At 41.2% G+C, this 72,089-nt stretch overlaps 1 protein-coding gene across 1 annotated transcript; it reads left to right on the top strand.

Moving 5' to 3' along the window:
* Nucleotides 1-41,249: 41,249 nt before the first annotated feature.
* Nucleotides 41,250-56,718, top strand: LOC126457225 (transcription elongation factor S-II). Its single transcript, XM_050093351.1, has 6 exons — nt 41,250-41,428; nt 43,098-43,275; nt 43,352-43,561; nt 43,637-43,845; nt 53,625-53,771; nt 55,147-56,718. Exons 1-6 carry the CDS (start codon nt 41,360-41,362, stop codon nt 55,225-55,227), a joined length of 894 nt encoding a protein of 297 aa, XP_049949308.1. The 5' UTR covers nt 41,250-41,359; the 3' UTR covers nt 55,228-56,718.
* The last annotated feature ends 15,371 nt before the right edge of the window (nt 56,719-72,089 follow it).

Genomic DNA, 72,089 nt, shown 5'->3' with positions numbered 1-72,089 from the left:
AAAGACGGTAATATACTCAATGATCAGTTGAATCTTGCCTGTAGACAATTTTTTGAAGGCTTTAAACTCGTACTATTTACTTCATAACATTAATGTTGATAACCTCAGTTGTCTATTTCCTCAGGAAACTATAATGCATTTCTGTATCTCTAAGCTCACTACCTTTTATGCAATGTGATTTACTTATGATGTATGGCTGCCACTACACTGGCCCTCATGTAATTCTCGCTTATCCTAAAACCTCGGATCCCAGTGAATATATATTAACTAGATTGTGGACCAGCTTTCATAATTTATGTCTTAAGACGCCATTACTGTTTATTTTAAAGTTTTGACTTATATACGTTTTATGTGCTTCACTAATATGGTAATATAATTTTATTTTGGCTGTATATGCCACTGCATGTAACTCATGGCGTATGCGCCACCTACTTTTTTGAAATATGTTCCTACGTTATTGTTTCTAAGGCTCCCACATTGTCATAATGGTAATGTTAAATGCTTTCCTCTTATTTACTGTCACTGTATCTAAGGACGCAATTAACATTTATATTTTACATGTAGCTTCAGTACCCCAATCGGCACTTAGTACGCGACCTGAGCGCCACCTGCCCTGGTCGCAGTGCTACCACGCAGACCGATTTTACTCAGTTGCTTATGCGCTCTCCAGCTTCCATGTACTGAATTTTATTTATCTGACAAACCCTACTCTTAGGGCAATATCTGATTTCGACTAATGGAGCTACGGAGACGTTTGTAAAAATGGCAACGACGTATTACTCCATGTTAATATAATAGTGTAAGTACAAGAAATTCTTCTCATATTCTGTAACACAAGTTTCTCTTAATATATGTTAAACTCTAATCTTGACTTATGTGTATACCTTTCATATAAATCACGATGTTCATTTCCTCAGGCCGACTTCTGAAGAAGATAGGTTTAAACTTATCGAAACCTAGGTAAAGATTACTTTATCCTTTGCAACGGGTCGGCTGTTTTTAAATCTAAATACTTATGAACAGTATCCAGATACACTGACTGCAACTCGGTCATCATAAATAAAGACAAAGTAAATTATATAAATTATATTTGTGATTATACTCTTCCATAGCTGTCGTTAAGTTTTTTTTTTTTTTTTTTTTTTTTTGCTTTATGCAAGCTGCAGACTAAAACTATCATTAACTAGAAGCAATTCGCTCTTTTAGTAACACCAGATACAATTAAAATGATGAATAAATAATATTCATTAGAATATTATATGCTTGAAAACAGTTTTCCTTAAGCAAAATTATCGTTCATTCCATAAAAAGTAAAGAGATGTTCAGCATCATCTAATCTTTAACGATTTCAATATAATTTCTGGTGAAGCTTTGTCAGTTACAGCAAAAAGCGCCTGATGAATGAACTTTTCAGTTGTCAGGCAGCTGAAGACAGAGAAGAACCAAAGCAACAAGATGTTAACCTATGTTAGTGTGGGATGGAATTTTCATGCAGTATCTTGCAGTTCATACATTTTGCATGTAGTTTGTTTCTCAGCTGTTTCACACTGACAATCCCTCTAGGTTATCACAAAATTTATATGTGAATTGCCGAGATGGCAATTGTTTAAGGAGACTGCCATTTTAAATGTTATGGCACTTGTGGCCAGATATGGCTCAGTGAATAATGCTAATTGTAATTTCATTTCGTCTTGGAGGATATTAGAAAGACTTAACAATACTTTCAAGATACTCACTGCTCTGCCATCTCAGACAGCTCTTGCTTAACTAAAAAGTTGAGGGTCACATAAATAGAGTAAAACCAGAAGCACAAATAGGCATGGAAACCAGACACCTCGTTATTTATATCACCATGGAATACCTTGAAAAAGTTAAGCATTGGGAAGGGAACGAATTTAGATGAAATGACACTGATGAAATGAATTAAACATTTCGAGATGAGGCCTAAATCATTTCTTCCACAAATATTTCGGTTTTGAAATCACTCCTACACAGATAACAAACGCCAAATACTGGAAATGGAAGATCTCTTCAAGTCGTTTTAAACACTTTGGTATCTTGAAGTGGCTGTGGGGAGTGTCTGCCGCCCAATACTATCCTCATCTCAGTACTGATGCGAAACACTCTGCAATTAGCGTCCCACAGTTTCATCAGGAAACTTAACAATAATACAGTTTTAAGAACAGGAAAAGAGAGGATACAAAAGTCTACAAATAGCAGGAAATGGAACATGTCTCTTTGCATGGAGTCAATACGGTTTAATCATACTTTAACAAACCTAATTACTTCATAGTACCCCTGAAGGATGTAGGGTATGGTGATTAATGATGGTAGAATATTAGTTTCTCCAGACCAATATTTGTGACCTATATGGATTTGCTGACCTAAGTTTCTGTTGTGGAAATACTGCAAGAACTCCATGTTCACTGTGCTTGTGTGGAGTTTCAGCAACAGTTTCCCTAAACTACATCTTGTAAGAAGGTCGGCAATATATGAAACAAAATTCGATACTCGCTAAATCATTCCTCAAAACCTATAAATGAGTTACCTACATACATGTCGGACACGATTGTCTAACCATAAATTCGTGTCTGCAAACAGATAGATTATGGGATCTAATCTTGGTGAAATGAAGGATTTTTCAGCCTAAGTTTTAACCTAGCCTTCCCCTCTAAACGATGGGATGAGTCGCCAGAAACAACAAATTTTTCGGATTCCACTTTTAACTGTACGTTCCCTTTCCCAGGTTGGATAACTGAGGTAGCTTAGGGACACACAAGTTACCAAAACGGCGTCCAATAGAAAGACGTGCATCAGTGTATTGAGCCACACGAAATTATTAATAATATCCATATAGATAATTAAGTTTGTACTGAACGTCCAGAGCGCAGACTTCGTCCAAAAGCAGACTACAGATTTTTTTGTTTCATTTGGCCAACAGCTATTTCTGTAACTTCCGCACCTCAAAATGATAATATTCTCTCAAATGTTGATCTGATGTTGTGATCAAAGACTGGAATAAAAAACGTTTGACAGTACTGGATCACTGTTCAAATACGGAACTGTGTCGCAGCTGGTGATAATATTCTCTTACTAGAGAAGTGATACATTATTTCTGATATGTATTTTTACTATAATCATGGCTGAATTCAGGAATTATAGTCAGTGGCGTCTCATAAATATGCATTCTGGGTGTTCATAAAGTTTTAGATCCTGGTAAGTTTGGGAGTGTGAAATTAATAGCCTCTGCTGTATAACTGTTATGCTTATCAACAAGCGTATACAACTAAAGCCTCTGCCAATAATAACAACAACAGTAAAAATAATAACAATAATAATAATAAGATGCATAACGTATCTGACAAAAGAAAAAAACGTTTTTGTGGAATTTTGTTGTTTTGTACATAATTAAGTACAATCTTGGGCAATAACAAAGTAATGTGTTAGTCTTCGGAACTCTCTGTTTCGCATTCTTGGGTAAGTGGGAGTTTTAGTGCTTTTCCATTTTTTCAGAGAAATGTACGAGATCCATAAAAGATGTATTGATTCACGAATTTACTTCTGGGCTGAAAATCAGATATTCTTACGCTGCATCCACACAATGATTTATGCTAATGTACACTTCCTTGTTAAATCTTCGCTTGTAGACACACTTACTTGATTTTTCAATCAAAGGATGGTTTCTCGGAGACCCTAATTCATTTGCAGCTAACTAATTTACTTTTCTATTCCCACTCTGCAGGGGAAACTTCCTGGCAGATTAAAGTTGTGTGCCAGACCGGGAGTTGAACTCAGGATCTTTGCCTTTACGGGCATGTGCTCTACCAACTGAGCCATCCAAGCATGACTCACGATCTCTCCTCTCAGCTTTCCTTTTCTGCTAGCATTTAAAATAGATTCAACATAGTTCATGTTTACACTGCACAAGAAAGCCGATTCCGGCACAGTACACAATCAACTCCAAGCACAAAGTGCTGTTTGTGAAAATGATAAACTCAAGTAGTAATGTCACTTGGCTAGAAAACAAATGAAATCCACGAGGGCCTAAAGCACACTGCTGTCAATCGCATATCTAAGTGAATATGAGAGAAACCAGTGATACAGCTTTTCGTGAATTTTCATATCTACAATGCAGGCTTACAGCACAGTTAAGATCAACAGATTTCAGAAGCATGTATAAATGAGACAATCTCACAATCGACAGTAATGTGCTTTAGGCCCTTAAGATTCTCAGCGTCTCAAATGGATTACTGAATGAGTAAAATTTGCTCGGGTTTCAAGCCACGTCAGTTCGAATAAAATTCTCGAGCTTTCGATGGCTAGTCACACCATCGTTGTCTGGAGTAAAACTACTCACTGCCGGGGCCGGTTTTTTAAATTATAATTTCATTCCCTTGCCCCACAGTGGAGGGCTGGCAGTGGCACAATCAACCACTCTTCAACCGAGTAGAACAAAAATAATAAAAGAGCAAACTTATACATAAAAAAGGGAGTAAAATGCAGGCATAAAAACACAGTAAATAGAGACAATGGAAGTTAAAATATACACTAACATGGGGATGTTCATTGGGGTACAGTTAAAGAAATCGACATGTAGTTAAAAGAACACAGTCGGCTGGAGGGGGTGTGAGAAAAGGAAAAAAAAGGGGGCCAGGGAGCGCACCAAGAGGCAGGAGATGGACGGGGTGGGATATGAAGAGGGAAGGCAAGTCAAGAGGGAGTGCAGAGCTACAGAAGGGGGCATGGGAAAGGGGGAGGTAGGAGGGAGGAAATCCACTCAAGGAACGGGAAGTGGAGGGGAGAGGGAGCCTGAGGAGGAGGAGGGGGAAAGTGGGGTTAGAGTTGGTAGAAGGGGTAGATGTCAGGGCAAAGCTCATCATCTGGAAGGGGTAGGGGCTGGAAGTTGCTATGGGAAAGGAAGTGGAGAGTGTGGAGATAGAGAGAGGGTGGGAGACAATGGTAAAGGTATGGCAATGGGCTGGTGAGGAAGGGGGACAACAGGGGGGGGGGGGGAATCGGGTCAACAGACGATGTACAGGTTACAGACGTGTTCGGGTAAAAGAAGAAGATTGGGGAGGGGAAGACGTCATAGAGGATGTGCATGGGGGTCAGAAGGCGGATATGGAACGTGAGGTGGAGTGCATGGTGGTCTAGGATTTGGAGGGCTTTATAGAATCTGGGAGGGGCGGAAATCTAAGTGACGCTGGCATAACAAATGATGGGGCAGATCAAGAATTTGTTGGTGTGAAGGATGGTGGAACAATGCAGTCCCCATGGCCAGTCGGGCAGGAGTTTCAGGAGGTGGATTCTATTATGGGCTTTGTGTTGGATTATAAGGAGATTGGGAGTCCAGTTGAGGTTATGGTGTGGGGTGAGGTCAAGGTTTTTCAGGTAAGGAGTGAGGTGGATAGGACAACCATAAATGGTGAGGTAAAAAGCGTGGAGCCAGAAGGAGTAGGTGTTACAACCTATGATGATTGCCTGGGTCTTGGAAGGGTTGCTACAAAGGAACCACTGGTTGCACTGGGTGGTGAACTGGTTGAGGTGGGTTTGAAGGATATTTTGGGATCGTTGAAAGGTAGAATAAAGGCCCAGGAAGTCGGTGTCATCAGCAAATTGGAGGAGATGAAGAGGCAGGGGAGGTTTGAGCATAGAGATAGAGGAGAGGGGAAAGGACGGAGCACTGGAGAACACCAGCAGTGGGATAGAAAGTATGGGAGTTGGTATTGTGGATAGTGAAATAGGAGGGATGATGGGAGAGGCAGAAAGCAACTAGATGGACGAAATTGATGGAAAGGACATAGATCTGGAGCCCAGGTTGCCAGACATGGTTGTAGGCATTCTGGAAGTCGAGGGAAAAAAGATATCAGAGTGACGGGAGTTAAGTTGGGGGGACGGGAGATGGGTAAGGTTAAGGAGCAGGTCGTCAGCTGAAAAGGAGGGCCAGAAGCCACATTGGGAAATGGAAGAAGGTGGCACTGGTTAAGGTAGTGATGAATACAGTGGGAGAGGATGGACTCGTAGACCTTACTGAACATGGAGGTGAGGCAGATGGTATGATAGGGGAAGAGATGAAGAAGTGTCAGAAGGGAGGTTTTTTGGGTTTAGGGAACAGCAGGAAATGAGGAGTCTTCCACATCTCAAGGTAAAAGCCAGTGGAGGGGAGGACGTTGTACAAGATAGCAAGGGCAGCCAGGGAGGACAGGGGGGATTCCTTGATGTGGCGGTAGGTGACACTGTTGTGACCAGGAGTGCTGTTGCGTTTGGAATGGAGGATGAGTTTCATATCATGTGTAGTAATATCTTAAGAGGGTAACTGATCTAAGTACCGGAAACTGGGAGTGAATCATGGGAGAGAAATATCAGTGTGTTCAAGGATGGTGGGGTAGAGGGAGTATTCAAAATGGGGATTGTCAGGAATTGAGAAGACCTCAGAGAGGTGGGATGCAAAATGGTTAGCCTTACTGAGGTTGTCAGAGAAGGAGCAGTTGTTGTGGAGAAGTGGGTAATGTGGGTTGGGATGGCTACCAGTAAGGTGGTGGAAAGCAGACCAGTACTTGCAGAAGTTGACAGGGAGGGTGGAGTAGAGGCATGTGGCGCCAGTCCCAGTGTTTCTTTGTTGTGAGGAAGTTGCGGATGTGTCATTGTAATTGCCAGTGGTGGAGTAGTGTATCTCGGTCATGAGTGCAGAGGAAGGAGTGGTAGGCCCTGCTGGATTCACATAGAAGAAGAACGGCCTGTGGAGGAATCACAGAGTGGTGAGGGTGGATGAGTTTGGTAGGAACGTGGGGCTCTGGAGGAAGGGAAAGGCATGGGTGACATCAGCTGGGTGGTGAAAGGTAAGGGGGTAGCTTTCAACCTGTGAGGCAATGAATTACTGGTAGCCATTCCACTCAGTGCTGCAGTAGTTGTGGACAAACTTCTGAAGGGCAGCCAGGCAGGAGGCAGGCGGGTGGCCATGGGCAGAGGAGATGATGGGAAGGATTGGAAGGTGGTCACTACCAATGGGATCGAGGGCATTTGTGTTGATGTGACCAAGGAGGTTGAGGGAAGTGAGGATGAAATCCAGGGTGGAGCTACTTTCAGGACAGGCGTGCTGAGGGAGAGGAACAAGGTCACCATGCAGGGTGGAAAGAAACTGATGCCACCACCAAAGAGTGGCAGGGTCACAGTTGTGGATGTTGAGGTCGGCGGCAATCATATAGTTGGAGAAGGTATGTTCAGCTTGGGAGATGAAGTCGGGGAGAGGAGTTGTGGGATGGATATGGATAGTGGCAGAGGTGATGGTGAGGGAGGGAAAAAGATGCTGAGGAGAATGTGTTTGGTCGGTTCGTTGAGTAGGGGTTGCGGTGGGACAGGGATATGCTGAGGTGGCCGATAGCAATCCTGCCTCTTGCGAGGGGAAGAGGGTTGCTTGTACAGTGAAGGATAAAGGGAGAGGTGCGGACAACATGGTGGCGTTGGAGGAAGACAGTGTTGACAGTGGTAGGATAGAGGAGGGGAATAGGATGGGTCAACAGGATGGGAACGGTTAAAAATCAGGGCTCCCTGAGTGAGAAGGTGGTCTATGGAGGAGGCAGACTCAGTAAAGACATGCATGAGGAAAGTAGCGCCAGAGTTGTTGTTGATGGGCAGAGCGGATTTCCATGGTGAGGTGGGCATTCAGTTCTGCCAATACCTCCGCCTCCGAGACCACAGGACTGAGTTTTGTGATCACAGTGGTGAGGGTCGGCGGATGGCGAGGAGGTTTGGGCTCATGAGGAGAGGAGAAGGTAAGAAAAGGGGTGAGGGATGCATGGGGGCCAAAGGTGATGCATGGAAGTCACCGGAGGAGATTAGTGTGGAAAGAGTGAGAGGGGGACCTGATGAGGACAGAGTGTCTCCAGGGGATAAGTTGGGTAATGAGGGCACTGGGGATGTACTTATGGATTTCGAGAGTGAGGGATGTGTACTTCAAAGACATAGATTTAGACCAGTGTTCCGGCCCGCCCCCACAGTATGACATACGTGGCGTCCTGTTAAAGACGACATAACTCTTCGTGTGCCCGGTGTATATGGTGTTCTTGGTGAGTGCGGCAGCATCTATATAGGCCAGACAATTCACCCTGTTGCAGACCATTGTACCGAGCACAAGAGACGTATTAAGCAAAGGGAACTCGACAAGTCGGCTGTAGCTGAGCATTACCTCGAAAACGGGCACAAAATACAGTTTGAGAACACAAGAGTCTTGGCTCGTGCATCAACATACTGGGATCCATAATAAAAGAGGCAGCTGAGATTAGAATGAAGAGCAACGTTTTCGACAGAGACCAGGGCTACGCACTAGGGTATGGGGGCGGCCTTTGGATATCAAAAGGAAGCAACGGCGGATGCTTAACGCTTGTAGGGACGCGAGAGTGGCGCCAGGCCCTCGCGCCACCCAATTTCACTCGGTTCTGCGGCCGGACGGAGCAACTATGAACTGTCCAACTCATCTTCCACGCACACGTTGTTTCGGCCCTCTCTCATTGGTGACAGCGACCGTAATTGTAGTTATGTAAGTGGGAAATAGTGCCAGCTCCGGCAGTCAGTAGTCTTAGTCCTGCCGACGATGACAGAGGTAGCCATCAAAAGCTTCAGAATTTTTTGGAATTGCTACCTTTGGGTCATGGGATCCTGGGTTCGATTCCGGCCGGATTGGGAATTTTCTCTGCCCAGGGACTGGATGTTTGTGCTGTCCTCATCATTTCATCATTATGATTTGTGGCATTAGATAGATTGGACTGAGTAAAAAATTGTACTGTGTAAAAATTGGGATTTTGCACCAGCGCTGATGACTGCGCAATTGAGTGCCCCACACACCAAACATCATTGGAATAGATGTGGCTTAAAAACCGAGAAGATTTTATTCAGTCATGCCATTGCGAAAGACTCTGTGGATTACTGTATGATAAAGTTCATAACTTAATATACAATAACTCATTCAGAAGCCCACAAAACAGGTTTACTACCAGTACAGTTTTAACATATATTGTTGTCCATTCTAAGTTTACTATATAGTGAGTGAATTATCATATCTGAGGAGTGTGCTGTCATCTAGCAGGATTTGTACTGGGTGAATGGGGATAAAAACCTACCACAGTGTGCTACCACCTGGTGGCACTCAATAAACTTTTAGTTGAGCGCAAAGGCTAGCTATGCACATCGTGAACTGTGAACATTGTTTATCAAAGCCAAATGTATTAGCCCAGTAAGGTGATTACGTCACGTGAGTTGCGCATGTGCATAAGCTCCTTAAAATGTGCACAACTGAAGGTGTGCTCGCGATCCTGATGCCAAGTTTCATGGAGTCTAGAGAAGCAGTAATGCGGAAGATTTGTGCTGTGTCTTTCAGATTGCGACATCTATGTTACGTTCAACAGCATTCAAAGAAAAATAACCAATAAATCCACAGTGTGTCGATAGTTGGGATGTTCACGTGCTCTTACACAGCAGCCGGCAATGATTATGGTGGATGTTTGAAGTTGAAAGAATGTTTCTGTTTCCAATAATTCATCAAACACAAAGTGCTGATGATGTGACTGTTGACGTGTTGCTGCAGAATTCTGTGTTACCTAATGAATGACTCGCACCAAGTGTTTGTTTCTTTCAATTTACAACTTTCTGACAGCAATAAAGCTGCGCAGAGATTACCCACTACCACAACGCTCATGTAGTAACCACATGTCCATTGTCTCTAGCCCCTGTGAATCGATCGAACAAAAACGAATAGATCTACTTATATTTTTGTTGAATTGATCCTCCGCTTGACACTTCAGTCATCCATCGCAATAGCCGTTTTGTACTTCTGAGATTGTGCACTCGCACACAGCCCAGTATGGATTTTCACCGTCTGAAAAACTGTTACCAAACGTTTTTATAGTTTTTATTTGTCTCCAAAAAATGGTGGCAATTTTGTTCTCAAGTCCAACAAGTCTTAAACCAGCCAATGGAACAGCATCATAATGTGTACACAAAAGTTACAAAATCTATAAAGCTCGGAAAAGATACCCTTCATCTGTTTTAGGACAAAGGTTTGGGACAAAGTTTTCCGACCTTTCATAAAAATGGAGCTGTTTCAGTACTCATGTGATTGGCGAAGCCATCTTTATAAGATGGCACGGTTGTCGATGAAATACCGATGAATTCATTTCATTAAAAGTAATTCCGACGAAGTGTATGCCGTTCTGTCAACCCTACGACGCAACTTTTACTGACAGCTGAAGAATTAGATTCGCCAATTACAAAAGTGCCCTATTCTCATCGTAACTACAAGTGGAAGCGATCAAACGAATAAAATATACGAGTCAATCCGTAATCACTTGTAGGCTCCAGTTTCCGAGAAAATGCTTTGATATTCTTAGTTAGCAACGAAATTATCGTCAGAGCGCGAGGTATTTAGAATGTTAATGAAATCTTTTTTCCTTACGTTATTCACATTAAAGAATATGACTGTGGCATATGTAGCTGTCCACTTACTAGTGGTGTTTCGATTTTTTATGCTTATGATAGATATCACCTTGAAGAATGCATTGGTTCTCTTGAAGTACAAAAGAAATAATCAAAGAAAAAATAAATGTAGTTGAACTTATATGTTTTTCGATTTCAGTTACTGTTAGTTACATAAGTTTATAAAAGATCTGTGATGGTACAATGTAATTTCAATAATTTTTGAAATTTTTATTTCTTTTGTAAAGAATTCCATTGTATTTCGCAGTGTCACAAAAATATTGATGTCATTGATCTCACATATTTTTGTGACAGCAAAAGGAAATAAATAACATCATTAAACTCGATTTGAACACAGCACACAAAAATTAGAACCTGTTCTGTTAGCCATTGCGCTACGAACTCAATTGGTACAACAAAATGTGTGGCAACTGACACAGTAACACCAAAACTTTGACTGTCACTTTCTAAGAAACTATTCAGTGTTGGCACCTCATACATAATACTGTACTGTCCATTTGTTACCGTCCTTCTTTCCCCAAGTGAAGTTTCGATTGTGTCAGAGAACAACCCATTACCGCTCCTTCTTTTATGATACAGTTTCAGGAAAGTGCTAATGTAACTCCATGCCTGCACATGGAACATGGAGCTCTTGCAGTATTCCTGCACCAATCCCTATGGCTCCCAAACTTCGGTCTGGAGAAACTAATATACTATCGAAATTAAGCACCACATCCTGCACCCCTCAGGACTACTGTGATGGAAAGTACAATTAAAGTGAACTGACTCCATCCAAAGTGCCATATTCCATTTCCTACAATTGTAGGCTTTTTTATTCTCTCTTTTTCATCATCTTCTTAAAACTATGTTACTGATGATCTGTTGAGTTTTCTAATGAAATTGTACGACGCTAACTGGGGATTGCTTAGCACCAGGACTGAGATGAGGACAGTATTGGGCGGCGGACACTCCCCACAGCCACTTCAAGATACCAAAGTGTTTAAAACGACTTGAAGAGATCTTCCATTTCCAGTATTTGGCGTTTTTTTTTAGCTTTGTAGGGGCGATTTCAAAACGGAAACATTTATGGAAGAAGCGATTTAAGTCTCATCTCGAAACGTTTAATTCATTTCATCAATGTCGTTTCATCTTAATTCATTGCCTTACCAATGGTTAACTTTTTCAAGGTATTCCATGGTGATGTAAAAAATGAGGTATCTGGTTTCCGCGCCTATTTGTGCTTCTGGTTTTACTCTGTTTATGTGACCCTCAACTTTATAGTTAAGCAAGAGCTGTCTGAGATGACAGTTCAGTGAATATCTTGAAAGTATTGTTAAGTCTTTCTAATATATTCCAAGATGAAATGAAATTACAATTAGCGTTGTCCACTGAGTCGTATCCAACCACAAGTGCCGTAATATTTAAAACGGCAGTCTCCTTTAACAATTACTTCTCGATAATACACATAGGAATGTTGGAGATAAACTAGAGGGGTCGCCAGTGTAAAACAGCTGAGAAACAAACTAAGCACAAAATGTGTCAACAGCAAGATACTGCATAGAAATTCTGTCACACACCCACATAGGGTAACATCTTGTTACTTTGGTTCTTCTCTTTGGTAACCTGTCTGACATTTGTAAATCTCATTCATCAGGCGCTTTTTTCTGTTACTGACAAAGCTTCACCAACAAGTATATTTAAATAGTTACTATTAGACGATACTTTTCGTCTCTTTGATTTTTATGGAATGTAAGCAAAACTATTTTCAAGCATATAATATTCTAATGAATGTAATTTATTCGTCATTTTAATTGCATCTGGTGTTACTAAAAGAGCGAATTGCTTCTAGTTAATAATAGTTTTAGTCTGCAGTTTGCTCAATGCAGAAAAACAAAGATACTTAACAACAGCTATGGATGAGTACAACCACAAAAATTATTTACTTTGCTCTTTATTTAAGATGATCAGGTTGCAGTCAGTGTATCTGGGTATTGTTCATAAGTACGCTTTAGACCCAAGTCATATGTAGTTACAAAAATGCAAATAACACTCATCGGCCTATTTGCTCCTTCCTTCTCCCAGTCACTGCAGTGACAGGCAGCCAGCGACGCCGCATCTTTGATAAATGAGCTTTCCATTTCCAGTCAGCTCAAGATTCACATTGGCTGAGCGACCGTATTATACCTGTCTCTAGGCTAATGGAGAATTGGCAGCATTGTAGAATACGTTTGACAAGTATGTCACCATCAGTTTACTTCCTGGTTTGTTTCAGAATTATCCTGGTAAACTCGATATTTTCTTGTCATTTCTGTTAAATATTCTCAATTATTCTCACACAACGGATGACACAGGAGTAGTAAATTTGTGGAGTCCAGGAGGCTCGTTTCAACAGAAACTGCAGCTTACTTTGCTATTTGCGTTGTGAATTATCTGTCTTGGCCATCACTGGAACAACAGAGGAGCTCTTGTTTGACTTCTTTGTGAGCTATCATAGTGGAAAAGTGTTCGCCCTTCAAGTGGAACATTGCGTTAGTTTTGGGTTCTAATCTCGCTGGAGACAAGATTCTTACCTCTTCTGTGAAAGAGCCAGTAGCAGGCAGATCGACAATCAGTAAGGTAATCCTGAGACAACTTCTCTCCCTTATGTTTTGTTGCTTCTAGATTCTTTGATTCTGTACCTTGTAGGTCTTGTGAGGTGGCGCCCTATGTCAGGTCTTTCACCTCAAATTTTATCGTCTTTGGGTACTGAATTTGAATACAAGCTCTCTTGCTTCATTTACTTTCCTATTCATTGTTTACTCGTCAACTTTTCATCGATATTGCGGACTGATTACATGAATGGCTAGGGGTTGCTTGTAGCCAGGTGAGGTACCCAACTCTCTGTACGTAACCTAACATTTCATTCTTGTAATCTTTTCTCCCACTGAATGCATCTGCTATGGACCAGATGCACTCATTTTCGCTTTGGTAGGGCTGCCAGTCACTCAGAAGGCAGCTCCTACGCTAGCAGACCACACAGAAAGTCAGGTGAGCCTTTCATGGATTAAACTCGTGGCTCAGCCTTCGCAGACAAGGAGCAATGCAATGGAAGACAGTTGTCCTCTATGATAGAACAGTAGACAACTGCTGGAAGGGGTGAGAAATCTGCTTGTTGGTAACCTTTCGTTGGAGTCCTTAGCAGTACATTTGCCATTATACAGTTGGGTGTGGTCTCCAGACATGTTTCTTCAAGCAAAATAATTAGCCACTCGTGTTCAGCAAATTTCCAAACTTTGCCCTTCCTGTGGGAACGCTGTGCAAAGTCCAGCAAAGTTGCCAGAATTTCCGACAAACAAGTCTGTACGTAGGAATAGGGCGACATTCGTTTCCCCTTTCCTTATAATGTGTCTCACTGGCGGATATACTCGTATCTTTCAGTTTATGGTGAGAACTAGGGAACAGACTTCTGGATCCATGTCTGGAGGAGCACTGACGCTCTTTCTGGGACTGGTTAGAAAAGATTGTTCAGGATACTTTTCCAAGGTCTGAAGGAAGGCTACCAAAAGTTGAGAGAGGATTTCAATACCAAGATGTGTTATGTGAGAAACCTGGAAGAGTAGGAATCTATCAGTGTAAACTAAAGCTGAAACCTCACAAGCCATTTTTCATAAAGCCGTACTCTATTCCAAACTCAAGAAGAGCAGCTGATGAGGGAACTGCATAAAATGAAAAACTGGGAAGTTACAAGACAGGACATTAGTAACACAATAATCTATTGACATGTGGAATAATCGGGTCTACTGCCAGATGTTTGTGTCGCTCTGGCACAATATTTCGGCCATGTAACTCGTTGCCTTCTTCAGGTGCTACCTGAGACTGCCCTGTTGGACACCACTGCAGAATATATTGGGGCATCAAGGATTGCCCAGTCTGAAAATGGAAGTTCAAGCCATGCGGCTACGCCTTCAATAATATAAAATTAACATTAAAACAATAGCTTTTGGTTGTCATATATTTTTCTGCTTTTAAATGATTTAAAATACGTTAGCTGTATGATTTTTTTATATTAATTTTTTTTATTTTTTTTATTTTATTTTATTTTTTATTTATTTATTTATTTTTTTTAATTTTTTTTTCCACTCACACATTCACCCATTATATACATGTACTCACACATACATATACAGTTAACACATTCTCACACTCATTCATTCACCTTTGTTAAAATAATAATAATAAATAAATAGATGATAAATACAATAAATTAGGTTAAAAAAATAATGATAATTAAAATAAAATTAAGATAAAATAATTCGAGTCAAAATGAATAAAATAAAGAATAAATTTACATTGTTAAATTTAAAATTATTAAAGTGTATAAAGATATATACACAAGATGTCTAATCTCGTTATTCACGTAGGTCATCGGGCCATCTAGTGGAAGCCAGGTAGTGCACCCTGTGTCCAAGTTGTCGTACAAGTTCATTATCTGATTGTTGCGTTTTTTTCATAGAAGGTTTTTGCACTGGTTCTAAATCGGTCTTTCAAGTAGGGTACCCCTGCGAGTTGGTGAAGCTCATTCGTTGGGAACCGGTATGGAAGATGGAGTGCTCTTTTCAGAGCTCGATTCTGAATTCTTTGTAGTCGTTGTATTTGAGTTGGAGCAGCATTGCCCCACACGACAGCAGCGTAGTCTAAGATTGGTCGCACCAGTGTGAGGTACAATATCACCCCCAGTCTTGATGGTAGTGTTGACGCTGGATTTCATAGTGGATAGAGCTGTACCATTCTTCTCCTGGCTTTCTCTCGAATATCTTCTATATGAGGTTGCCATGTCAATCGCCTATCAAGGGTCACACCCAAGTATTTTGCTGTTTTTGACCACGTAACTGGGGTAACCCTTATCTCAATGGGCTGGATGTTAGGTGGAAGTGGTCTTCTACAGATTGCTATTGCCAGCGTCTTTGTGGCGTTAAAAGACAGTCGCCATTTCGTAGCCCATTCCCTCAGCTTATTACATGCTTGTTGCAGTCTTGCCTAGAGGTGTGCAGCATTCATACTTCGGGAGTAAATGGCTGTATCATCGGCGTATAAGGATAGGTGTGTTCTGGCCGTCGATGGTAGGTCGGATGTATACAAGATGTATAACAGTGGTCCCAGAACGCTGCCCTGAGGTACTCCTGCTTTGATTGGCCTGGTGGACGATATACCGTCTTGAGTGCGGACATGAAAAGTCCGGTTTTCTAGATAACTCTTCAGGAGTGTTGCGTGTGACACAGGGACCCCTATATCTAGGAGTTTATAGAGGAGTCCCTCGTGCCACACGCAATCAAAGGCACGAGAAACATCCAGAAATACAGCCCCGAAGAATTCTTTCCTTTCCATGGCGCTGAATGCTTCCTCAACTAGGCGTAGTAGCTGCTGGGTGGTGGAAAGGCCTTGGCGAAAGCCGAACTGGACGTCTGGTATCAGATGTTCTGCTTCAACATGCTGTTGAAGTCTCTTTATGTATAAACGTTCAAAAAGTTTCGATATGGCAGGTAAAAGACTGATTGGTGACTGGCAGGTGATCGAGGGTCCTTTCCTGCCTTCGGTATGGCGACGATCTCTGCATGTTTCCATGTGAGGGGGAAGTCGCCAGTTGCCAGGTTCTCATTGAACGCGGCCGCTATTATTGGTACTGCAGTAAGTGGTAATTGCTTCAACAGCTCATTAGTTAGAAGGTCTGGTCCTCCAGCCTTCTTTCCGTTTAATTCTTCGAGCTGTTTTGTAACTTCTGCTGTCGTGATCGGTTGAATGTGGTCATCTTCGGCTCGACTGGCGAGGAATCTTGGAAGTCTCTCGTTGACTAAGCCAATGTGGTCAGCGTCGGCAGGGTCATTCATCGGTATGAAGTTTTTTGCGAATACATCTGCCAAAGCATTTGCTTTGGCATCTGGTTCGCTGATTATATGGTTGCCCACATGTAGTGGGGGTAACTTCTGTCCGCTTCTTAGTAGAGACTTCGTCATCTTCCAGGCCGATTGGTCTTGTAATTGTAGCAGTGCAACCTTATCTGCCCAGACTTGATTCCTGTGTTTTTCTACTTCTGCCTTAATTTCTCGTTGTAAACGATTTACTAGGCGCTTTGTGGCTGGATTGCGCGTTGCCTGCCATTCTCTGAATGCTCGGTTTTTTTCCCTGATGGCTGCTATGATAGGTGGGGGCAGTTGGTGAGTTTTTGGTGGTAGAGGCCGTCTCGGAGGTATGGCTTCTGTTGCAGCGTCTAGTGCTTTAGATGTTAGGTATAATAAAGTAGCTTCCGCTCCTGCTGTCCCTGGGTCTGGTGCATCCAGGAGGTCTCTTTCAAGCAGTTGACGATACATTTCCCAGCTGATTCCTCGAATATCAAGATAGTGTCTAGGCAGTTTATTGATGCCGACGAGGTCGACATCAAAAATGACAGGTTCGTGGTCAGATGTAAGTGCTCTTCTGGTAGTGGCAGTAACACCATTGGGAAATCCCTTAATGATGGCTATATCCAACACGTCGCTCTGGCCTCTATTCGGAAAACAAGTGGGGTCATATGGTCCCACGATGATGGCGTGGTTCCTTTCAGCAACTCGCAGGAGACGACTCCACTGATGTTAGTGATGCGGCTATTCCAGTTGGTATTTTTGGCATTAAGGTCACCAGCAAGAAAAAGATTTCCTTGTTGGGACAGTAGCACCTCAAAGTCTGCTTCTTCTAGATGGCCACGGGGGGGCCTATACACTGCAATAAATTGTATGCGGCCTCTTGATGCCTGGACTGCAACTGATGTGGCTTGTACTGTGGCTAATGCTGGAAGTGGCAGTTGGTGATGCATCAGGGAGTTTCCTGCATATACTGCTGTTCCTCCACCAGCAGTAGGCCGGTCAGTCTGGAAACAGCTGTAGTTGGCGACTCGTACTTGAATGTCGGGTTTCAAGTGTGTCTCGGTGACCAGGCACACGTCGATTCTTTCATCTTGGAGGAATTGACGGAACTCTCCTACTTGATTGCGAATTCCATTGGCGTTCCATGTGCACACAGTTAGCCCAAATCTAGCTGCCATGTTGGGTGGTGGAGGGTGACTGTGGAATGGCCTGTAGGGCAACTTGAACTGCAGCAGAAATCTGTTGCGGAATAGTAGCCATGATAGCCTGAAGGGCATCAGTGATAGCCTTCGTCATGACTTGCATGACTGAGGTCAGATTAAACTCTTGGCAAGAGGTGTTGTGTTGTGCCTGAGTTGTTGGCGGTCTGGCACTGATTATATGCTGCTGAGATGCAGCAATGGTCGGAGGAGGTGGAGCTGGGATATGGGTAGTAAACTGAGCACGCCTATGGTGGTGTAGGTTGATTCTCTGCATGCCTGCAGTGGAGGCGTTGGCCTTAGAGGATGAAGCATTATTGATGTTGGTGGTTGCTACATTTGTATTTCTCCTAGCAGCTGCAATAGCAGCATAAGTGAGACCCTGGTGAGTGGTTGCCTTTTGTCTCGTCCTATAGGCTTTAATGACTTCACAGCCATGGTAGCTAGCAGGATGAGCTTTGTTGCAACGGACACATGTGGGAGGAGTGTCTTTGTCCTTAGGGCAATCTTTGTAAGTGTGTTCTTGGCCGCACTTCACACACTTGAAGGGCATTGCACAGTGTCTAGCTACATGGCCAATGCCTTGGTATCGATAGCAGATGGTGGGGCCACGTTTGCCCCGAGGCTCCTCAATTGTGACGTCTGTGTTGGCTATGATCTTCATTGTCAGTAATTTTCGGTTATCTGGTGTATTGGTGAGCACTACCATAAAGAGGGGGGGTGTCTTTATGAGTTCTAGGCGATTGCACTCTGGAAATTGACCTAGGAACAATTCCGATGGCTTCCAGTTCTTCCCTCAGATCATCACACGAAAAACTGAAGGGAAACCCTCGAATGACTTTCTTGATGGGCTTGTCCGGCGAATAGGTATAAAATCCCCATTGCCTTTTTGAGATTTCTTCTGTAACTTTCATAAAATCCGTAGTATTTGCGGTTTGAAGCTTATAGAGGTCTTTACCAGCTGTTCTGAATTGAAAAGGGTTGCAAAGAAGGCCCTTAATAGTTTGCAATAGTATCTTATACGCCTCCTTGAATTCAATGATGATGGGAGGAGGTTTCTGTGATTTTGTAGAAGTCTGGGCTGTGGTAGCCAAGGTGTCACTTTGGTCGGTTGGTTCGGCGTCCATAGCCGCGAAAGAGTTGTTTGTTGATATAGGAGCAGCACTCGTAATCTTTCGGGCTGGAGCCGTCCGAGTGGCTGGAATGAATCCCTCCTCATCAGCGATGGGGCGGGTCCATAAGGAGGGAGTCCCTCTTCGACCTATTGTCAGTAACATCGGCGCAGCGACATACCTCACTGCACAATACCTGAAGAAGATATTGGCACCATATGTGGGCAAATGTGCACACCACATTCGAAACTCGGAGGACTTCCTACAACAGCTAAGGCAGCTACACATCGTGGACTCTGACATCATGGTCAGTTTCAATGTGGTGTCGCTCTTCACATGAGTGCCACTCACCGATTCACTCAATATCATTGGAGAGAAGTTCGATGGTGCCCTGCTCGACCTGTTCAAGCATGTACTGACATCAACATATTTTCTTTATGGGGGTCAATTTTATGAGCAAACAAGACAAGAACCAGTGGTAGCCAACCTTTTCATGGAAACGTACGAAGAGGAGGCACTTGCATCAGCCACTTACCAACGCAAGTGCTTTCTTAGGTATGTTGATGACACTTTTGTCATTTGGCCCCATGGTAGGGAGAAGCTAGATGACTTTTTGCAACATCTAAATTCACGCCACCCAAGTATAAAATTTACTATGGAGCTAGAGAAGGATGGACAACTTCCATTCCTTGATGTCCTGGTCAAGAGGAAGGTAGATGGCACTTTGGAGCACAGTGTGTATCGTAAGCCCACCCACACTGACTTATACCTTCAAGCCAGTAGCTGCCACCACCCAGCACAGAAGAATGGAGTCTTGAAAACATTAGTTCACAGGGCTCGAGCTCTGTCAGATACGGAAAGTCTGGCCACAGAGATAGAACATCTACAGCTAGTGTTCAGCAGAAATGGATACTCCTCCACAGATATCCAAAGGGCACTTTGTGCTACCAGTCTACCACAGGGTACACAAGAGGAGCCAGAGGAGGCGAAGAAGGCGGCATACCTGCCATATGCTGGACCTATTTCTGCAAAGATCAGCAGAATTCTTTCAAAATATGATATAAAGAGTATCTTCTGACTACCCTCCAAATTTGGGAGCATGCTAGGGAGTGTGAAGGACGACATGGGGCCACGTAAACCGGGCATTTACAATATCCCGTGACAGTGTGGAAAGTCTTACATTGGCCAGACAACCAGGATGGTGGATGTGCAGAGAACACCAGAGGCACACCAGACTCGGACAGGCAACAAAATCTTCCATAGCGGAGCACTGTCTGGAGCTCGGCCACTCAATGGACTATAACAACACCAAAATTGTGACACAGACGCCAAGATTTTGGGACAGTGTCATAAAGGAGGCCATCGAGATCAAGGTCACAGAAAACCTAATAAACCGAGACAGCGGTTACCAGCTCAGCGCGGCGTGGAGTCCGACTCTGGTGCTTATCAGGGCTCAACGAAATGAACCAACAAACTCCTCAAGAAGTAGTAACACTGCAGGAGTAGCGCCAGGCGGGTGCGGACCGCAAACGCAACTCCCACCGCAGGATAGGCCTCTGACAGCCGCCATAACCGTAGATGATGGACGAGCCGATCACGGACGACCGTCGGAGCACCAGGGAAGTGCCAACACCACAGGATCAGCGCCAGGCGGACGCGGACCGGGAATGGAGCGCCCAACAAAGGACAGGCCTCAGAGAGCTGCCACAGATGGAGACCAAGTCGGGCGCGGACGTCCGAGGGAGCGCCAGGGAAGAAACAACACCTTACAAGCAGCGCCAGGCGGGCGCGGACCGCGAACAGAGCCCCCGACGCGAGGCGGGCCTCAGACAGCTGTCACAACTGCAGATGGTGGACTAGGCGGGCGCGGACGTCCGTCGGAGCACCAGGGAAATGGCAACAGCTTGGGAGCAGCGCCAAGCAGGCGCGGACCACGAACGTAACGCCACATGCAGGTCCGGCCCTAAACAACTGCCACAACCACAGATGGTGGACGAGCCGCGCGCGGACGTCCGTGGGAGCACCAGGGAGGGGTAAAAATCTCAGGAGCAGCACCTGGCGGGCGCGGACCGCGAACGGAACGCCCGACACAGGACAGGCCTTAGAGAGCTGCCACGGATGGCGCCCAAGTCGGTCGCGGACGTCCGAGGGAACACCGGGGAAGAGACAACACATTACAAGCAGCGCCAGGCGGGCGCGGACGGCAAAGAGAGCACCCAGCGCCCTCTGGGCATAAATACTGGACTTGTCCTCCAACAGGGCAGTCTCAGGTAGCACGTGGCCGAAATATTGTGCCAGAGCGACACAAACATCTGGCAGTAGACCCGATTATTCCACATGTCAAGATCTCGCCGGGAAAGCCTGAAGAGTTACACAATAATCTACTGGTCATCAGTGAAGTTATTAAGAGGAAACTACAATAAATGGAGAGCTGGAAGGTCATAGAACTGGGTTCTTGGACTCAGTGATACACAATGAGTGAGAAGAATATTACTTTACACTTTTGTTCTTGCCATCAAACTGCCAAGTTTCTGGAAAACCATTAGGAAGAAGTCATTGCGTTTTCGTCAATAGAATGTCTTAAACATGCTCCTATGAAAGAGTCCTAATTGCCTATGTAAAGCACAGTTGTAAAAGCGATTTTTACTTAACTGAATGTACATACCCTTTTATGTTACTGAGATATCTTATTGAGAAAACATGAGTTACCTATGTTTTATACACTCCTGGAAATTGAAATAAGAACACCGTGAATTCATTGTCCCAGGAAGGGGAAACTTTATTGACACATTCCTGGGGTCAGATACATCACATGATCACACTGACAGAACCACAGGCACATAGACACAGGCAACAGAGCATGCACAATGTCGGCACTAGTACAGTGTATATCCACCTTTCGCAGCAATGCAGGCTGCTATTCTCCCATGGAGACGATCGTAGAGATGCTGGATGTAGTCCTGTGGAACGGCTTGCCATGCCATTTCCACCTGGCGCCTCAGTTGGACCAGCGTTCGTGCTGGACGTGCAGACCGCGTGAGACGACGCTTCATCCAGTCCCAAACATGCTCAATGGGGGACAGATCCGGAGATCTTGCTGGCCAGGGTAGTTGACTTACACCTTCTAGAGCACGTTGGGTGGCACGGGATACATGCGGACGTGCATTGTCCTGTTGGAACAGCAAGTTCCCTTGCCGGTCTAGGAATGGTAGAACGATGGGTTCGATGACGGTTTGGATGTACCGTGCACTATTCAGTGTCCTCTCGACGATCACCAGTGGTGTACGGCCAGTGTAGGAGATCGCTCCCCACACCATGATGCCGGGTGTTGGCCCTGTGTGCCTCAGTCGTATGCAGTCCTGATTGTGGCGCTCACCTGCACGGCGCCAAACACGCATACGACCATCATTGGCACCAAGGCAGAAGCGACTCTCATCGCTGAAGACGACATGTCTCCATTCGTCCCTCCATTCACGCCTGTCGCGACACCACTGGAGGCGGGCTGCACGATTTTGGGGCGTGAGCGGAAGACGGCCTAACGGTGTGCGGGACCGTAGCCCAGCTTCATGGAGACGGTTGCGAATGGTCCTCGCCGATACCCCAGGAGCAACAGTGTCCCTAATTTGCTGGGAAGTGGCGGTGCGGTCCCCTACGGCACTGCGTAGGATCCTACGGTCTTGGCGTGCATCCGTGCGTCGCTGCGGTCCGGTCCCAGGTCGACGGGCACGTGCACCTTCCGCCGACCACTGGCGACAACATCGATGTACTGTGGAGACCTCACGCCCCACGTGTTGAGCAATTCGGCGGTACGTCCACCCGGCCTCCCGCATGCCCACTATACGCCCTCGCTCAGAGTCCTTCAACTGCACATACGGTTCACGTCCACGCTGTCGCGGCATGCTACCAGTGTTAAAGACTGCAATGGAGCTCCGTATGCCACGGCAAACTGGCTGACACTGACGGCGGCAGTGCACAAATGCTGCGCAGCTAGCGCCATTCGACGGCCAACACCGCGGTTCCTGGTGTGTCCGCTGTGCCGTGCGTGTGATCATTGCTTGTACAGCCCTCTCGCAGTGTCCGGAGCAAGTATGGTGGGTCTGACACACCGGTGTCAATGTGTTCTTTTTTCCATTTCCAGGAGTGTAGTACACATGCAGAACCTACACAAAGACATATTGCGTAATATGCAGAAAAGGTTGTCTCACTGTTGTGAGTCACAGCATTTTGTAAAGTCTTTTAGCCAATAGTCTTGTCAGATACATAAATTCTTACTTCTTTTCATTTATGAGTGGGCAACGGCCTTGCTGCAGTGGATACACCAGTTCCCGTCAGATCACTCCAGTCAAAGAAAACCATCATAATCACCGGGAGAGCAGTGTGCTGACCATACGCCTCTCCTATCCGCATCCTTATCTGAGGATGACATGGCGGTCGGATGGTCCCGATGGGCCAATTGTGGCCAGAAGATGCAGTGCTTTTGTATTTATGAGTCATTCACTGTTCACATGTTTTAAGGTCAATGGTCAAGGACCAGGATGGCTGGAGGGTTTTGTTGTGTTTTACACTATTTTACTACATCCAGATTTCACATTTTACTATGGTAAGGGCACATAGCCTCAGTGATGGACTTGTAAACTTACACTTCGTTTGTTTGTCAAGATGCACGTGTACACAAAATTTTCTTTTATTGCATTTTGAGAGGTATGTAATTGCAAAACTTATTTGAATAATTTATGGTAGATCACAGAGGAGCTGAAATGCAAGTCTACTATTGAGCCATGATGTGCACACCGTAAGTATGTTATATCAAAAGAATATTTGTATTACAGACAAAATCAATGATATTTACACAGTACATCTAAAGGAATATGAAACGGGGATTATGTTACATGAGTTATGTTAAAGGATAGTTGTTGTCTAACTGAAGTGCAACTTTGCTGGATCAGAAAAGGATATGGTTGAACAGCATCTGCATATTAGTTATCACCTGTAGAGACACATCTGACTCGATTAAGAATTGTTAATTGTAGAATTTGAACACTGAACATATTAATTTGTCTTTGTATGAAATTTTATTACTTATCAGTACGACGAACACTTGTGCAGAAACATGAGTCTGCACAGTGTTCCTTATCTTAGTTGATCCCAATTGTACAGCAATGGGAAACTGAAGGAAGGAATTTATTAACTCCTAGTTTTATTACTTTAATTAATATACACATCACTTTGCTGTCATCAGAGGGACACTAGCTCAAAAGCATATGCCTGCACAGTGTTTCCTTCTACTGAACAAAAAAAATATTACTTAATATTTTGGTGTTTTATGACTTATGTACTACTTTGCAGAGAGAGGAAGTGTGTTGTGAAAATGACTATAGAAACATTGAAAGAGACTGAAAATAACTTACATCAATGAAAATGCAAACTAATTGTCTTGCTTTCTACACACTATCTTAACTTGTAATTCTGGCCTAGGGATGATATTTCAGAATGTATATGTCACACTCAAGCGCCATTTAAGGAAGTCATGCTCTTAACGGTGCTGCAAGTACAAAAATTCGACATATTCATATAGGACACAAATCTGTATTTTGTTCAACATCTCGGTATCGAACAAGATGGAGAAAAAAACACAGAAGTAATGAACAAACTTGTAAGTATGATTTACCTATGGTAGATATAGAGATGAAAAACGCATAGAAGTGTACAACTGCACATTTGCCTGTTTTGTTTCTGCTTCAGTAGTCACACATTCAGTTTTTCCTTTTGACTCAACAATTTGATTTATTAATCTGTTGTATCGATGTATTCATGTGTTATCCACACTACCTCCGCATTTTGGTCACACTAGACTTGACGTAAATAGAGTCCATTTGAGGTTAACAGTGCGTAGTATCTCAATGTTTATTGGAATATCGGACATGGTTGTTTTGCACATAGTTTTAGTTTTGTTAAAGTATGTTTTCGTCGCAGGCTGGCTGTATTTTTCAGTGGTGTCCTCTACTGTCGGTCTGAAACTAAGACTTTGCAATAATACCGACGATGTTTAATACCTTGTGATCGTTCATTACTTTTGGGATTCGTGCTGAGTGATCCTGCTAAATTGCCGTAATATTCTCTTTTCGTACTGAAGAAGTAATTGAACAGTTCTCGCATTTAAGGGAGATGCAGATGGTAAATTTAATTTCTCTTCCACAGCAAGGTAATTCCACGCTTAATGTCATCTGGTTCTGTATTTCACGTTGTGAAATGCCTCCGTTAACTAGCACCAGAGCAATGTCAGAGAGATAAACGAAGCAGTGCATGTTGTGAACTGTCTGCATTAACTACTACCAGAGTGATGGCAGAGAACTAAGCGAAGCAGTGTCATATCTGCTCTGTGGCACCTTGCCTATCTCGTGATCTAAGGCAAGGGTAATTGCTGGTTCAGATCTCGATGGACTGTTGAAGTGTATCGCCTCAGTTTTTTTTTTTATTTTTTCTCTGGAAATGGTCAGACCGGAATTCAGTAACAAAATGTTAGGACAAACTTTGCATTTCGCCAGCTGAACGTCAGACTATTTTACTTATTTTTATTTTTACTTGACAACATTTTTTGTATGGAACAAACTTCATTTATTATTAGTTTGTTATTCCAATTATTATTATTGTTATTCGTTCACTCACAAGAGCTGTCCTATCTTTATTTGGTACCTATGTACATGGCCAGAGAATATGGAAGACAGGAATGTTGGCTGTTTCCGATGTTAGAAAGTATCAAGAGATGACGCTGCATAAAAACCAAACACACTAGCACCTCTCATATGAATGCAAGTCTAATACGATCACGACAAACATTTCGCTATATAACTGCCCTTAGAACAGCCAAGAATTGGCACCATTGTAGCAAAATTTAGCAACCCTCTGATAGTGCAGTGTCTTCCACATATGGTTTTGATTAGTTCCACTAAAATCACTTGGAATTCCCTTTCCATTTCAATGGCTTGTGTCAGGTGAGACGCCGAGGCAGGGAATTTAACTTTTGGATTCCAGGAATGCCGAACTTCAAATAAGTAAAACTTATCTTTAACATTGCGTAATGAGGCACAGTGACCAACATTGCAAAGAGAGATACCTGCTGCCAGCAGCGTCTCATTAGCTCAGTTCTTCCACAGCTGTCTTGGGATGCAAGGGCGACCTGAGTTCTCAGTTCTAATCACGGTGCAGACCAGTACACTCTAAGGTATTATTTACCATTTTATCTGATGCAGCTGCAAATTGCTAGAAGAAATTCTATTACTAGTTCTGAAGAAAATACATTATGCCTTCTCACGAGCACATCCCAATAAACTGTCATAAACTCATCTCAGTAACCTGTGTTCAGTGTTAATGGTTATAGATGTCTGCCTTGTCAATAACAAATTCCTTCATTATGCAAACGTATCTGAAAAACTTCGACTCGACCATCAATCATAAGAATTTCAGTTTTGTTCATCATGTAGGACCCGTATGTGAAGGGAATAATTGTGAAGTGAATATAATTCCCCCTGTACTAAATCTACGAAATATCAGTTAGGCACCCTTGTAGACGTTTGCTGACCCTGATGTTAGCAACTTCCTTCGACTCAGAGTGGCCTCAACAGTGTGTAATTTTTTTGGTTTAAATCTAACCGAATACCTGAAATAGCACTTTCGATCAGTGTTAAGTTCTCCATGATTCCATACATGGCCATCAAAATGTGCAGTGTACCTTGCAGCACTAAAGAGATATTCACACAGTTTATTGCATACATTTCCTGTAAGAAATCAAACCACGACAGTAAAACTCATTACCCTACAGTTACTGACTGAGGCTTTACGGAAACACACAAATTTCTGAAGAAAAAAGAAGAATTGCTTCAACAAGCGAAAAGAGAGATATAAAGCATTAACAGTTACATTGAACAACTTAATAAGAAGCGAAGGAGTCGAGTGCTGCCACGGCTGCCGCTGCTGGGCGGCAGCAAGCAGTCCACAGAGAGCTCTGATACATGCGGCTTTCAAAGGCAGTCTGCCAAAAAATCTTTTAAAAAAATGTTATTGCAGGTAACTGTTATTGTCAGCGGGTCAGAAAGTGAAATGCATGCACTGTAGTTCTGTTATCATTACACTAAAGACTTAAGCATTCAGACGAAAGGTGTTATAAAAATTTGAGCAATAAACAGTTTCAAACTCTAGACTTTGCATTCAGACGATGTCCTGTTTATCGCTTTTTTATTATTTTTGATGTTTCACTTTTTTATTTATTTTTTAATTACATGATTATAATTAGTAAATGTGTGCAAATGAAAATTTTATAAAACATAATGTTACAGAAAATATTAAAGGACATGCAAAAATAATATTTGTGTTATTCTTGTGGCACGTCGGATAATAGAATCTTTCTTCAAGAAATGGTATAACCAGATTTTTCATGTCCATTGCCGTTGGGGTTTTACGTCTCCAAAATGCTGTGTAGGAATATCAACAACAGTCACATTCTGCTTTGGTAATGTTTCGATGAATACAGCTTTCCATGAATCAGACCATCTCTTTCCCTCCTCACTGCTCACAATTCAGGACATTCTGTTCTGAATGTGATGCTGTGCAGAGTGTCATACTGAGCCTGGAAGGGGAGAAGGGTTAAAAAAACGTGGCATAAATAATATTTGTGAAGGACATACAGTCCCTCGGTGTGTTTTGGAGGGTGTACAAGAACCATCAGTAATCAAGCTCCACTTTCACCACTTCACTGAAGACATAGTCGATAGTTATTCCTTTGAACTTTGTAAGCACATGATATTTTTTGGGGAGAAAGTAATAGTTTTCCAGGCACAGGAGAGTCAAGTTTCAGTTGCATCAAGTGTGACACAGAGGTAACAAACTAAGAACTTCTTCGTCAAATGCAAGGTGATGACATGCATGTGAAGCGATGTTCATTGGTTCCAGAAAGCAACAGTCAGGGCCATGTAGCCAGTGTCTAGCCACATATTTTTTGTCGGTGACTTGATAGCACGTTGTGGTGGGCAGATAGTGGTGGTGTATTGTTTTCCTCACTTGTGGCCAATGGACAGTTGGGTACTTAGTTTCTGCCACTTGCACAAAACTGCCTGCAGGAAGGTGATGCAAAAATCCTTTGTCTTCAGCAGGCGTGTTATGGGGAGATCCAAATCACATAGCTCTATTTGAGAATGAATGTCAATACATGGGAGAATTGTGTCACGTTGTGTGTCACCAACACCAGCAGTATGTGACAGACTAGCATCAGGACCGACAATACGCGACCCACGAAGAAGGCACGCTGACTGGTCCATTGTTTCCACATATTGCTCATATAAAGAATACTGCCCATGTCTAGACATTAACCAGTCCCATCCATCCAGCCGGCCGCAGTGGCCGTGCGGTTAAAGGCGCTGCAGTCTGGAACCGCAAGACCGCTACTTTCGCAGGTTCGAATCCGGCCTCGGGCATGGATGTTTGTGATGTCCTTAGGTTAGTTAGGTTTAACTAGTTCTAAGTTCTAGGGGACTAATGACCTCAGCAGTTGAGTCCCATAGTGCTCAGAGGCATTTTTGAACCCATGCATCTGTACTACAGTCAGAGGGTGGGAGTGTTGTTACATACTTTTAAATATGTGTCCTATGGACAGAAAATAACCAAAGGCCACCTGATGTTTACAACCTGTCACTACTGGTAGATGGAGGATCTGCGTCACATGACTAAGTTTCGACATCACGTAGAGGTCCAGGTATTGCATATGTTGCAGTTGGTTCAAGTCCCAGTGCAAGTTCTGTAGTAACCATCGATAGTTTTCTGTGGCTGTTCAAGCAGATCCTTTGTAAACACGACTCTTTAAATAGTTCAGTGGCTGGAGAAAGGGAGGCAACAGCGCCCGGCCCGAGACGCACCCAAAATCCAACGCCGCTGGTTTGTTGATGTTCAGAAGACTGCCCATGGACTGTCTAGATCATTTGATACATTTTAGTACGCTGTGGACTTTATCAGCGGAATGAACCAGCAGTAGCAGTTCCTCAGCCTATACCCTATAGCAGAAGATGATGTTCTGCCTGTGTTGAGAGCCCTGAGGAGTGGCTCGAGTGTGATCGCATAAAGGTATGTAAAAAGGGGCTCAACCTTTTCATAGAGACCTCTTAATGGGTACTGTGACCACCATACGTCTGTTGATCTGGACCTGGGAGCTGGCTGCTGCCAAAAGGTGCCACAAGATGTCAGTGAGGCTCAGGGAAATGTCACACACTCCAGCACCTTTAGGAGGAAGTTATGGAACCTTCTGTCGAAGGCCCAACCAAAATGGATGGAGACGACACTCTCACATGGTATAGCTGAGGCGATTGCTATTAAGTCCCTACAGCTGCTGATGGCCATTTGCTTGTTGGCATCTTCCCTCTGCAACATCTCTTTTGGGATGAGGACCATTGGAAATGTGGTTTTAATGTAGTCTGTCAAAAACCCAGCGAGGATCTTGTAGTCGACTTTCAACATTATAAGAGGCCGACAGTCGTTGACCAATTACCCTCCTGCAGACTTTTGTATTGGTATAAGAAGTTCTTCGACTAAAGTATGTGCTACAGTGCAGTCTGGGGACATGACTTCACGGTACATTGGAACCAGGTAGGGCATAATGATGTCATGCAACATCTGGTAAAACTCTTCTGGTAATCCTTTGAGCCCTGGAGACGTATTGAGAGCACCCTTGTCCAATGCGTCCTGCATGCGTTTATGCAAGACCTCTGTTAATGCCAACACTGTTGCTGTATTGATAGTGTATGTCACCTGCTGCAACGCTTCTGCTGGCGTATCATGTATGGTCCTTTCCTAGTAAAGATGACAAAAATGACACTCCATGGCTTTCGATATGGTTGCTTGGATTGTACAGGAGCAACCGTCACATGTCCTAAGGCATGTGATTAACAGTTGGCGATGTTGGCATATGTCTGCTGTAATGTTGTTGCTTTAATTTGCTATGAAAGCGGTACTGATAGACAATAAAAGTGGGTTAAAAGCTGTGAGCTACCTGAGGAACTTAAACTTGCATTACTGCGCAACTGTTTCACCAGGTATCCAGTCTAGCTTACCAAATTCCCAACCAGACTAACATTAATTATAATCTTTTAATAGTCATATGACAACTGGTGATATATATATATATATATATATATATATATATATATATATTATTTAGGATTGTGAAAATGTGAGATTGTAATCTTACGGAACACATCAAATATGGAGCCAAGATTGCGAGACTGTATACAACACTGCATTCATAAAATAACACACGAAGAACGTTGAAACATATGCAAGAGGAAATTAACTACAACCAACCGATTCAATTTTCACCCAAAGAAGTTACGTTCATAGCACAATCCTGTCTGTCATGTAATTACCACACACTGGTATACTAAATTCATACTAACTCTCTGTGAAATCTTCCCGAAAAGAATAGCTGAGGGCTACTTTGATGATTACACCACATGCTTCACGTGGTCAACTTGGTTTACACAAAGCGTGTAACTCCACAATAATTTTGATAATTAAAATAAATTAGATCGAAAAGCAATTTACAAAATAAAAAACTTCAAACTGGTTACTATCGTCTTACTATTAACCTGATGGGTCAAACAATTGTATAAGCACGTGGTACTGGTCTCACAAAGTATACCCCACGTGGGTTGAACATAAAGAAAAGTTGCTATATTGAAAAATATTGTCAAGACGAGACATTACAATCTCACGCACATTCGCATTGAAGATTGATGATGCTAGTTAGAGTTACTGTTCAACACATGGTTCCACTTTACTCACAAAGTAGTGAAAAAGCAACTACCGGAATATATTCTGAACTTCACACTCGAATTACACTGCGTTGCAATTTAAGATAACATTAGATATTTTAGAACTAAACCTGAAATAAAGGTGATTAAATTTTCAGTTAGGCTGAACTTAAGAAATCCATTGTCCTACGGACTTAGCAGACATGCGCTTAGCCGGAGATCTTACCACTTCAGACGCTCGCCACGGACTGACTGACCTGGTCCCTTCCTGAGGGTGGCTCACAAATACAAACGGAAGTGACCAGAGGGGCAGCTTCCTATACCAACATGACAAGGGACGGCCAGGACCATGCTAAGAATGGAAACCTCTCTGCTTTTAGCAAGCGTAGCTACCTGTTCCAACGTTGGTCCTACTGTTCTCTAGCAGACAGGCTTGTCTGCTACCCTCAAGCATACAACAAGAAACACATTTGCTCATTCATCCTCCCACACAGAAGGGAAGGGGGATGACAGTATCTTATCATATACAGTATATAAAAGAAAGTGGATGTCGGTTCCGTGTGAGACTGTGTGGCATGAATTACATATAAACTGTGTTTTAAAGTGTAGTAGTGTGACAGATCGTTCTTGTTTATGTGTAAAAGTAACACGTTCCACTACTCAGTCTCCTCCCAGATAGTCAGAAACGCCACAGTAAATTTAGAAGAGGAATTTATGCCGTAAATGACAACAGATTTAAGAAATTAACATGAAATGAATCCAACAGAGACCTTTCACTGCCACAATGTCGTGTATGGTGGGTAGCTCTGCAGCCGTTCAGTCATTTCATCATGAGTGGACTATGGTGCCTTCTAATCAGCGCTTCGTCAACGATAGTATGTCTGCCTTGATTTGGTGTTGTTCTTGTTGTCTCGGCAGTGATGGGAGCAGAGCAGCGATGTCCTTGAGCACAGTGTAGTAAAAGTTCATGGTCTGCCAGTTCTATGTATCTGTATCCTTGCCAAACTGAATAAATAACTCGTGGATTGCTGGTTTGGTGCAGAGGAGCTATAATGCCAAAGTCGAGAGGTATCAGGAGTGACATCGTTCACAGTTAGCTCACATTGTAGTGACCTGCTGACGGCAGTCCAGGTCTCGGAGATGAGTTCCATTCATCTTCCAAAACCAGTTACTGTGCCACACTTACTAGGGATGAAGATGCATTGTGCAGGTATAGGTGCTGTGATCTGAGAAGGCCAGAGTCCATCGTTCAGCGGCCAATACTTCCTGTGTAAGACCTTGTGACACATATATGTAATCCAGTAAGATGTATACCTTTTCCCATGAGTCATGGAAATGAAGATCGTGAATCACCATACTCAGTGTCGCACAAGGCGCTTAGTGCAGCATTTGATCCTTGGGATGAATACACAATTAAAATCGCTGACGAAGCTGCAGTGTTCATATCATCCAAGGAAAAGAGGGGTGATGTACTTGGAGTAGAACCTGATCCAGACACAACATTTAGTAGTGCCTGACAATGGATAAACGTTAATGAATTGCATATCTAATCCTCAAGCTGATGGAAGATATGTTATATTGGTGACTATGATACCATCACACACTAAAATTACCATGCTGGTGTCAGCATGACACCAGGCAAAATGTGTGTTGGGTAACCATAAAAGTCTGGGACTACGTTTGTTCGCATTTCTTGCAGGAATGCGAATTCGACGCCTATGGTCAAATTGTTTCTCTCAGGAATTGGATGTTGGCAGGTACCTAACCATGTTGAAATTAATCATGATCAAACAATAAGTCTGGTGGTGTGGTGATTAAGCGGGGCTATTTGTGGTGATTGTGGAGAGAAGTCGATGTTGTAAATGAAGTCACACTGCTCCAAATGCAGCCCTGCTGGTGTTGTTCAGTGGTACCTGATTGAGCCCTGGACTGGGGTACTGTCCAGTCTCGAGGTCCTTGGCCCATGATGTGGGTATGGAAGTCCGTTCATGTTCTATAAGGTCGTGGTGATTGACAGGAGAGGACCGAGCAGCTTTGCAGCCTGCACTGGACCTACCTGCTGATTACTGTTAGCCACAGAGGACTGGCAGATGGACGCTGCTAGCCCTATTGTCCTTTCTACAATGATGGAGTTGGTGGCAACGTTGTCAGCCTCGTGGTCGGAATTGTGCAGGATCAATTCTTCCTCTTCAGGCGAGTGGGAACTACCATGTTCAGACATGGACCTGCAGCATCACTTTCAGCGTTTCAGTGAATGTTGTTTTTGTGCATGGCCTTCTGTGTCAGAAGATCGCATTGAGTCATGCTTTGCAGGGATGATGACTTCATTGGTACAACAAGTGAATCGACTGCCATTCTACTGTTGGTGGTGCCTGCAGTGTTTGGTGGTGCTGATGGCATTGTACGATGTTCTGCCATTGGAAAGGCTGACTGATTGGCCAGGCATTGGACCATGGAGCGATTTTCCAGTATAGCAAAGTCGGTCTGTTGTTTCTGGACAGGAAGAGACATGGCGAGCACTACCACATAAGTCACCAGGAGGACTGTCGGCATCGGTGGAGGAACCTTACCTTGGTGTGGATGTTGTGTGATCCAATGCTGGAGGTGCTTGGAACCTAAATGCCTTCCTTGCTGCATCCGAACATTACTTAGACTGGTCGTCATAAATAACTATGGTCCTGCAGCATCTTACCTTATGATCTTATGATAGTACATGCCATCAGAATTCAATGTGCTTCTGATGTACTCCGTTGAGAACTGGATACGTCTTAGACTGGTTCCATTTTTGTGCTCTGTGTTGTTTTACCATGCCATAGGCCTGGAGTGCCATGACATCTTCTGGCGGGAGTTTGAAGGGCAGTTTGAATATGCAGATAGTCTATAGTCCCAGTCTGGCCTCCACACTGTCAACATTTCTGTCTGCATAGCAGAAGCTGAGTCCTTGCTTAATCTCCGGAAAACTCCTGTCGATTATAGCGTCGTAACAAGTTTCGCATGGACTGTATTTCTTATGATCGAAAAGTGGGTGCTGACAATGTCAGCAGTTGGAATCTTGACCTCTTGCATTAAAAGACGGTCGACACCGAGGGCTTATGCTAAAGTCGTTTCAAAGAGCGAATTTCAGTGTTGATTTTCTGTATTGATTCACCATGATCGTGTCGCGCTATGGTGTCACGTCAGTGTTGATCGGAGGGAAGTACACAAAGCTAGCATGTCCGCAGTGCAGGTAGAAACATATAGCACGTCCACTCTATTCAGTTCCTAAGGCTGGACTGACCATTGGGCTATTGGTGCAGACATAGCGTAACATCTCGAACAGAAGACAAGACTTCCTCCAGGAATTGCCACAGTCTACAGTGTTGCCATATCGTGCAGAAAGCTGGACATAGAGAATTATAAGCGTGGCCAGTTTATTTCTTCCACGTCGCTATGACAGACTTAGACTCTGCAGCGACCAGTTGCTGGCCAGATTTCATGTCAAAGAGTGGACATGTACAGACAGACAAATGATTACAAATTCAGAAAACTGGATCATTTATTCAAGAGAAACAACTTCACAAACTGAGCCAGTGAATAGCGTGTTGGTCCACCTCTGGCCGTTATGGAAGCAGTTATTTGGCTTGTCATTGATTTATAGAGTTGATGGATGTCCTCATGACGGATATCGTGCCAAATTGGCGTGTTAGATCGCCAAAATCCCAAGGTGGTTGGAGGCCCCAGCCCATGATGCTCCAAACATTCTCAGTTGGGGAGAGACCTGGTGACCTTGTTGGCCAAGGTAGGTTTTGACAAGCACGAAGACAAGCAATAGAAACTCTTGCTGTATGCGAGCAGGCAGTATCTTGCCGAAATTTCAGTCCTGAGTGGCTTGCCAGGAGGGGCAACAAAGTGGGGAACAGAATATCGTTGATGTACTGCTGTGCTGTAAGGGTGCCTCAGATAACAACCAAAGGAGTCTTGCTATGAAATCAAATGGCTCCCCACACCATCACTGCTGGTTGTTGAGCCACATGGCGGACGATAGACAGGTTGGAATCCCACCGCTGTTTGTGTCGTCTCCAAACACGTCTTCAGCCTGGAATCTTATTGACTGGAGTAGAATTGTCTTCAGTTATGAATCCTGCTTCGAACTGAGGCATGATGACCAGTGCAGATGTGTCTGGAGATGTCCTGGAGAGTGGTGGGATACCAACCTAGCTTTCGCCCGACTGTGCCCTGACAGCTATGGTCTTGGGTGCTACTTCATTTCATAGCAGGATCCCTTTAGTTGTCATCCATGGGACTCTTACAACACAGCAGTACGTCGACGATAGTCTATGCCCCATGTTGTTACCTTTCATGGCAAGCCTTCCTGAGCTTACATTTCAGTAAGGCTCTGCCTGCCCACATACGTTGAGAGTTTCTACTGTTTGTCTTCTTGCTTGCCGGGACCAACTTGCCAGCAAGATCGCCAGATCTATCTGCAATTGAGAACATTTGCTGCCTTATCGACAGGGCCCTCTAACCAGCTCCAGGTTTTGACTATCGAGTATGCCCATTGGATAGAATCTGGCATGATGTCCCTCAGGATGATATTCAACAACTCTGTTAATTAATGCTGAGTCAAACGAATGTTTGCAGAAGTGACTGTGGTGGACTAACACATTGTTGACTTGCACAGTTTGTGATGCTCTTTCTCTTGAGTAAACCATCCAATTTTCCTGAGACTGTAATCATTTATTAGTCTGTAAACGTACATCACATCTACCGATTTTCGTCCCATTTGGATAACTTCATAATGCATCTTTGTTTTGTCTTAGAGTGTATTTTACGATGAGACCCATGTATTCCAAGTCCTTTTTTATATGCCTCGGGTTTCCTACATTCTCTGGTCCAGTTGTCTTCCATCATAGTTGATGTACTGAAGAGCTTCAGACTGTCTCCATCTTCTTCCAGTCCCCAGTGTCCATTAGCTCCTGGTACGGTCCAGATAAGGTAGTCACAATGTCTGCTCTGAAATAAGTCCCTTTATTGAGTTCGTGCACATGTCTGGATGTCACTGTTTTACCCAGTCCTAGGATATATTTCTTGAACATAGTGTTGACATTTTATATTCTTTTCATATCGCCAATCTTATATTTTTGCCGTATAATCAATTTTCCATAAGTCACTTTGAGTAGTGACATCACTGTGCTTGTTGATGGACTGCTTCTGTTTGGGATATTATATAAGGCTTCGATGGCTGTTGCTGCTCTTTCTGTATTATGTATACCGAAATATTTTGGTGCTAACTGTAATTAATTCCTGGATACTTAAATTTCCCCACTACTTCCTCCCTTCCTGAAAGTCATTTGAACTGTCTTCTCCTGGGTTACCTTTACGTAATTTTTTCCTTGTTGTAGTTGCTAGTCTTTGGTACATCCTCTCATACTGTTGATGTTATTACCATGTTGTCAGCATACAGAATCATTTTTGCTTTTGAGGCTTCCTCAGTTGTGTTTGTCACATCTGTTGTATACAGGGTGTTACAAAAAGGTACAGCCCAACTTTCAGGAAACATTCCTCACACACAAAGAAAGAAAATATGTTATGTGGACATGTGTCCGGAAACGCTTACTTTCCATGTTAGAGCTCATTTTATTGCTTCTGAAGCGCTGATGCAGCCCTGGAGAATGGCGTATTGTAGCACAGCCGTCCACAATACGAGCGCGAAGAGTCTCTACATTTGGTACCGGGGTTGCGTAGACAAGAGCTTTCAAATGCCCCCATAAATGAAAGTCAAGAGGGTTGAGGTCAGGAGAGCGTGGAGGCCATGGAATTGGTCCACCTCTACCAATCCATCGGTCAACGAATCTGTTGTTGAGAAGCGTACAAACACTTCGACTGAAATGTGCAGGAGCTCCATCGTGCATGAACCACATGTTGTGTCATACTTGTAAAGGCACATGTTCTAGCAGCACAGGTAGAGTATGCCTCATGACATCATGATAACGTGCTCCATTGAGCGTAGGTGGAAGAACATGGGGCCCAATCAAGACATCACCAACCATGCCTGCGCAAACGTTCACAGAAAATCTGTGTTGATGACGTGATTGCACAATTGCGTGCGGATTCTCGTCAGCCCACACATGTTGATTGTGAAAATTTACAATTTGATTACGTTGGAATGAAGCCTCATCCATAAAGAGAACATTTGCACTGAAATGAGGATTGACACATTGTTGGATGAACCATTAGCAGAAGTGTACCCGTGGAGCCCAATCAGCTGCTGATAGTGCCTGCACACGCTGTACATGGTACGGAAACAACTGGTTCTCCATACAGTGACCTGGTCAACGTTACATTGTACAGCAGCAACTTCTCTGACGCTGACATTAGGGTTATCGTCAACTGCACGAAGAATTGCCTCGTCCATTGCAGGTGTCCTCGTCATTCTAGGTCTTCCCCAGTCGCGAGTCATAGGCTAGAATGTTCCGTGCTCTCTAAGAGGCCGATCAATTGCTTCGAACGTCTTCCTGTCGGGACACCTTCATTCTGGAAATCAGTCTCGATACAAACGTACCGCGCCACGGCTATTGCCCCGTGCTAGTCCATACATCAAATGGGCATCTGCCAACTCCGCTTTGGAAACATTGCATTGACTGCAAAACCACGTTCGTGATGAACACTAACCTGTTGATGCTACATACTGATGTGCTTGATGCTAGTACTGTAGAGCAATGAGTCACATGTCAACACAAGCACCGAAGTCAACATTACCTTCCTTCAATTGGACCAACTGGCGGTGAATCGAGTAAGTACAGTACATACTGACGAAACTAAAATGAGCTCTAACATGGAAATTAAGCATTTTCGGACACATGTCCACATAACATCTTTTCTTTATTTGTGTGTGAGGAATGTTTCCTGAAAGTTTGGCCGTACCTTTTTGTAACACCCTGTATATGTTGAAGAGTGTTTGTGGTGGTCTTGGAGAACTCCATTTGTCTCTATGAGTTCTGTTTAGATTCCAACCTTGTTATTTATTTGGATCAGATTTCTTAAAGGCATGTCTCGACTGTTCTCATCGACAAGTCTCCCTCTCTGGTCAATCTTTTTAGATACCTATAAAGACTGCATTATGCTTTCCTCTTTAATGTCTCAGTGTGTCTTCTACCTGGTCCCTTAAGTATTTTACTGCTTGTGCCTTACTTCTTCCCTTCATAAAGCCAAATTGGCATTCTAGGATGTTTCTTTCGATTGCACCGAGTAGTCTTTTGTTCAGGATCTTCGTGAATATACTCCTCTAAACAAATCTGGGGAAGCTCTCTCCCCCTGACCTTCATACAGGATCTTTATTGTCATCGTTTCCCGGCTTTTGGGAACTACTGCTGCCTATGGGCACTTGTTCATCAGGATCTTCGATAGTTGCTCCATGCTGTCAATCAAGTGTTTAAAATGGTCCACATATATATTGCCTGAACCCACCGATTTCTTGTTTCTTCCTTCTTTTGTACGTTGTCTGACTTTTGTAGTCGTTATTAATTCAATTTTGGATGCAGTCTCCGTTGCTTCCATGTCGTATGCCCTGTCTTTTTTCTCTTTATTTGGTTGGTTTGAGAAATGTGTTTCCTATTTTTTCATGTGGATTTCTACTGTTGTGGATAAGACTTTTTTCCTCATTGCTATGATTTTGCATACATTGCTAACTTTATTGCCTTATCCTTGATGAATTCTGCTCTTTTCCTTTTAATTATATATTTGTATTTCATCCCGTTTTCTATATTATAGCTAATTCGGACTGTTGTCTGTATGTTTTTGTTGTGTATAGTACCTATTGGGTTTCTTTCTTTTCCTTGTAGATCCCAGAAGAACAATTTTTGCCTTTTTTTTTCTTTTGGTTTTCATGACTCCATTTCAAACTTTGTTGCTTTTTCCAGGTCTTCTCCTAGGTTGCTCTCCTCTATTATTAATGTAGTTGTTCTTTTGATGTTACCTTTGCATGCTGTATCATTTCTTGTTGTATTTTTTGGAACAGATATTTGGTCCAGTTGCTTCTTTTCTCAGTTGTGGTGTGTAGATGTGAAAGTTTATCATTATGGGGGTATGTTTCTTTAAGGACACTACAGATGAGGACCATAATTCTTGTTTTTTCCATTTTTTTAAGTTTCTTCCTTTATAAAAGACTAAGTCTACCACACTGATTCAGTATTGAACTATGTATGTTGGTATTTCCTTTTTATTTACTGGTCTGAAACTTTCTTCTTCTAGTGTTCCTAGAAGTATGTGGCCTTGGTTTCTTGCGTATCAAGGTAACAGTTAACAGTTAATATCGCCTGCATATATGTGTCATATCCTGTTTGTTTGGTGACTTTTGGTAGCACATCTATTATACTTTCATCTGTTACACCTGGCTGTATATATGTCTTTATTACTGCTATTGTGGTAAATTTGATTACTACCACATTTTCCTCTTTGATAATTACTTTGCTGTTCTCTGTTCTCCGTTTTAGTAAGGTGTCAACTCCTCCTACTGGTCTTCCCTCCACTGGCTTTGCTAGTGCATAGACAGTGTAGAAACCTTGAAGATCTGTAGATTCAGTGAGGAAGATCTTTGTGAATATTATAACATCAATTTCTTCCACTACCTCCTCTGGTGTGTAAGACAATGCATTTTCCATTCCCTCAAGTTTCCCTAATAGCGTGTTTATGTTCTTATTTTGGTGTGATTTTTGTTTTTGTTTATTATTTTTCGTTTTCAGAAATCAGGCCTCGCTTATGGAAGCACACTCAGTGGAGGTTGTACTGGAACATTTGAAATTTGCCACAGAAAGAAAGTGAAATAGTATAATAAAGATTTTACAAAGTAAGCTGGAAAGCCAACCAGATAAAAAAATTAGGAGAACATCAAGTAGAGTTTAGCAAAAGACTGTCCTGTGTGGAACAAATTTTAAATCTGAAATTTATAGTCAAATATAGATGAATGATATCCTAGAGCAGCTATATAACATTTGAAGAATAAAAAAAAGAAGCATATGGTTTGATTGACAGGGAAACAGTATTGAAGAACATAAAAGTGTTTGGAGCTGACAGTAAATCAGTGGTAATCATAAAAACACAATAACAAATACAAGGGGCATAATTAAATTTTTTGGTGAAAGCTCCAATGTTTTTGAGATCAAAAGAGGTGTAAAACTAGTAGATGGGTTGTCACTACTGTTGTTCAGTTTTGTAATGGAAAAGTAACCAGAGGGTGAAGAAAAAGAAGGAATTTATAAATAATCACAATTTGGAGAAAAGGAGGTAATCTGAGTACCGCTTCATTGGCGTTTGCAGAAAGCTTGCCATCTTAGCTGAATGTATATAATGCAACAATGCAGATAAATCTCCTGCAAAAGACAGCTATAAAAGCAGACCTATGTATATCTTCTCAAAAACAAAATACATGACAGATATGAAGGAAGCCCTGAAATATATGGAAACTGGTTACAGAAGAATGAAAACTGAAATGTGTATATCGCATTTGTGGCTCAAACCCCCTTCTGCAGAATTCAGTCGCCTGGAGCAAGTCCTTTCAGTTGATGTCACTTCGGCAACTTGCGATGATAATAAGGACAACACATATACCCGACCTAGCGGGGAATCTAAGCCAGGATCCCAATATCGAAAGTCTGCAACGCTATCACAAGACTGCGAGCCACTAACATCACAAAAGGATAAGAAAGGGTAAATAATAATATAATATAACCAAATGGTTTGGACATAGAATGAACTTTGCAAGAGCAAGGGAAATGGAAGTGGCTCTTCAGTTAACTAAAAACCTGTGTGACAAGAAGAAAAAATGTGAAACTCCGGCACTACAGCACTGTCATCAGACGAGAATGCCGTTATGCTTCAGAATATCTTTCGTTAAATACAGCCAAACAATTAAGTGAAGCAGAAAAAGGAAAGGAAAATAATCAGGAAAATCTTGGAACCAAAATATGGCAAGGTGATACAAAAAGTATTAAACAAGTTTATAAAAAAAATAGAACGAATTTTAGAAACAGTGAGAAGGAGTATCGTGTATTCTAATGACACCTAACAAGGCTAGATGAAAACTGATAACAAAAACAATTTTTTACTTTTTTAACAGAAACATTAGTCCTGTATCACAAGTGTTAAAGCTGATCTAAGGGAAATGGAAATAACACCGGGAGGAATAGGAAAATGGGAAAAGTGCAGAGCGAAAGTAAAAAGTTTATGGGCCTCGAGGAGTAACGAAAGAAAAAAAAACTAGCGCAATGTGGACAGAAGAAAAGAGGAAAAATGCCACCATTTGAAACGCATTGTGCAGTGTTTTAACGTGACGTGGCGTCAAGTGTGAATTGTACTTCATTAGTTTTTATTTTCTAATTGACATGCTGATCGTTCAAGCCTTACATTTACGAGGACAATGGGGTTTTCTGCGATGATTTTGAAATCTTATGCAGAATATTTATAATACTGTATCGTATCTGTTCAAAAAGAATTACACATAGAGCATTTTCCGAAACTGTGACGATGTATTTGTTATTGAACATAGCTTATACAAGGTACCATATGAGCAACGGTGAAATAACTGACTTTAATCTCTCAAGTTAATAAATCACCGCAGCAGTAATTGTTCAAGTTATACATACCCATATCTAGTTAACTAAAAATCAATAAAGTAGTAGTTCCTCAGTTTGGCTTCAGTGTAGGATTTTACATACATATCGTCCCCAGGATGTAGGTTGTTATCGCTGAAATATGCATGGAAATATGTCGAAAACAAAGGATTGTATAAATATCTTTCGTTGCTTGCCTACCGATTTGTAATGTCTCTGAACTGAAGCGGTTACAGAGAGACAGTTAGTGGGGAAGAAGCTGAATGTGTGTGGGTGGCAATATATAAGTATTGGCGAAGCAGTTTTACGGAGGCATAAAGACTAAAAATGAGTGTGGAAGAAGAAGTTTTGAGAATTCAAAAGACACTTAATAAAATGACTTCTGGAGATGGCACTGTGGGTTCCTGCTTTTTCTGTTAAATTCCTATCAGTAATTAATAACGTAAATAGCTAATGTATACACACGCACAATTTTTCGTTGGGCCACTGTTTTTGTTACGAACCTCCCTCACTCGGATTAGTGCTCTAATCCCCTCCATATGAAAAAAATTTTCGATATTATCGTGACATCTAAAGACCTTATAGATTTCTTGTATGATATGTATAGTTGTTTGGCGCGAATTCTGTGTTTGATAACATTGGGGGTTTTCCATAACAGTGTTACTTTATTTTTTTAAAGATGCTCATTGTTTTGAAAATAGCAGAAAAGAATTAGGTTGTAGACAATCTTATTTCAGAAAAATACGTTTTTAATTGCATTGCATTCAATAAACCGAACAGTTCCGCGCCGTAATAGTAAGTTGTCGACCAACAAGACATTTTGATTTTTAGTTTATTTGGAATTAAATGTGTTATGTAAACATAAAGTTCAAACAATAGCAGTTTTCCCAAAGGAATTCCTTTGCCAGAAGAGTTTATGCGTTTTATGTGTCACCGAAAATACAAAGTTGGTGTAGAAGTATATAGCCCACCCCAGTCATTAATAATACTCAAGATACTAAAATTTGATCCAAATCTTAATAAATGCATAAGCTTAATATACGATCTCAAGTCACCATTCGTGGCTCAATTGTACATATTTGTATGAAGGACTGTACCGTTTGATAGTTCGTGTTGAAGAACCTGCCTGTTTGTAGGATGGGGCCTACACAATAAATAAATAAAACTAAGTATTGCTGTTAGTCTCATCAGCCTCATCCCTTCCTTCTTATGATGCAATGTGTTCATTTTGTTATTTTCCTTTAATTCTGCCTGTACACTTGATTGAGCATGCTTCTTCCCCTTGTGTGTTGTTTTCCATTTGTGTTTTTGTTCATTCTCAGTTAAAGACATAGAAACATCGACAGCTGCTCTTCCATTATGAAGTCCTCCATGCAAGGTGCGGTAGTATCTACTATTAAGTGTGAAACAATGTAAATCATATTGATATCAATAAATGATTGCATAAAAAGCACCAGCAATTGATGTGTGCCATTAGATTGTAAGAGAAAACTGTTGTTCTGTCTACAACATATTCTTAGTAAAAGTAAGTTTGGGAAATAGTATCATATCATCAAAACAACATAATTTATGTGCTTCGTAGCATGAATTGTGCAGGGTACTGGGATTTAGAAATGATGAATTTGAAATTGTGATAAATTTTTATTTTGTGTTTCCAAGCTTCATGCCAATATTTCGTTAATGAAATCTGTTGGTTTCATAATCTGTAGGTATTACATAGATACAAGGAAATTTGTTGGCTGTCTCAAGAAATGACATTAGAGTGAGTGTATTTTACACTTATTGTATGGTCGCAAATTGTATAAATAATTTTGTTGATTGAGCTGTTGTGTTACTGCAGTGAGAAGAACTTGTATGAGGTAATGGGAAACTGCAGTGGTTCTCTCTCTTCCTCCCCCCTCCTCTCCCCTCCCCATTTCTCACTTTTTTTTTTTTTTTTTTTTTTTTAACTTCTGCATAATATTCCTCATGTCTTAAAATGAATTCATTTGGGAAATGTGAGATGCTACCAACACATTTTATTTTCTAAAGTGCAACAAGTTGCAAGTGTGTAATTTAATTCCAGGGCCAGGAGCAAGCTTTAGACTTACTAAAAGTCTTACAGAAATTGCCAGTGAACTTGGAGGTTTTGACAAAGACAAGGATTGGTATGACTGTTAATGCCCTCCGAAAGTCTAGTACAGATGAGGAAGTGATAAGTCTTTCAAAGACTTTGATAAAAAACTGGAAGAAGTTTCTATCAGGTATGGAAATAATATATGTGCTCCTGAATTATGAAAGTTTTGGGGTTTGTTCAGTACAGCATCTGTTGGTTTCCAGGATCCAGTACACCAAACAGTAAAGATTCGGGAAACAGTTCCAAAAAAACAAAAGAGAAAGATGAGAAACCTAAGGAGACTGAAAACAAGGAAAAAGAAAAGGAGAAGAAGCCTGTTCCAACGACATTCCCTCCTGTGTCTTCAAATACAACTGATGCAGTTCGTCTAAAGTGTCGGGAATTGCTCGCTGTGGCAATTAGAGGGGATGGTGGTAAGTACTTATTGATTTACTGGATTTATTTGTTTTCGCATAAAATTTATGATTTGACTTCCAAAATAATTCCAGAAATACCTGAGGGATGTGCAACTCCAGAAGAACTGGCCGAGGAACTAGAAGAAGCAGTCTTTCACGAGTTTCGCAACACTGATATGCGATATAAAAACAGGATACGTAGCAGAGTTGCAAATCTAAAAGATGTAAAAAATCCTGGCCTCAGGATGAATTTCCTTGTGGGGGTCATATCTGCCAATAAATTAGCTGTAATGACAGCAGAGGTAAGAAATTGGAGACTGTGTTATTTGTAAAAGACAGCTTTCATTGTAAAAACAAGTTTTTACGTTGAGGCAGAGCTTTGTGAAATGTACATTTTTTGTGGTTGTCAATCACTTTTTGCCAAAAAATTACATAATGGCTGATGATCGAAGACATTCTACTTAAATTGTCAGTTTATCCTTCTGGAGTTCTTTCACCAAGTAGTAATGTTTCTCTGTCAGAATTATCATGTAGCTTTGTTTTGGTAGACATGTTTTTGTTCAAAATCTACATGTCTTTTAGTATGTTGAAGTTTTTCATGCCCAAAAATTGGGAATCAGCATACAATTTTCATCAGTGAACAGGAAGGACAAAATTATCTCTCTTTCTAATAGCATATGAATGAACAAACTTATTTTTCATGAATATTTCTGGTTTGCTGTGTGGAAAACTGATTGTCTGTTGATATGTAGGGCACATGACTGTTAAATGTGCTATATATTTTAACTATGGACAACATGATTCCATTAGGTATACAGGACACATTTCTGGTAGGTGTATTACTAGAGTAGAACTGGTACTTATTACACAGTAGAAATACTGCCCAAGTTGTTCTTCATTTCCTTACGGTCATTGAAGTGCTACACTTTTGTAAAGGGAAATTTGTGTTGTGAGCATGCTTCTGACACTTTTTGTGTACATTTATGTGTAGTGACAACTTCAGAGCTTCCCTTACATCTCGTTGTTACCTTTTCTTTGTAATACGTATTTACCATTCAGTGTAAAATGCTATATCTACATCTATACTCTGCAAACCACCATGAGGTGCATGGCAGAGGGTACGTCTCAATGTAACAATTATGAGGGTTTCTTTCCTTTCCATTCATGTATGTAGCACGGGAAGAATGATTGTTTGAAATGCCTCTATGTGTGCAGTAATTATTCTAATCTTATTCTCACGAAATGCATGTGAGTGTTGTGTAGGGGTGTAGTATATTCCTAGCATCACCATTTATAGCAGGTTCTTGATACTGTATTACAGACTTTCTCGGGATACTTTATGCCGCTCTTCAAGAGTTTTGCAGTTCTGCATCTCTGACACTCTCCCACAGATCTAACAAACCTGTGACCATTCGTGTTACACTTCTTTGTATACGTTCAATATCCTGTCTTAGTCCTATTTTATATGAGTCCCATACACTTGGGCCATATTCTAGAACCAGTCACTCGAATGATTTTTAAGCAGTCTCCTTTGTAGATGATTGTACGTCCCACTATTCTACCAGTAAACCGAAGTTTACAGTCTGCTTTACCTTTGGTTGAGACGATATGATTCATTCTGGGTTGTATTAATCAAAAATTCTTAAAACAATGCACATATGTGAGAAGATATACCATATGCCCATGTCTTGGTTATCACTTGTCATCATGGTTCAGTGTCAATGCCCTTTCCATTACCTAGGGAAACAGAAACTACATCTTCACTTATGTATAGTGTGTGAAAAAGGTGAGCTGTGTTTCAGTTGAACGTAGTTTCCAGGACTTGAGTTGAGTCTTTGAAAAACTTTGCTTCCTTAGTTAGGGGATCAATTATTACCTATGAGAACAGGTTCATCAGCAGCTAATAACATTTCACATTGAAAGCATGTTTATTGTACACACACTGAAGTACACACAGAGCTAAGCTGCCTACATCAGCAGACAGAGCCCCTATTTATCACATAGAATGTTGTTGCAAATTACAGTATTCTGTAAATAAGTTAGTCTGAGAACATTCCAGATATCACAAATCTTAAATAAGTGCAGGCTTAAGAATTCAAACCAGTATCCTGCTTGTCCACAGGAATTCAACTATATAACCTCTACACAAAAACAGTCCACACACTGTGCGGCTCCCTGATCACTACAAAACAGCAACCAACAATTTCAGAGTGGAGTACCACTATGTGAAACTGGGAGTGTGTGGCAAGGGGGTCCATACAACAGTTTCGGGGGGGGGAGGGGGGGGGAGCTAGACCTGGGGGTATGGTGTATCTCTAATATTTTGGAAGGCGAATGGCAATTATAAGTACCCATAAAAATTTTTCATGCAGGTATTACCTTGCACACAGTTGTGGGTACATTACTTCTTCCTTTAGTAATCTGATGATTTATGGAACTATGACATTTAGTACAGATTTGATGACATTGCATTGAGTGAGGTAGTCTGTGTTCAATATTATTGGCGAATTTCCATTTCTCATCTTGAGAAATCACACCAAAAGGTCGGTTTCAGTTTGGTGAAATCTAACAATTGCAGGAGACATTATCGGGTTTCTTGGTAGAAATTGAGGTGTATGTTCCCATTTTTAGAATCCCTGATGATGGTGTACATACTATCTGACAGATTGGCAGAGACCTGGCTACTGGTACCAGTTTCTGATTCTATCAGTGGTCTTTGCAAATCTCAATGACCCGTTGTTGGAGTGTCATGGAACGACTTCAGTATGACTGGACATAAATGAGCTGTGATGAAGAGCTATCATTTCCATCCTATTGGGTCATAATTCCATTTGTAGAATATTCCATCCTTACATGAACACCACTCATGGGTTAGACCTTGGGCCTATTTCGACTGGGCAACCGCTACCTACAAGGCAGTAAGAGAAGTGATCTGTGATTTTGAGACATGTGATTACCATGTCACCAGTCCCTGTAGCCGCTATTGCCAGGTGATGTATCCTGTTGGTTCTGCTGTTTCTTTATTCAAGCAGGTCCTCATTTGATTAGTTGTGAGTGGGCCTCGTACATGACCTGCTGCCTCACAAAAGTCCGAACCTATGACCTTCCACACCAAAGGCAGCATCGCTAACCATTCAACTGTGGAGTCGGTCAATGCTGACTGTTAATATGACTTCTTCTTTGACACCTCTAATGCCTCTGTGCTCTCCAGCAATGTTGGATCTTCCCTTTGTTCACCTGCAATATTCATTAGTCCAGCAATTAATGGGACATCTGTGTTGTGATACTCCTCCTATGGATTGGACTTCTTAGCAACAAATAGTCCAGAGCAAATAGAGACTATCGTGACAAATACAGGGATGGTAACTGTAGAGTTGTTATAGTGAGAATCAATACTGTAACATCCAAACCTACCAAAAATAAAAACAAAATACACCTTTTTTAAAAAAAAAAAATGCAAATAAAAATTAGGTTGATGCCGTCGTACAAGACAGTCACCACTTCTTCCAGCCTGACTATGTAAGGATAGATCAAGTGTGGTTCGAATTAAAAGAAATAGTATTGATGACAATTAAGAGATGTGTGGAACACAATAAAGGTCATAGCACTATTGCAAAAACAATGAAAAAAAAAATGCCAAATTTAAAAGAATGCAAATCCCCAAGGTAGGTGAAGTTTTGCAGAAGCTCAAAGTTATCATTACCTTCAATGCAAGAAGCTTTTAATAGTTTCCACAATGAAAAACTGTATGGAAATCTGCCAACAGTTGTTGGCAGCCAGCAGTTGTAACCACCAGTGTGGATGATGCACAGCACATGGTAGTATCGTTATTTTTGTGGGGGTACAAATACACTTGAACGATATGCAGTAGCATAGGCAGTTATTTGCATAACTGGATACAGAGTAGTGTGTGCAGATGCCACCTGGTATGGTCACGAGGTTTACACTGGCCGTGTTACCCCAGTTAGTCTGCCACAGTACTTTGTCCCAAAGCTGCTGTTTAGCCAGCATGAAGTCTGTGGCACTTAGACAGCCACACCCCTGCCCCTGTTGGGAGAAGTAAACGACAGTTGCCAGTTTTTGAAATGTCTGTGGGTCCAGGCAGAACCCTCTCATCATCCTTATGACAACATCACAGTTGTGACTATTTCTCGTGACATCTGGAACGCTGTAGCACTTGTGTCTGGGTGTATGGCGGCCGCCATCTGAGTTGACAGAGTTTAATGGTTGGGTGCAAGTCTGTGCAGTAGTGGCTGACAGTTCAGTGACGTCTTCGGCACTCGAGTACGCTGGCTTACATTGCTCGATGGACATGACTTCCTTTCCTTTTTTAGCTGGAGAGTCTGTTGTATTGACCTGTTCCATAATTAGGTAGGGTCATTGGTGATTTGGCTCCAAAGTATTACATTATGAGCCTAAAGAGAAGTGTCTGTCTGTTAATGCATGAGGGACGTGTTGATCACAACTGTTCCATCTCTTCCGGGAGTTTGACACGAGTCCTGATGTTTAATGGACAGGTGTTGCAGGCGAGCGAGAAATCGCTTCCCAAGCATAGGGTCCTGGATTCAATTCCCAGCAGGGTCAGGGATTTTCACGTGCCTCGATATGACTGGGTGTTTGAGTTGTCTTCATCATTTCATCATCATTCCTGAAAGTGGTGAAATTCTACTGAGCAAAGGTTGGGAGCTGATAACTGCGAAGTTGACCACCCCACAAGCCAATCATCATCATCATCACGAGGAATCACCTTTCAACTGCAGAGGCTCATCATACACAAGCTCTGCCACAGATGGCTGGTAGTCCTGCAGCACACTGTGCAGTTGGAGCAGTACTAGCAGGAATATGTTCACCCAAGGCCTTGTGGTGTAACATGTGATGGCAGCCTTAAGCAAATGATGAATCATTCTACCATGCTACTAAAAACTGTGTGATATTGTGTCATTCTTTCTAGGTTACTGCAACACATCCGTGCCATTGTATGGAACACACCTGTCTCCCATTGGCGACCGTGATCAGATGTCACCTCTTCCAGACAGCCGAAATGCTGTAAAATCATGTGACACGTTCTCTGCAGTCTGTGCTTGCAGTAGTAAAACTTAGGGCTACCTGATGAAACTGTTAGGTGGATGATGAGATCTGCAGCCATCAGTGCCAAAGTTGCATTGATCGCAAAGTTTGTGATCTGTGCCTGTACATAGTTTATCACTATGCATTTGTGGCCCTGGGCATATTTATGGGTCCATGAGTGGGAACCTTTCTGCACACGAGGCCATATAAAGTGTTGTGTTACTAGTGTCTTTGAAGCGCAAATGTTAGGATGATGTACTCCATGCAGAGACTCGAATATGCTGTGATGATGCTGTTACATACAGTAATGGCTGGCCTGGGGCTTCATCACAGTAAATTGCTATGCCATCACCTAGCAGTGGCACATGCCACAACTGGAAGGCCAGTATTTTTTGCAACATATCCTTCAGTTCTGCAATGTTATCATGTGCAGTTCCCATTTCATTGAAACCTGTGGGTGAAATAGGCACCTACTCTGGACAGTGTATAAGCGGCCATATTTTTGTCTCCAGTTATGTTCCAAATGTTGGTCATGAACTGAACAATGAAATTTAGATGATTCAGTTAAACAAGATAACAGTTGTTTCAGAGTTGTGAAAATGTGAACATCAGTCATCAGTGTATGTGGTGAAGATTTGGTCTTTGATCATTGCAGGCACTGTGCTGCCTCTCTGTGATTCTTCTTGCATATGGCGATGACCGCCTCCTAGTCATTTGCTCTAAATCCCAGAGGAATTCTTACTACTGGTACATTATTGTTACTTGCTCATAGCTGATGATGGATTGTATAGTTGGAACTGATGTAACTGTAGTAGCTGTGCTCTCAACTGCTCCAAATTTTCATTTGATGGTGGGATGGTGGCAGGCAGTTGACGTTCATGCTTTGTGGATTGCTACCATTTGTGTCTCATGGTTTTTCTGTACTCATGCTGTGTGCAAGCGAAGCTAACATTCTCACGTTGAGATCACTACTTGTAGGGTACAAATATTCTTAGACAGTATATGATAGTGCAGAGTTTCATTTGCATAAATGGGTGGAGACAAACACATACCGCTACCGTCTGGCAGGGTCACCGGTTGGGTTCAGTCTTGTACCAAAAATAAATGCTCTTGTAGCATTTTGATAAACTTTTTGTCTCTGGCGACTTGTCACTATATTTTTAATTTCTGTCTCTGAAGATACAGCCTTGAGACAAGGCCTATTTGTAGAAAGGATGTCTAAAATATTTGTTATTTTTGGAGTTGCAGACTACTCATTAAAGACAGTTCATTGATATACGTGTACATTGACATCTACATGACTATTGTACAATTCACAATTGAGTGCCGGGCAGAGGGTTCATTGAACCACCGTCAACCTATTTCTCTACCATTCCACTCTCGAACAATGCATGGGAAAGTGAAATCCTAAATCTTTCCATGCGAGCTCTGATTTCTCTTGTTTTATTATGATGATCATACCTTCCTATGTAAATAGATGCCAACAAAATATTTTCACACACTGAGGACAAAGTTGCTGATTGAAAATCCATGAGAAGGTCATGGTGCAATGAAAAATGCTTTTGTTTTAATGATTGCCACCCTAATTTGCATACCATATTCATGACACACTCCTGCCTGTTTGACGATAATACAAAAAAAGAAAGCTGCCATTCTTTGAACTTTTTTGATGTCAGTCATGTGGACAAATGTAGTGTAAGCAGTCTTTTTAGTAGACCTTTTGCATTTTCTAAATTTTCTGTCAGTTAATCGCAATCTTTGGTGTATCTTCCCCACAACATTATCTATGTGATCGTTCCAATTTAAGTTATTTGTAATTGTAATCCCTAAGTATTTAGTCCAATTTACAGCCTTTAATTAGTGTGTTTTATCCTGCAACTGAAATGTTGTGGATTCCTTTTAGTATTCATGTGGGTGACTTCACACTTTTCATTATCTGGAGTCAATTGCTGCTTTTTGCACAATACAGATATGTTGTCTAAATTGTTTTGCCATATGTTTTGATTGTGGTAACATGGTAAAAGACAGCAACATCTCTAATCTGCTGCTCAGATTGTCTCCTAAATTTATCAGGATCAGCAGAGGGCCTATAACACTTCCTTGGGGAATACCAGATATTACTTCTGTTTTATTCGATGACTTTCCATTGATTTCTATGAACTGTTACCTTCTGAAAGGAAATCACAAGTCCAGTCACACAACTGAGACGATGCTCCATAGGCACGCAATTTGATTAGAAGTCACTTGTGATGAACAGTGTTTAAAGTCTTCTGTAAATCTAAAAGTTTAGAATTAATTTAACATCCGCCGTCAATAGCACTCGTTACTTTGTGAGAATAAAGATCTAGTTGTGTTTCAGAAGAACAATATTTTTTTTGCATTTGTGTTGGCTGTTTCTCAATAAATTGTTTTCTTTGACATAACCCATAACGTTCGAACATGTAAAAAATTATTTGCCAAGAATGTTAATTTTTACCACATGTAATGTACACATAGGTATCCCAATTGAATGTTCCTCCATTTTGGTGATCTAAAATTAATTTATGGAACTCATCTGATAATCCAAGTGTATGCTTTTGAAGAATATGCAGAAATTTTGTGTGTAAATTTTCTCTACCCCAGTATTCTCTGTTGCTGTACTTTGCCCTCCAGTGCAGCAATGAGTTGCTGGCTTACATTGCTGTCCAGCTTATCACGCTGTGTCATGCAAAGAGACATGTAGTGATGCTCATCATGCTGTGTCATGCAAAGGACATAGCAATGCTCAATATTGTAATTCTTTTTTGTTTTAAATATTTTGTGGCACACAAGGCACTGAGACAATCAAGTTTTTAACAAAAAAAGAATTTTCCTTCCCAGGAAAGTGAGAATGGCAAAGTGCTGCTTCTGGAGATTGTCATTACTGCTATCTTTTCTACAAAGTATAGTTGTTTATAAACTGATCACTCAAAGTAACGGTATGTGCTGGAATGACCAAGGAGTATTTTGGAATTAAGTGTTGTCATCTGTCAAATGTGCTGAACAATTTGAGATGTCTGTGTGCAACAAAACAAGACACAAATACCGTGAAATTGAGCAGCCTACCACTTGCGCCTGCTTCTTGAAAGAGCTGCATGTGCCCTTGCCCCATGGGGCAGATTTGAAACAGCTTGAAGTAAATAATTACACCCCAGAAGTAATCTTAGATGAACTATATAAAGCCATTAGTGGGTATGAAGAAAGAAAAGAAACCTGAAGATTTTGGTATTTAGTAGTAATTATTAAGAATAGAAGTAACACAAGAGAAAAAAATCTTGCCAAATTATTTATAAAACGACTGTAAAACAAGACAGTTGCCCACAATTTAACACTGATGTCATTGTTCTGCTTCACAAAAAAGTAGACAGGAAAGGCATAAAAGATACATTTATTAATCTCTTTTCTGTAATATCAAAGATATTCGATAAAATTATCATCAAGCATACAGAAAAAACTTTAATCAGGTTATGGAAGAAGCAGACCGAAGAAGTGGGTATAGCACAGCTGCCATTTGCATATCATGAATGAAATTACAGAGACAACAGTGAGTACGAATTATCACTTGCCTCGTATTCATAGAGTTTGAAACGTTTTTGCCTCTGTTTCAAGTAAATCTACACTAACATTCCTCAAGAAACAAGACCCTGATTCAGTATTTGTTAGTAACTGTATATTACACAATGTATACAACAATGAGACACCTTCCATAAGACTCTCATCAGAATAGTGAGTAATTAAAGAGTTAAAAGAGGAGTCACACAAGGAAATTATGCATCACCGAAACAGCTCTCAGCATACCTGGAAGAAATTTTCAGTTCCATAAATTAGGAAGAAGAAGATGGAATATGTGTTCAGGGAATGTATTTGAAGCAGCTACATTTTGCAGATGGCACTGTACTCCTTGCCTCTAGATAAACTTATATAATGAATCTAATAACTTAGCGCAAGTGTGAGTGAGTGTCCTGAAAACCAATACATTGAGAAGGGCATTGTACAAATAAAAGCTTTAGAGACTGTTAAAGATGTTTTGTATTAAGGGCAGTGGACAATAGTGACTAGACAAATGTAAAAAGAAATGAACACATGTGTAAAAATAATCTGGAGTGCTTTTAATAAACTAAACAGGTTCTTTACAATGAAGATTCTGAGCCATCTGGAATAGAAAGTTGGCAGTTAATTTATCTTACCAGTTTTCAGTTATGCCACTGAACAAAGACTTTTAATATGAAAACCATTCAAAAACTGGGTGTTGTTCAGCAAGCAATGGAGAGATAAATACTGAGAATTACCAGGAGAGATAGCAAAGTAAACAAATGGATCAGGGAACAAACTTGAACGGAACCTGTAATGAGGGGAATGAAGCAGCTACATTTTGCAGATGGCACTGTACTCCTTGCCTCTAGATAAACTTATATAATGAATCAAATAACTTAGCGCAAGTAATGGTACATATGTAATGGTAGGGAAATAGATAACATCAGAAAATATGCAGAGGCAACAGTAATGCATATAGCTGAAGATTGTAATGAATTAGGTAAGTATAGAGGAGGCCTTTATGTAACAATGAATGATGATGATTTTCCTCTAGTATTCTTTTGTGTTTTGTGAGACACTGAATTTTCATGTAAGTGACCAAATTGTTATATTTTTGTGATGGGCACTAGAAGTTTGACATACCAACCATTTGTATTTAAATAAGCACTTATGTGTGTGATCTCTCAAATTTTTTTTTTTATTTATTTATTTATTTTTTTTTTTTTTTAACATGAGATTGTGAATTATATTTGTATTCAGTTGAGAGAGAAACTAATTAAATTTGAAACACATTGCGGGCAACTGCCTTTTGTAGTTACGCACAATGCCTATCGTATTAATGAAAACAGGACCAGAGGTGCAACTGTTAATTACAGCTTCAACTTCAAAAGTCATTTGTACCAGCTTTAAAACTTGAACCAATTAGTGCACCTCAAGCACAGCTGTTCTTAAATTTTTGAAGGAAATGGCAAGTGATGAGATGAAGAGCTTAAGGAACAAGTTCTTGAAGGAGTCTATCAATGATGCCCAGCTGGCTACTGTCCAGGGAACAAAGACAGACTTGTTGAAATGTGGCAAGTGCAAGAAGAGGAATTGTACATATAACCAGGTAATCAACTCTAGTGCAATTTATTTTATTAAAAATTTACGTTTAATAAGAGTGAACAAGTAGTAAGAATTTGAATCTGAACCATTTTTCTCCTTTGCTAAGCTGCACCTACACTATGTAATCAAAAGTATCTGGACACCTGGCTGAAAATGAGTTAAAAGTTCGTGGCACCCTCCATTGGTAATGTTGGAATTCAATATGATGTTGGCCCACCTTTAACCTTGATGACAGCTTCCTCTCTCGCAGGCATACATACAGTCATGTGCTGGAAGATTTCTTGGGGAATGGCTGCCCATTCTACACGGAGTGCTGCACTGAGGAGAGGTATCGATGTCGGTTAGTGAGACCTGCCATGAAGTCAGCGTTCCAAATCATCCCGTATGTGTTCTATAGGATTCAGGTCAGGACTCTGTGCAGGCCAGTCCATTACAGGGGTGTTATTGTCGTGTAACCACTCTGCCACAGGCCGTGCATTATGAACAAGCGCTCGATCGTGTTCAAAGATGCAATCGCCATCCCCTAATTGCTCTTCAACAGCAGGAAGCAAGAAGGTACTTAAAACATCGGTGTGGGCTTGTGCTGTGATAGTGCCATGCAAAACAACAAGGGATGCAAACCCCCTCCATGAAAAACACAACCACACCATAACACCACCGCCTCCGAATTTTACTGTTGGCACTACACACATTGGCAGATGATGTTCACTGGGCATTCACTTCACTATTGCATCGGAAACAGTGGACCTAGGGTTGTTTAGGAGTGTGGAAATCTCGCATACAAACGTATGACACAAGTGGCACCCAATCACCTAACCAAGTTCGAAGTCTGTGAGTTCCGCGGAGCATCCCATTCTGCTCTTTCATGATGTCAAATGATTATTGAGGTTGCTGATATGGATTATCTGGCAGTAGGTGGCAGGGCAATGCACCTAATATGAAAAACAAATGTTTTTGGGGTGTCCGGATACCTTTGGTCACATAGTGTATATCAGGTTGATGATAATACATAACCATATTACAATTGTAATCTTAGCAGTCCATATGATATAGAAATGTGGTGGAAAAGCTAAACTTTTGCTTATCAGGACCCACTGCACTAGCTTATATATGGTTGTTTCGCACACAGCCCAGCGTAGTGCTGCCTGCGCCATCTGTGCCAATGTGAGGCAGCCTCTGTAGGCCACCCATGGAGGTGTGCACTGTTTAATTATGCGCACTCACTGTATAAGGTTACAGCAGCTGAGATTTTTTTTTTTAGGCACTGGTTTGTGGATGTTTGCAGACGTGTGTTGCCCAGTTGCCAGCTTAATAAAGATAAAATTGTTTAGACCATATAATACATAGATCTAACAGGTTTCTTATTCTGTATTTTTCAGGTTCAGACAAGGAGTGCTGATGAACCTATGACAACATTTGTGATGTGTAATGAATGTGGAAACAGGTGGAAATTTTGTTAAAAGATCTCTCACAGTAAAACTACTTGAAATGTTCGCATGTTAATTGCCCACGAATGTTAGAGACCTATAACTTGAAGCTAAAATGTGTGTTCATTATCCTTCAGTATGTTAATGTCTCCATTTTATTGCTTACATGATAAGACTTAAACAGTGTAAGATGATTGTACAAATTTAACTTCATTTGGGGTTGTGTGGTGCTAGATTCACATGACACATTCATGATACTGATCAAAACTGTCCAGAATCAATATAAATTATAAACAAATATTCCACCAGTGATTGATATTCACTTGTCATCAGGTCGTACATCAGTTGCATAAATGTTTCACAGTGGTGTGTAAGCTATCGGAAGAATTCTATAAACTTGTAATTGTATAAAAAAGAATTCCAAATATGATACATGTTTGCAGCATCAGGTTGCTTTTTGTTTTCATAAGTCGCCGTATAAGTAATGCAGTGATGAGATTGGGTAGCTTCATAAACAATTCTGCACACGTTTAAATGTAATGAAGAATGTGATTCTTGTAGACCAAGACACTTTAGGGTTAATGAATACTGATGACATGCAGTAAGACAGGTTTACTGTACACTTTCACATTTATTATTTGCTTTTCCGATTTTTTGTTTTGTTTTTGACGTTTGGTGGCAACTTAATAATCTTCCATTTCATTCCTCCACCCTCCTCCCTCTCTCCCACCCTTCCTCACTCGCTCGCTCCCTCCCTCCCTCCCTCCCCATTCAGCATTATTCTTCTTGAAAAGTAAAAGTAAAATTCTGGGAATTTATGCTTCTACTTTTCCTTTCAAACAGTTGTTCTCATTTCTGTAGCTGGTATTTCTATACCAGGTAGAGCTTTGTCTATAATCTTTTGTGTGTGTTTTGAGTGAATATTAATGTTATAAAGTCATTACATTTATTGTAGTAACAATAAATTAAGATAAATCTGTTGAAATTTGAGATCCTTGGAGGTCTTGGTGCTACAGTAGGCGTGCACCAGTTTGTGGTCTTGGATACATTTTGATCAGAAATCATGGTTTTGATGTAAATACAAATGTTGCTTTTTTGTGTACTCATTGATGACAATTATGTTTTAATAAAAAATTTTACATACATTGTTTTAATCCCAAGATGAACTTGTGAGCAATGTATCAGACACACTGTATAATATTGAGAATGACATGTAGTTGTGTTAGCTATTACAAATAATATTACATGGAGTGGGTTAACTGAGTTTTCAGTACCTTGTGCACTTTTGTTTGCTATCAGCTCATTGAACTCCGTATCACAGTATCAATTTCTATACAATTTAATGCCAAGTTCTGTGACATCAGTGCTAATGTGTTAGTTAAATATAAACTTCAAGGTCTGTGCTTCAAATACTTATTTGAATTTGTTTTTGTACAGTAACTCAGTAGAACTGTAACATAAAATAAATTCTTTACTTTGTATTTTGCTTTGACCTAATAAGAAAAGACAATGTTTTGCTGCCTTTTTGCTTGCTCCAAGAAATACTATCTTAATTATAAGTATAAAATGTCAAACTGTAATTTCAGTGTATTACATCAGCTGTAATTGCAAGACACTGCACTAAGCAAAATCTGGTCTGGGAAATATTTTAAGTAAGACTGATGTGAGACTGATCTGTGTTAATGAATGTCTAGAAGATGCTGGAAATCGCCACCATTGACAGCAGTGCTTGATTTCCCACGTGAGAGACAGGCATAACAGCTCTGCTTGAGTGATAGCAGGATAGCATTTCAGTGTTCTGCTGTAGCTCTTTGAGTGTGCGTGGATTATCTGAGTACTGTTGACCATTAAATTAGCCCCACAGGTAAAAATTGCAGGAACAGATGTCAAGCGATTGAGATGACCAGAAGATGGCACTGTCTCCGCTGATTGTCCTTTCCTCACTGGACACCTCATGCACTCGTGACAAGGTTGTCAAGACAGTGTATACTGTTGCTCCATCTTGCTGAAAATACCCATACAGTCTTTATAGACGTCTGTGAGTTGATTCAAATGTGGATTAAACACTTTCTGGAAGGTGTTCGATACAGTTCCGCACTGTCGCCTGATAAACAAAGTAAGAGCCTACGGAATATCAGACCAGCTGTGTGGCTGGATTGAAGAGTTTTTAGCAAACAGAACACAGCATGTTGTTATCAATGGAGAGACGTCTACAGACGTTAAAGTAACCTCTGGCGTGCCACAGGGGAGTGTTATGGGACCATTGCTTTTCACAATATATATAAATGATTTAGTAGATAGTGTCGGAAGTTCCATGCGGCTTTTCGCGGATGATGCTGTAGTATACAGAGAAGTTGCAGCATTAGAAAATTGTAGCGAAATGCAGGAAGATCTGCAGCGGATAGGCACTTGGTGCAGGGAGTGGCAACTGACCCTTAACATAGACAAATGTAATGTATTGCGAATACATAGAAAGAAGGATCCTTTATTGTATGATTATATGATAGCGGAACAAACACTGGTAGCAGTTACTTCTGTAAAATATCTGGGAGTATGCGTGCGGAACGATTTGAAGTGGAATGATAATATAAAATTAATTGTTGGTAAGGCGGGTACCAGGTTGAGATTCATTGGGAGAGTGCTTAGAAAATGTAGTCCATCAACAAAGGAGGTGGCTTACAAAACACTCGTTCGACCTATACTTGAGTATTGCTCATCAGTGTGGGATCCGTACCAGATCGGTCTGACGGAGGAGATAGAGAAGATCCAAAGAAGAGCGGCGCGTTTCGTCACAGGGTTATTTGGTAACCGTGATAGCGTTATGGAGATGTTTAATAAACTCAAGTGGCAGACTCTGCAAGAGAGGCGCTCTGCATCGCGGTGTAGCTTGCTCGCCAGGTTTCGAGAGGGTGCGTTTCTGGATGAGGTATCGAATATATTGCTTCCCCCTACTTATACCTCCCGAGGAGATCACGAATGTAAAATTAGAGAGATTAGAGCGCGCACGGAGGCTTTCAGACAGTCGTTCTTCCCGCGAACCATACGCGACTGGAACAGGAAAGGGAGGTAATGACAGTGGCACGTAAAGTGCCCTCCGCGACACACCGTTGGGTGGCTTGCAGAGTATCAATGTAGATGTAGATGTAGATACTGATCAGCATTAACAACAGTGTGGTGAAAGAATCGTATCATAATGCAGACACCAGTTGTTGCACACCAGGCAGAAATCTTGATACTAGGCAGTTGGTCTTCGAAGTACTGAAGGGATTTTCTGATGCATAATGATGTGTTTTGTGGGAGTTCACATAACTTGATGATGAACCAAGCCTCATTTGGAGAATTATAAAACAGGTCCCAAAAGTCCGGATTCCACTTCACTCAGGAACCACCAACAGAACTTAACTTGCAAAAGTTCATGTGGGTGCTTTAACTAATGCACAACAATAAATTGTAAGGATACAGAAGCAGGTCATTTTTGCGATGATGATCATCTTAACTCCCACTTGCACAGATAAATGGCATTGACATTTTGTCGGACTTTCTTCCACCCGTGCAGTGTTTTCTGGTGTTCAAACACTTTTTCAGATAATTTCAGTTTTTATTCTCGATGGGGCCTGTTTTGTGCCACTAAGCTTTGTGTTGCAAACTTTTTGGGAGGTTTTGCCAAAACACTCCCATCTTAAATTTCAGTGCTAACAGTTCTGCATGCATTTTCCATGAATTGTGCTTTGGATAACAATTGGCAATGAACTCATGCTGTTTTATCGTGAGCACCAATTTTTTGTTGCATTCAGTTGGCCACTAAATACATCTGCTCCTCTCACTCACTCAGACACAACAGTGAAATACTAAGGAGCAAGCAAGTGGGAGAAGCACATGTGCACTGCAGATGTGTGACTAGTTGATTGGTACATTGAAATCGGGGTCTCCAGCATTTTGTGTAATGGGAATTTCTCCTGTTCATTAACGAGTGTCAACTATGTTTTGGTCTTGTAAATATTTTCTGAGGTGGTTTTATTTTGCCCACCACGTGTGTGTGTGTGTGTGTGTGTGTGTGTGTGTGTGTGTGTGTGTGTGTCAGAGAGAGAGAGAGAGAGAAACGAAAGATTAAACAGAGTGTATGCAACATGGGACAAGCGGGAGATCTGGGAAGAACCCAGGAATTTTTTCATCTGGAAGGAAACCAGGAAAAACGCAGGATTTTTTAGAATTCCAGGAATTTTTTTGTGTTTTAGTTTTCAGTTGAATTTTTGTAATTTTGACTGGTAAGAAATAATTTTCTAACAAAGGATATTACAGTATCCCACTACGGCAGAATAATACTGCAGCATTCTTCTTGGGTTATCAGCCGAGTGGTGTTGTCGTCTTGTTGCAATGTTTCAATGAGTTTCGTACCCATCAACTTCTGGTGAAGTGTTGAGATGCTGTGTTCTGCCTATCTATAAAACTGCTTGGCCATCATCCGCTACTGTAGGCTGGCCAATCACATACTGGAAGGGGTATCGCATTGGTAGTGTGTGTGTGTGGGGAGGGGGGGAGCGTGGACTGGCTTCGAGACCTGGCGGCTTTTCAATCTGTCTGCGGACGCCGCTGCCTTCAGATCGGAGCATTCCTGAGGTATTTTGTCAATTGTGGGATTCCACGATGCACTGAGCTGAAAACCGCTATCCCTGTTTACTAAATTGTTGTGCAGACGTATCTCCACAGCCTCTTTGAAGATCGAGTCCCAGAAACCGTTGGCGCTGCACAGCTTTTTCGTTTTTTCAAATTTGAAGGTATGTCCCTCGATAATGCTATGTTCTGCTACCGCGGACTTATTTGTCTGTCCTAGTTGTACATTCCTCGTGTTCAGTACAGCGCTGGGAGATACATCGTTGTGTCTGCCCGATATATTCCATCCCACATTCACACTCAATACTGTAAATGCCCGGTGTCTGCAGCCCCAGTTGGTCTTTGGTTGAACCAAGTATATCTTTGACTTTTTTCAATGTGCGAAAGATGGTCGTTATTTCATGCTGCTTTAATATTCTTGCGATCTTGGCTGTTGGCAGTCCAGTAAACTGCAGAAACGCCACACGTTTTGCTTCATCTTCTTCTGGTTTCTCATCCCGCCTCTGGTTTGCATGCAAGGTGTGTCTTATTTGTGTCTCAGTGTAGCCATTCGTACCAAGGTTTCCCGCAGATGTGCTAACTCATGCCGTAAACTCTCGCTGTCACAGATCGACCTGGCTCTTTGTACTAAGGTGTTCAGTACTGAGTTATGTTGTACTGGATGGTGGCAGCTCCGAGCATTGAGATATAAGTCTGTGTGCATCTTCTTCCTGTATACCGAGTGTCCCAACATACCGTCCAGATTTTTCTTGATCAAAATATCCAAGAAGGGAAGGCAGCCATTCTCTTCTACCTCCATGGTGAATTTGATGCTGTCATGTATGCAATTGAGACAGAGTAGGAACTCCTATTGTTTTTCCTTGCCATGGGGCCACACTACAAAAGTGTTGTCTATGTATCTGTTGAAAACCTTTGGTTTATGGCAGGCGGTGTTCAGTGCCACATCTTCAAAGTGCTCCACGTACAAGTTGGCTATACCTGGGGCTAGGGGGGAACCCATGGCAACACCATCTGTTTGTTCATAGAATTTTCAGCTCAGTGCAGTGTGGAATCCCACAATTGACAAAATATGACAGGAACGCTGCGATCTGAAGGCAGCGGCGTCCGCAGACAGATTGGATAGCCAGCGGGTTTCGATGTTGGTCCGCATATAATCAACTTTATATGTGAAATCGTAGCTTCTCTTGCAGCTTATCAATCTTAGAGACCAATATTATCTACTTAACAGTGATATTGCAACTAGCTGACTACATCACGCATCCTATGGTCTGTATATCAGCTGTCATCCGCTGGTGATATCATGTGACATGAGCTATGACTGGCTCACAAAAATGCATCACAGTCTCAATTTCAATGCTTCAGAAACTAACATGCAGCGTTTCGTGGAATTCGAATTATACCTTCGTAATACGAAAATATGCAGCGTACCTGTTGCTACACATCAAAGATTTTTCCAAAATGTGTTTTTTTACTGAGTTTCGTTATCTAAAGGGCTCGTAAATTCTCTGTCGGTGTATGAAACCATAACCATTCAAAGGATTGATAAGTTTTACAGTTCCGAGGAAAACTATACTGTCACTTAACACGGAGAAAGAGTATTTTCACCCAGGAGAAAGTGTATTTTTGACAGAGAAATCCGGGAGTTTTTTTTCCTTGTCTGCGTATACACCCTGTTAAATCTGAATTGACCAGATGGGGTTTGAACACAGTTCTCATAGATGAGAGTCCAGACACTCCACTACTTTGACTGTTCTCTCAATTGGGCTACCCAGTGATCGGGTGAACTAAACTACTGCATTTCCTGTTCAGTTGTGAGGTCTCTGTTGTACATACCAGACTGTTAATAGTTCTAAGTAATTTTTTATGGATGCAGAAAAACCACTCAAATTTATGAAAAGTTGCTGCCACAATTAAACTTTTTTTGAGACTCATAGATTTTGCATTTGCTTGAGTTATTTATTGCTGATGATGTAGGAGTGTGCAATTTGTGACTATAAAACAGATGGTAAATTCTTGCTTCCATGGTAATAGAGGATAACGTCGATGAAGTTTCTGTGTGAAGTCAGTGACAAGATGAAAAATTCTAGACCTGACATACTGACCCCCCTGGTTTCAACCTTTGTTAGTCACTCTACTTCTCTCACCTATCCTCTTCCCTGCTCCCAGCGCAGCACTACACAGCCTTCTCCTGCTCCCACACCAGCACTACGCCTATTCTACCCATGCAGCCACAGTCTTTTTACTTCTCTCCTTTTCTGCCCCCCCCCCCCCCAAGTATGTAGTAATTGTTGCCAGTACTGTCTATTTTCTTAGACATTTATCACTGAAACCAGCTGCTGTTAGTTGCTGAATTATTCTCATACACATACTACATTTACTTTGCTGTTATTGTTACATAGGTTTGCCTTTTTATGAAGTTCATGGGTAGGACCATGTTTGCCTTGCTGCATTATTGATTAGCTGAAACAGATATAATTCTTGGCCATTGACATTTAGAGGTATGATAAAAGTCTTTGGCCGCCAACAATGTCCAGAGTATTTTTCTATATACTACAGTCACTGTTTAATTACTCATCAGCAGTGATAATATGTCAGTCTTACTTGAATGTTAGTTTCATTAAAATGTTGTGTCAAAATATTCAGATCGACTCCTTCCTTATACTGTTGATTAAACTGAACCTCTGAACAAAATGCAAAGTTCTTTGCAGTAACATGGTGAGCACTGGTAGCAAAAATGATGATTGAAAGAATTTACGTAGCCACTGTGTGATTGTTGGCTGCGGTCATAACACCTTATGTTAATTAGCCAAATCATTCATGCAAATAATACACCAAATACGAAATTTTCACTCTGCAGCGGAGTGTATGCTGATATGAAACTTCCTGGCAGATTAAAACTGTGTGCCAGACCGAGACTCGAACATGGGACCTTTGCCTTTCATCGGCAAGTGCTCTACCATCAGAGTTACCCAAGCATGACTCATGACCCATCATCACAGCTTTACTTCTGCCAGTACCTCGTCTCCTACCTTCCAAATTTCACAGAAACTCTCCTGCGAAACTTGCAGAACTATCACTCCTGGAAGAAAGGATATTGTGGAGATGTGGCTTAGCCACAGCCTGGGCGATGTTTCCAGAATGAAATTTTCACTCTGCACTGAAGTGTGCACTCATGTGAAACTTCTTGGCAGATTTCATTCTGGAAACATCCCCCAGGCTGTGGCTAAGCCACATCTCCACAATATCCTTTCTTCCAGGAGTGATAGTTCTGCAAGTTTTGCAGGAGAGCTTCTGTGAAGTTTGGAAGGTAGGAGACGAGGTACTGGCGGAAGTAAAGCTGTGATGATGGGTCATGAGTCGTGCTCGGGTAACTCTGATGGTAGAGCACTTGCCCGTGAAAGGCAAAGGTCCCGAGTTCGAGTCTCGGTCTCGCACACAGTGTTAATCTGCCAGGAAGATTCAATACTCCGAAGTGTTTTGGAGCAGTTGTCCTGTATTGTGTGCTGTATGTGGAATGATCAACTGCATTCTTCATATAAAAGAAATCTTAATAGCTGAATTTTTGACCCTTTGATGATAAATTACAATGAATGAAGTGTGTGATAAAAGTAATGAGACTGACAACACTGTGAACGATCTGGCAGTGCTGTGTTGTTCCTAGTTAGACCGGTGTGTTCGTCCCTTCCAGATGCTAAATTTGCGTTTCAGCTCTGTACAGCCATTGCATGATTTTTGAGAGACCTAGCATTGAAGTTATGTTTTTGTTGTGTGTTACAAAATGGGACAGCAGAATTTAGAGCAACATTATAACATCAAGTTTTGTGTTAAACTTGGGGACTCCGCAAGGGTGACCTTTGAAAAGTTGAAACAGGCCTGTGAAGAACATTCCTATCAAGACTACAAATTTTACACCGGCACAAATCGGTTTTGAAAGGCACAGAACACATTGAAAATTAACCTCTCTCAGGGAGACCTTCAACTTCAAAAACTGACTAAAACATTGAACGTGTGTGTGCTCTTGTGAGATTTTACCTCCAGAATAAACTGTTGACCAAGTTTTTTACAGACGTACCTGAAAGGCTCAGGATAAGAATGGATCGAGTGAGACTGGACATTGCAGACAATTGGATACTGTATCGTGACAATGTTCCATGTCATGCGGTTGCTTCCTTCACGGAATTTTTGACCCAAAAAGGTGTTCCTGTTGTTCCACAGCCTCCATATTTATGTGATCTGAGTCCTTGAAGCATTTTTCTTTTCCTGAAATTGAAAAATTTCTTAAAAGGACATCATTTTGAGACTCTGGAGAACATTCAAAAGAATGTGACTGGCATGTTAAAGACCCGATCAGTTGAAGCCTCTCAGCACTGCTAACAAGATTGTGAATGACAACTCAACCAGTTTATAGTTGCTGAAGGGAACTATTTTGAAGGGGATAATATTGTTGTTTGAAAGAAAAAAATGAGATCTTTGGTAGATAAAAAATCAGTCTCATTACTTTTCTCACACACCTCATATCTTTGTATGTAAGTGTTCCAGTGTGAGAATTGGCTTGCAGTCAGTTTCTTCTGCAATTTGAGGTGTCATCTTGTCAACACTGTATGCCACTTCTTGGATTTGTGAACACCACTGGCCAGTATCTGCAAACTTTAAGCAGTGCATCTGAAAACATACCAAATTAACATTTAATTTTGTTAGTAGTGGCAATTGTTTCATTATCAGGTGTAAATTTACAATTTAACTGTGTTATTAGTGTTGTCTTCAGTCCAAGACAGTGTTTAAGGTAGCACTCCGTGCTAAGCTGTCCTTTGCTAGACTTCATATCTACTGCAACATTCATGCACTTGAATCTGCTTATTGTATTCGCTCTCTTGACCTCTCTACAATTTCTAACTCTCCCCCGTACATTCCTCCATTACTGAATTAATTACTCCTTGTGAAAAAATGCCTACTTTGAATCAGCTTATACCATACACCACTTTTCTCTACAGCTCAGTTTAATAAATAAAAAATACATCTCTATTAAGAATGTCTTGTACATTTTGTGCTCTGCAACTCATAAAAATTGTAAATATGTCATAATAATTAATTGTTTGACATTAATGTGGAAAGAGCCATTAGTTGATAGTTTTGTTGTGCATAAGACAGTGTCCCAGGCTTGAAGACTACCTAGCAGTTATTTTCATTGGACAGTCATACAAATCATCTGTCATAGCTTGTGATAAAATCATTCAGCCTAGATTGATCAGTCATTGATTGTTTAGGCACAAGAATAATGTAAGCGATTTCTTTTGTAATGCAAGTCTCAGAAGATCATATTAATTAAATACAATATAATCTTAAATAATATGGTAGGAAAATTTAAAGCATATGTAGGTTGGGTATGAGGTATTGAAAAGCTCCTACATATTACCTACCAATATTAAATAATGTGGTATGCAAACAAAAACATTTTCCATCTTATATTGCTGCAGTTGGGGGCAGTTAGTTGCAACATACCCATAGTTGGGAGTGAACATCTCATTATTACATACAATGTTGTAAATTTAGTATTAGTACTTATCTTTCGTAAAATAATTTTGAATGCTCTTCAGATTTTTACTGTATCAAATCAGCCACTTTTCTTCACATTTGTGGTTTATTTCATAATTCCAGCCAACCATTAAACAGATACTAAGCCAAAGAGTGTAACACTACTGAGCAATGCTGTCATAGTCCTGATCACATTACATTTTAACTGTAGATACATTTCTTACTTTATTGAAAATGCTATTACAATTAATAGTATCATATGCATATAATTTTACAAGAGACTTATTGCACTAAATTAGTTCACATTTGCGCTCAAAATTATTAACATTGCAGTCCTTTACAGATCTGACCTTTCCGATACAATACACGATTGTCTTCCTATGAGATACATACTATATTTCTTTAACAAAATTCTTATGTTGTGAGTTGTCAAATGTCCACACATATTCACTGAATATATGAGTATGGTTTTTTATCATTAGCATTATTTTTATGGTTTTGCAGTACAATGATGTACTCACCTTTTGTTTATTTTTGACATATTTAGTTTCACCAGTTACCTTATTTAATAACAGAATAAAACAAGACCCTCAAATTAGTAACCAGGAAAGACAAGTTAGATTGAGAGATACGCATCTATCACATTACACACTACTGCTTTGAATCGCATGCATTATAAATTGTCGAAAGTGGTTACATTTCAGTATACGTGAATGTCAGAAAAATTTGTTAAACCATTAAGGTTATGTTGATTTATGTTAAGTGCAACTAAACCACAAACAAACAAAAAGTAAAATATTTTCTAGAAGGTTTGCACCTTAAGAAAACTAGTCACCTATTTTTACATGATAGCTTATAAAGTCTCCAAAGTTTTTGCGAATTAATAAATAAAAAAGCACTAGTTTGCTTTTTTTCTGCAGTATTTCTTTTATTGTGTTACATGGTTTTCGACTTATGAAGCCATCTTCAGACACTTACTGGCTACTTTTGACTGTAGAAGTTTGTGTTAAAATTAGAACTATTAAGGAAAAATGTCAATCCAAAAAATTCATACAGAAATAAGCTCTTGTGAAGTAAAATAAGAGGAGAAAGTTGTGCTTCTGTTACCTGTATTTCCTGCCAGCAGCTTCTGGAGGAAACATGATGCTAGCAGTGAGAAGCATATACGCCTATCTGCATACACTTGTCAGAGAATCTATACTGCCAGGGACCCATCCCACCCCTTGCCTCTGCATTCTGCCAGCAAAAGATCACCTCAGATCCCCCTGCAGATCACATGGTGTCGAAACTCCTTTCGCTGTCATTGGGGAGTTACTGATGTTTGTGCCCAATCCTGAAGATTTTAACAGTGTTGTGATGATATTTTCATTGTATACACATTTCAAAAGAGTTACCAAGTTTTCTTTGTTGTATGATGGGACTGAAACTAATATAACTATCATTTATTTAGTATAGGGCAAGAAACAAAAAAGTGTTGATCTCTCAGCTTTTCTTGGCATGATTAATCAGTAGCGTACATCCGGTGTTCCCCCGATTTGTTGTTTCCATTTATGCACAATATTCTGATGATCAGCCAAGCTGTCTTCTTCAAGTGCTTGGCAAACACCCAAAAGCACGCTATTAAAATAGTAGGTATTAATATTTGGTATCATAATATTTAAAATTCTGAGAGTCATGTTTAAAATGTTTATCACCTTGTAAAATGTTGTCATTACTCTATTAAGTTTCAAATAGATGGGAAAGGAGAGAGGGAAGTGTAACATGACTGTGTAGGAGCAACACCAACATTCCCAATGCTTTTCTCCATAAGCTGTGAACTGTCATTAACAATCCCACTATGTTTTTATGCGATTCTGAATGACAGCCAGTGAATGTTAAGCAAGTCAGAATCTTCTTACATTATTCATAAATTTAACTACTTAAAATTTAGTTGTTATGCCACAAGATGGTGTGTCATTATATTGTTTGATTTCATAGCTAGTTTAATATCGGTACTGAAGAAAGGTGACACAACATTCATAGCACAAAGCAATGTGGTTTGGGGTGACATAGAACAATGACATGTCAGCTTCTAGAATGCTCTTGAAAGGCTGGACTTGACCGAAAGAGTCACTCCAAGGGAAAGCAAGAAAATAGGGCATTCATTCAATGTGTATTTCCCAGTATGTTACCATAAGAAACATGGTAACAAATATTCCACTGCTTTTGTCATCAGCAGAGGCAGATACACATTAAAACTGCAACACCAGAAAGGATAGTGAATAATGGAATTTTTCTTATTGTGTGTATTCAATACAGTAGGAAGAATATGTGATGAGATTTGTAGGTGGCCTGAGGATGTACAGGGTGTTAAATTTCGTACATAGAGCTGCCACCTTTGGCAGCAACAGCAGCTAGAAGCCAAATGGGCATCGTGTTGAACTGAGCTTGGATGACAGATGTGGGTTTGTCATTCCATGTTGCTTCAGCTATGTGCTAGAGATAATCAGTCGTCGCTGGCAAGTGGCAGCTTGCTATCCTGTTGGTAACCCATGACCAGATGTTTCCATTAAGCGAAAAATCTGGAGAGTTTATTGACCAGGGCAGCAGTCGAACAACCTCTTTATCGCAATAAGTCCAGACAACAGGCAGTGTGGTCATGCATGATCTTGTTGAAAGATAATGTTATGGAGATCTCAAAGATAGAGCACAGCCACCAGTCTTAACACACAACAGCTGCTGTCCAAGCTACAGGCCATGCAAACCAGAGGTGATCATATTTTGTGCTTAGTGGCACCTAGTACTGTTTAGGGCTTTTATGATGATGACAAATGCAGTATGGCAACATTCATTCTCCTTCAGGCCCCCAAATGTGGTTATGTCCATTGTGATGCTGTACAGAGAACCAAGACTCATCTGGATAGACAGTGTGAAGCCACTCCTGTCTGTAGTGCTGTTGTTGGTCACACCATTGTCGGCATACCTCTCAGCTGTTGCGTCAAGGGAAGAATGACAATGATCGTTGTGCAGACAGTCCATAGTGCTCCAGACATCATCGCACAGGCCATGTAGATACTTGTCTTTCCCATTTCCTACTTTGTGGTATATTTCATATCTGTACAGTACTGCATGGCTGAGCAAAGAATGTGGCTGTTCTCAAAGGCACTGGTCATGTGGGAGATTGATACCCTACATCGTCAGTACATTAATAGTATGACACAAAGCCAATAAGTGCTCATAAATAATGTCAAAGTTATTTTCTAGTCATACATTGCATTCCCCTCACAGTAGTTTTGACTGTTTTATGCTAAAAGGAAGCACTAATCAAGGGTGTTCCTGTAGTGCATAACATATTTTGTAGTAAGTCGATAGCTATAAATTGCAGTTGTGTATTCTGTAAACTTTGGCAGGAATATCTCGTTCAGAAAATTGTTTTACCTGATTATTGCAATATTTCTGTCATATGCTAGTATTGATCTGTGTGTTCTAAGAAAGTATTTGATGGTTCGCAATTGTAATATAAACATAACGCATATGAAGTCAACTGCTGTGGTATAATACTGGCTGTGCATGTTATAACTGTCATCTTGTGTTAAAGTTAATTTTAACACCACCATATACTGTCTGTATTTGTCAGTAATGTCTGCTGTTTATAATTTTGTTACCTGAGTTAGTGCAGACACTAAGTTTCAAATAGTTTGAGGGATACAATAAATTTTATCGCAAGTTTTGCTATTGTTATAAGAGCTGATAATCCTTATAGCAACAGATACTGAAATTAAAAGAGAATCAATTAAGTTTTTGTTCAAGTTAGGTCCTAATGTTATTCGTTTACCGCTCAGAAATACAATGCACCAGTCAGCTTGCAGTTCTACAGCAGTGAATGCTGTTCTTGAACACTGAATGAATTAGCTGCTGTTCATAACCTACTGGAAATTGCCCAGAGTGCTGTTAAGCAATTGGAAGCAATGGGAAAGGGTGTGTTGGATGAACTACCAAGTCATGTACCAGAGGTACCTCAAGTACAGTCCTCTGATATGGATCCTGTCTCTCCTTCAGGATGTATGGGACCTACAACTGCTTGACAACTAGACTGCAAGTGGCAAGTCAGTAGAAGGTTTAGAGGTCCTGTACATGGGAGGCACAGACCAGGTAGAAGTCAAAGTATTATACTCATTCCCCATCATAACAGGTGGTTGTTGTTGTTGTTGTTGTTGTTGTTGTGGTGGTGGTGGTGGTGGTGGTCGTTGTCGTCGTCGTCGTCGTCGTCTTTAGTCCAAAGTCTGGTTCGATGCAGTTCTCTACCTTATGTGAGCCTCTTCATCTCCGAATAAGTAATGCAACCTACGTCTCTCTGAATCTGCGTACTGTATTCACCTCTTGGTCTCCCTTTACAATTTTTACCACCCACACTTCCCTCCAGTACTAAATTGGTGATGCCTTGATGTCTCAGAATGTGTACTATCAACCGATCCCTTCTTTTGGGAAAGCTGTGCCACAAATTCCTTGCCTTGCCAATTCTATTCAGTACCTCCTCGTTAGTTATATGATTGACCCATCTAATCTTCAGCATTCTTCAGTAGCATCACATTTCGAAAGCTTCTTTTCTCTTTTTCTCTAAGCTATTTATCGTCCATGTTTCACTTCCGTACATGGCTTCGAGCCAGGCAGATGCTTTCAGAAAGGACTTCCTGACACTTATGTCTGTATTTGATGTTAACAAATTAACAAAAGGATAATGGAATGTAGTCAAATTAAGTCGGGTGATGCTGAGGGAATTAGTTTAGGAAATGAAACACTTAAAGTAGTAAAGGAATTTTGCTGTTTGGGGAGCAAAATAACTGATGATGGTCAAAGTAGAGAGGATATAAAATGTAGACTGGCAATGGCAAGGAAAGTGTTTCTGAGGAAGAGAAATTTGTTAACATCGAGTATAGATTTAAATGTCAGGAAGTTGTTTCTGAGAGTATTTGTAAGGAGTGTAGCCATGTATGGAAGTGAGACATGGACAATAAATAGTTTGGACAAGAAGAGAATAGAAGCTTTCGAAATGTGGTGCTACAGAAGAATGTTGAAGATTAGGTGGGTAGATCACGTAACTATTGAGGAGGTATTGAATAGGATTGGGGAGAAGAGAAGTTTGTGGCACAACTTAACTAGAAGAAGGAATCGGTTGGTAGGACATGTCCTGAGGCGTCAAGGGATCACAAATTTAGCATTGGAGGGCAGCGTGGAGGGTAAAAATCGCAGAGGGAGACCAAGAGATGAATACACTAAGCAGATTCAGAAGGATGTAGGTTGCAGTAGGTACTGGGAGATGAAGGAGCTTGCACAGGATAGATTAGCATGGAGAGCTGCATCAAACCAGTCTCAGGACTGAAGACCACAACAACAACAACAACAACAAATTTCTCTTCTTCAGAAATGCTTTTCTTGCCATTGCCAATCTACATTTTATACCCTCTCCACTTCAGCCCCCATATTGAATAACATTGGGGACAGGCAACAACACTGTCTCACTCCATTCTCAACCACTACTTCCCTTTCATTCCCCTTGACTCTTATAGCTGCCGTCTGGTTTCCGTACAGATTGTAAATAGTGTTTTGTTCCCTGTATTTTACCCGTGTACGTTCAGAATTTCAGAGAGAGTATTCCAGTCAACATTGTCAAAAGCTTTCACTAAATTCCCAAATGCTATAAATGTAGGTTTGTCGTTCCTTAATCTGTCTTCTAAGATAAATCATATGGTCAGTATTGCCACGCATGTACCTTTGTTTCTCTGGAATCCAAACTAATCTTTGCCAAGGTCTGCTTCTACCAGTTTTTCGATTCTTGTGTAAAGAATTTGTGTTAGTATTTTGCAGCCATGACTTATTAAACTGATTGTTCCATAATTTTCATACCTTTCATAACAGGTATGAGGTATTACTTTGAACAGAGGGCTGAAACTAGAGACTTTGAAGGCACTGTGACTAGCAGGGCTATACCTTTCTTGACTTGTATCATAGAGTTCAGAATTGTAGGGTCCACCTAAATGGTTATGATGTGCAATATACATTAGAGGCTGCTACCTGAATAGCTGACTGTGTTGGGTGCACACAATGTTGTTTCTGAATAAAGTGACTCTCCATCCAGTCCAGAGAATGATAGATGTATGAGACCATGAAGTAATAGTGTAACACCCAAGAAATGCTCAACACAGAGGATCATCTGTCAAAACATTTGTCACACTGTCAGAGAGGTTATAGCACACTTAAAAAAACAATGGTGCTCACATAATACTAATTACAGAAAGGTAGCTAAAACCCAGAAGTGACAGCAGTGAAGTGTTTGGGGTAAATCAAAGTGTATATCAAAAGATAGGCTGAAGGGAAATTGACAATAGTGTGATAATCTCAGTACACAAGAAATTCAAATCTAATAAAAAAAAAACTAAACCTACGTGCAAAGTCATTTGGACAAGACACTGCTTCATGGGTGGGCTTAAACTTATAACTGGTTCATGTAATGTCATCCAGACTCACTCACAAATATAACTGAAAACTTTGTAGAAACTTCAGTCTGCTAATATGTATATGTTCCCCAATTGTACGCTCATCATTGAAGGAGACTAATCATGCAACAGTTGATTGGGATAATTACAGTTTTGTAACTGGGGTGGGGGGGGGGGGCTATGACAAGACTTAATGAAGTACATAGTTGCAAGTAAAACAAGTAGGAAAAATTGACATGTTCAGTAAAGTAGATGGAAAGACAGTAGGGAATGTCATAT

The sequence above is a fragment of the Schistocerca serialis genome, chromosome 2 (genome assembly GCF_023864345.2).
Source record: "Schistocerca serialis cubense isolate TAMUIC-IGC-003099 chromosome 2, iqSchSeri2.2, whole genome shotgun sequence".
NCBI lineage: Eukaryota > Metazoa > Arthropoda > Insecta > Orthoptera > Acrididae > Schistocerca > Schistocerca serialis.
The sequence above is the reverse complement of the archived record's forward strand: the minus strand, read 5'-3'. Positions and strand labels throughout refer to the sequence as shown.

What these genes read in the sequence shown, in the direction of transcription:
- LOC126457225 (XM_050093351.1), top strand. Translation starts at nt 41,360, where the DNA reads ATGAGTGTGGAAGAAGAAGTTTTGAGAATTCAAAAGACACTTAATAAA. An exon ending in TGACTTCTGGAGATGGCACT is followed by an intron (nt 41,429 to 43,097) that starts GTGGGTTCCTGC and finishes ATTTAATTCCAG; the next exon opens with GGCCAGGAGCAAGCTTTAGA. An exon ending in GGCAATTAGAGGGGATGGTG is followed by an intron (nt 43,562 to 43,636) that starts GTAAGTACTTAT and finishes AAATAATTCCAG; the next exon opens with AAATACCTGAGGGATGTGCA.